Source organism: Scylla paramamosain, chromosome 29 (assembly GCF_035594125.1).
Source record: "Scylla paramamosain isolate STU-SP2022 chromosome 29, ASM3559412v1, whole genome shotgun sequence".
Classification (NCBI taxonomy): domain Eukaryota; kingdom Metazoa; phylum Arthropoda; class Malacostraca; order Decapoda; family Portunidae; genus Scylla; species Scylla paramamosain.
Window position 1 is genome coordinate 18,628,462 of NC_087179.1, and position 70,482 is coordinate 18,698,943.

The 70,482-nt window shown below is 41.1% G+C and overlaps 5 protein-coding genes, 1 long non-coding RNA gene and 1 pseudogene across 9 annotated transcripts in view; 4 read left to right on the forward strand and 3 right to left on the reverse strand.

Moving 5' to 3' along the window:
- LOC135115539 (uncharacterized) overlaps positions 1-1,414 on the reverse strand; it is a 4,211-nt gene extending 2,797 nt beyond the window's left edge. Inside the window, exons 1-3 of the mRNA XM_064032405.1 lie at positions 1,256-1,414; positions 761-933; positions 228-340 (exon numbers count right to left, since the gene is read on the reverse strand). Coding sequence (XP_063888475.1) covers positions 228-340; positions 761-933; positions 1,256-1,258 — 289 coding nt within the window. The 5' untranslated portion in view covers positions 1,259-1,414. The remainder of the gene's footprint in view (positions 1-227; positions 341-760; positions 934-1,255) is intronic.
- A 3,491-nt stretch (positions 1,415-4,905) lies between these two features.
- Positions 4,906-9,678, forward strand: LOC135115661 (uncharacterized). Its single transcript, XM_064032584.1, has 8 exons — positions 4,906-4,941; positions 5,678-5,898; positions 6,336-6,435; positions 6,903-7,067; positions 7,619-7,707; positions 8,063-8,127; positions 8,229-8,362; positions 8,940-9,678. The coding sequence occupies exons 1-8, from the start codon at positions 4,906-4,908 to the stop codon at positions 9,183-9,185; spliced, it is 1,056 nt and encodes a 351-aa protein (XP_063888654.1). The 3' UTR covers positions 9,186-9,678.
- A 6,105-nt stretch (positions 9,679-15,783) lies between these two features.
- On the forward strand, positions 15,784-31,541 carry LOC135115542 (ubiquitin carboxyl-terminal hydrolase 22-like). 3 transcript variants are annotated; one of them, XR_010276015.1, is made up of 12 exons: positions 15,795-16,159; positions 18,541-18,670; positions 20,068-20,283; positions 21,313-21,485; positions 22,409-22,600; positions 22,800-22,903; positions 24,185-24,327; positions 24,961-25,064; positions 26,041-26,192; positions 26,358-26,507; positions 27,006-28,917; positions 29,098-31,541. XR_010276015.1 is itself a non-coding variant. In XM_064032409.1 (11 exons), the coding sequence occupies exons 1-11, from the start codon at positions 16,040-16,042 to the stop codon at positions 27,046-27,048; spliced, it is 1,482 nt and encodes a 493-aa protein (XP_063888479.1). In that variant the 5' UTR covers positions 15,784-16,039; the 3' UTR covers positions 27,049-31,541. The 3 variants fall into 3 exon arrangements, 2 of the variants coding, with proteins under 2 accessions (XP_063888479.1, XP_063888478.1); XM_064032409.1 differs by having other exon boundaries at positions 15,784-16,159; positions 22,409-22,555; positions 27,006-31,541; XM_064032408.1 differs by having other exon boundaries at positions 27,006-31,541.
- A 2,566-nt stretch (positions 31,542-34,107) lies between these two features.
- On the reverse strand, positions 34,108-39,476 carry LOC135115543 (uncharacterized). The gene is made up of 3 exons (XR_010276016.1): positions 39,288-39,476; positions 35,024-35,661; positions 34,108-34,615 (listed from the first exon to the last, which is right to left on the reverse strand). It is a non-coding gene; the product is annotated as an uncharacterized LOC135115543 (long non-coding RNA).
- A 1,476-nt stretch (positions 39,477-40,952) lies between these two features.
- On the forward strand, positions 40,953-51,726 carry LOC135115662 (ubiquitin carboxyl-terminal hydrolase 22-like). Its single transcript, XM_064032585.1, has 9 exons — positions 40,953-41,013; positions 41,518-41,690; positions 42,614-42,805; positions 43,005-43,108; positions 44,400-44,542; positions 45,175-45,278; positions 46,230-46,381; positions 46,547-46,696; positions 47,195-51,726. The coding sequence occupies exons 1-9, from the start codon at positions 40,953-40,955 to the stop codon at positions 47,235-47,237; spliced, it is 1,122 nt and encodes a 373-aa protein (XP_063888655.1). The 3' UTR covers positions 47,238-51,726.
- A 7,251-nt stretch (positions 51,727-58,977) lies between these two features.
- Positions 58,978-70,482, forward strand: part of LOC135115540 (protein-associating with the carboxyl-terminal domain of ezrin-like) — a 13,840-nt gene continuing 2,335 nt past the window's right edge. The window contains exons 1-12 of one of the 2 annotated variants that reach the window (XM_064032406.1): positions 58,978-59,062; positions 61,069-61,154; positions 61,966-62,082; positions 62,846-63,034; positions 63,647-63,738; positions 64,275-64,444; positions 64,864-65,050; positions 65,507-65,646; positions 66,375-66,610; positions 67,163-67,312; positions 67,591-67,702; positions 67,975-70,482. The exon at positions 67,975-70,482 is cut by the window's right edge and continues 2,335 nt beyond it. In XM_064032406.1, coding sequence (XP_063888476.1) covers positions 58,993-59,062; positions 61,069-61,154; positions 61,966-62,082; positions 62,846-63,034; positions 63,647-63,738; positions 64,275-64,444; positions 64,864-65,050; positions 65,507-65,646; positions 66,375-66,610; positions 67,163-67,312; positions 67,591-67,702; positions 67,975-68,927 — 2,502 coding nt within the window. In that variant the 5' untranslated portion in view covers positions 58,978-58,992 and the 3' untranslated portion in view covers positions 68,928-70,482. Of the gene's footprint in view, positions 59,063-59,498; positions 59,635-61,068; positions 61,155-61,965; positions 62,083-62,845; positions 63,035-63,646; positions 63,739-64,274; positions 64,445-64,863; positions 65,051-65,506; positions 65,647-66,374; positions 66,611-67,162; positions 67,313-67,590; positions 67,703-67,974 lie in introns of those variants that run through there. The other variant, XM_064032407.1, reaches the window with a different exon arrangement.
- Positions 69,931-70,482, reverse strand: part of LOC135115663 (ribonucleoside-diphosphate reductase large subunit-like) — a 2,332-nt pseudogene continuing 1,780 nt past the window's right edge.

Genomic DNA, 70,482 nt, shown 5'->3' on the forward strand with positions numbered 1-70,482 from the left:
ACAAAAAGAAGAAGAAGAAGAAGAAGGAGGAGGAGGAGTAAGAGGAAGATAAACAAGAACAAGACGAACAGCAGCAGCAACAACAACAAGAAAAACACAACGAGAGAGAAAAAAAAAAGACAAAACTGACAAACCAAACCGTAAGAAAAAAGAAGAAAGAAAGAAAACGAGAAAGAGAGAGAGAGAGAGAGAGAGACGAGGAACCAACCACACCAATTCTTACGCACCTTCCTTATGAGACACAGCACCGGGGATGACGGGGAAGAAGCCTCGGTACTCGTGGGCACTCTGAGGGTTGAAGGATTTCTTGGAGATGGCCATCCTCCTCTCCATCGGCAGACTGGAGGGTGGGACCAGGAGTTATTGGGAGGCTAAGTTCAAGGAGGACTTGGTGAGAGATACACAGAGGAAGACGAGGCGAAGAAAGACGAGCGGTTAAATGAAGACTAAGGGAGAGATACGCAGAGAAAGATAGACAACGAAGAAAGATGAGGAGTTAAATAAAATAATAAGTGTGAGACAAAGAGGAAGAAGATAAGACAAAGAAGAAAGACAAACAGATAGAGGAAGACTAGGTGAGGAAGACCTTTCTTTCATACACCCTCTACTATACAATCTTTCCATCTTGTCTTTACCCTTCACTCATTCTTGCTGTACTTCCATCTCCAGTGATGTTGCGTCGCCTTCACCTCAACCAGTCCATCAGATCCATCCCCAATGACACCAGTAAGACGTCTACACTGAACCCACGTAACTATACCTGAAGAACCATTTGGTGAGTCTAAGCAGCTCCACCTCGTCGAAGCCCTCCACGCCCGTAAGGTAGATAAAGCCCACGGTGGTAAGGGCGTCCCGCAGCTGCTTCACAAGGGCACTCCGCGTGGGGCCCTTCGCCAGCCCAAGGTCGATCACTGGTAGTACTTTCTCGCTGTCCTGAGGGAGGTGTGCGTGGGCATGAGTGTGTGTGTGTGTGTGTGTGTGTGTGTGTGTGTGTGTGTGTGTGTGTAACAGACTATGGATGTATAATATTGAAATGGACAAGCTATGTGTTTATATATTGAATGTAATTTCGTATTTTCCTGTATTTTTGTCACTAAACTACTAACTAACAAATTGTGTGGCCCTTACCATGGTGTGCGGTACTGTAACACACACCAATTTAGCATCGAGAGCTATCAACTAACTAACTAACACAACTATCTCAACCTAAGCTTAACAACGAGAACTGCCAGCTGACTGACTGAGTGGGCCTTACCATGATGTGCTTTAACACAACCCAAGCTTCGTGTCCTCCCTTCACGGCTGCCGGTCCACCACTGGCACCGGTTCCTCTATCTCTGGTTAATAATGCGCGTACCTTGCCGTCACTGATGCATGTTATTATCTAATGGGATGCGGGTCCGCCCTTGCGCTGCACACTTGTGAAGCCAACAGTTATTCCTAAGATTTCTCAACTCACAAGAGAATGATAGGATGTGGAGATAGGGAGGTTTTATTTTATTACTTATACCATATAATGTAGAACTGTTACTTTTTTGTTTTCTTCATTAACATTTTTATTCGTGTTCTCTTGAATGTAATGTTTGTGGATCCGATAATTTGTCTTCTTCATTAACAGTTTTATTCGTGCTCTCTTGAATGTAATGTTTGTGGATCCGATAATTAGTTCTCTTCATTAACAGTTTTATTTTGTGTTCTCTTGAATGTAATGTTTGTGGGTCCGATAATTTGTTTTCTTCATTAACAGTTTTATTTGTGTTCTCTTGAATGTAATGTTTGTGGCTCTGATGAGTTCTTACTAAGTTTGCCCCTTTAATCTGTAACTGTGATACAACATGCGCCCATTTAATCTTTGTTATTGACGAAAAAGAAAACAAAAAAAAATATATGAGCTGATTACAAAGTTTACTGAGTGATTTCCTTCTTGCTACAAAACATTTATGCAACACCTTTCCTTTTCTTGCTTAGCTTAGCACTATCTGATTAGATTGAATGAATAGATTATTTGTTTATCAATTCTAGTATGTTGTGTATCTAACTAGTGGGGTCGTGCTGGGGACACACACACACACACACACACACACACACACACACACACATACACACACACCCTTCATCTTCATCACGTACCCCAGATATATGTACGTACATATATGTATGTGTTTGTACGTGTTATGCGTGCATGAAATATTAATCTCTCTCTCTCTCTCTCTCTCTCTCTCTCTCTCTCTCTCTCTCTCTCTCTCTCTCTCTCTCTCTCTCTGATGTAAAGATATAAAATTTGCCGAAATGCTAATATTTACTGAGCAGTATTTACAAATTTCTACTCTCAAGGTCTCTTCTTTACTGGCGGTCTTGTTGCCGCCTTTCTATATTAACGTGACTCAAGCGATACACGTCTCCACCAACCCACTGCCACTGTTATTATTATTATCACCTTCGCGGATGGTAACAGCATAAATTCCTTGCTTTTCATTTCCCTCCGAGCTCTGGTTTCTATATTTCAGATCTCCGAGACGAACCATTTGCTTCATATTGTTCCATTCGCTGGCCTCAGTTGCCTCCCAGCCCCCTTGACCTGAGGTGTAGGCGAAGAGAGGACAGTGTGCAAGTGTTTGAAGTGTGTAGCCTCACCTCACCTCCTCCAGCGTCTGCCAGAAGGTAAGGTGGTGTGAGGTGGTGCGGTGTGTGGCGTGGTTTGTGGTGTTCAGATGGTACTTGGTGTGTTCTGATGCTCGGTGTGTGTGTTGAGGCGCTGGTGGTGTCATCCTCTTCCTATCTATCTATCTATCTGTCTGTCTGCCTGTCATAGAGTATGGGCAAATAAAATCATTACCCATGAATGGAAAGTTCTGGAGACGTGAATGACAAACACATAACAAGAGTGAGCTTCGTGGGGGAAGATATGCAGTGTTTCTTATCTTATTACGTGCAGTACTTGAAAGCGGACCAGCTGACACCTGCCCCCCCCCCCACCGACGCTGAACGTACCAGTCACTCCTTAGCCTTGGGGGGATGGAGGGGGGGGGCGAGAGCTGAGACGTTGCGGTAGTGTTGTCATGTGGTGCGAGACTCCTATTGAGGGACGTAACACTGGCAAGAGAAGACACCAGCTGGTCTTACGTAAATACCGATAATGCTTAGGCGTATTATAACAACGCTAAAGACGATGAAGACCACAGGATCTGCAGTGTTGTTATTATCGTACCTCTTTCCAACAGATGAGATTTTTCCAAGTACGTTTTTGTATGCGTGAGGTTAAAAGACACTTATCCTCCAATTTCAGATGATCCTTTTGGCTTCTCCTTAGGGACTGGCACGCTTAATGACTTTTTTGTCACACTTTTTGTTGCCCTTGGCCAGAAAACAAATATACAGAAATAAATATAGAAAGATACACCAGCAGGGACACTGTATATGGAGGCCTGGGTGCGCATCCAATGGAAATACGTATGAAGTGTAGAATGATAAATTGAATTGATCAAGAATAACATTACGGGGGAAAAATACTAACTTGAGGGAGAAGATATAAGGAAGGATGCAGTAGGAAGGACAGAGGGAGGGGAGGATGAGGAAAGATGCAGTAGGAAGGACAAAAGGAAGGAAGGATGACGTGGGGTGCAGTAGGAAGGATGAGAAGGGATGTGGTAGGAAGGACAGAGGGAAGGGAGAATGAACGAGGGATACAGTAGGAAGGACAGAGATAGGGGAGGATAAGGAGGGATGCAGGAGGAAGGACCGAGGGGAGGAAGAATGACGAGAGATGAAAACGGAAGAACAAATGGAGGAAAAGATGGAAGAATGGAGGAGGAGGAGGAAACGCATGAACTTGGAAAAGGAGGAAACGAAATAAACACAGGTGAGGATTCAGAACCTTCCGTTGCTCCTCTGCAGGGACGCGACGCCCTCCACAGCATGAGAATTAGGGAGGCAGCGGTGGTGGTGGTGGTGGTGGTGGTGGTGATGGTGGTGGTGGTGGCAGATAAGGAACAGGTGAAGGAGGAAGAAGATACGGAGCACCACCGTCAGGAAGAGGAGATAGAGGAGGTGGTCGAGGCGGAAGGACGCCAGCACTATGAAGTCATGAAGTTACCACACAGTCCCAGGTGAGTGGCACACACACACACACACACACACACACACACACACACATCAATAATGATAATAAATTTCTCCTACATATACATATCAAAAGTGTGAAAAAAGTACTGCATGCTTAAAAAAGTAAGAGAAATTCACGTTTCATTTCAAGTATACACAAATGATACTTTTACGACATACATGAAACTCCATAGGAAACGTATAGGAAAGATTAATTACGTAATTCTTTATTCTTTACACGCACGCCTTAATTGGCTACTGGCGCCGGTGGTGATTGGTGGTGGTAGTTACGGAGTGTGCTACAAGGCAGCTCTGAGGAACCTTCACGCAGGATGTGCTCGCCTGAATGATGAGGTGGGTGGTGGGCGTGCGAGCGGCGCCTTCTTGTCGCAGTCACAGCAGGGCGTGGTAAAGGCCTGTCTGTACCAGCAAACACCACATGAAAACAAACTTTGCAAACTGTATGGAATCAGTTTGCAAATTATTAGGGAATAGTTTGCAAGCAGTGTCTCCTGGTGAAGTCAGGCCGCGCACTCCCTGCACAAGTGGGTCAACGTGTGCTTGGGTCTGCAGATGGATTTTTTTTCTAGAAAGTTTAGAAGTACGATCCTTTTGAGTACATGCACACAGGTAGCTTGTGTAGTAAACAATTCCGGGGATGCCGTGAATGACCATCGTCACTGCAGCACACAAGCAAACGTGCCAAAGAAACCCTAGCATTGCTGTACCCATTCCTTCCAAGATGCGAGGCAGTAGTAGATGAGCTAACCTTGAATGTGAACGCCACAAGCCTCCACCAGGGACATGTCGTGGCAATGCAGGGTGTCGTATCAGTGCATGGTGCGTACTCTCCCCTGACCCGCCGCTTATCTTTTCGGAAAGTTCTCCAGTTCTCCGTAGTTTCAGCGGGAAGGAGGCAAGTCAGGGGCACGAAAGAAGGAGGAGAGATAAAAGCCAAATGAATCACCGTTTTTCCATCCCTGCTCTCCTTTTTTGCTTGTTTGTTTTAGTGTTTGTGCCCTGACCTTAAGTACCCAATGACTCTAAATGACGGCCGGGCACAGATAACAATATCAGAGCACAAAGGCATAAGGGAAGCTGCAAGACGCTATCAGGCCGACACATTGGAGTCCTTGCATAAGCCATTCATCACTATTTCCACCTGCCACCTTCATCCATAAATTTGTCAAGTCTTCTTTTTAAGTTCACCGTTAACTCAACACTAACAACCTAATTACTGAATCCACTCCATTCCTCTACCGCTCTTTTTAACAACCAGTTTCTTCTGTCTTTTTTTTTTTTTTTAAATCAAACTTTATCAAACTTGAACCCATTATTTCTTGTTCTATCCTGATTACTGACCCTGAGAATTTTGTATAGGTCACCCTAGTTATGTCCCTTATTACCCTCGTTATGTTCATTTGACATCTTGAAAAATATTTATCAAATCCTTTGTTTATCAGGTATTATTCTTCGCCCTATCACGATTACTAAGCCTTAGGATTTTTGTTTAGGTCATCATTGTTCTATCTCTGCCACTTCAAGACCTCCTCGTACAAATGCTGATTGCTTGCAGGTACACAGTCGCCTTGCTTTGTCCTTCACTAACTGCTATCTGGCCCGGTTTGGGTGGCCTACGTACCCTTGTGGCCCCACGGAGCCCTTGTCTGCCTGTATGGCCCAGCTGGACTCTCCCGCCGTCGCCGTGTTCTCGTCAATGCTCGCCTCCACCCTGGACATGTGTCGCTTCTTGGAGGCTCAGTCTCAGGGCAAGGCGACCGCCCACTCCCTGCTCAAGTGGGTCAACGTGTGCTTGGGTCTGCAGATAGATATTTTTTCTAGATTATGTTCTTTGTTTGAGAGCACCGTTGTCCTAATAATAATGATAATAATAATAATTTACGGTTAATTTCTAGTAGTCTTCAACGGTTGAAAATTTACACATATTAACCCTAAGTACGTATCTACATTACGATAATTTCTTGTATTGCTGCTACTGCTGCTGCTGCTGCCACCACCAACACTATCACCACCACCACCACCACCACCACCTCTACAAACAGGGAGATAAGGTAAGTGAAAAGAGAAAAAAATAGAAGACATACCATTGAGAAAAGAAAAAAAAATAAGAGAAAAATATCAGAAATGAAGGATATATCACTAAATTTCGACACTAAAGATAAAACTAGATGTACGATTACTTAGCGAGTCTGTACGAAGTCTTAATGTTCCAGGGAGTCGGCGGAGGAGCAGCGCAACCTGGTGGGGAGAGTGTTGAGCAAGGTGGAACAGCTGCATCGCCTCGTTACAGGAGAGTTCTCAAACATCAACGCAGTAAGTCACCTTTTTCCGTCTTCATCTGGTGTAACAATGAGGTGACGCAGAGACGGACAGACAGACAGACAGACAGACAGGATACATGCTAAATTGTCCCTGGTGTAACAATGAGGTATACAAAGAGAGAGGCAGAATGACAAACAGGCGGATACAAACATAATAATTGAGTCATTACGGAATATTCATTACATATTGCGTGGTGTGTACTGTGGCGAGGTGTAGGTAAGATGTGTGTGTGGCAAGGATAAGAACATAAGAACTCAAAGAAAGCTGCAAGAAGCCATCAGGTCTACACGTGGCAGTCCGTATGAGTGGTAGGCTTGCATTTGAAGTGGAAAGATAGGTGAGAATTAAAAATACTTGCATTTAATCTATCTGTGTTTGTAGTACGTTGTAAAGCATGCACTGTCAGATAAGAGGGCAAGAAGGCCAACCTACGCAACTTAACTGTGTGAATTCAACAGGTGGCGTTCTACGTGGTGGGAGTAGTGGTGATCATAATGGTGACTTGCGGGCCGCGGTGTGGGAACGCTCGCCTGCCCGTCCTCCTGCTCCTCTGCACCACTTTCGTCCTGGAGAGGTTCGTGGCCTTGCTCGTGCTGACCTTCCTCGACACAGCCTCTCCTCAGGTCAGCCCAAATCGCCGCTAGATGGCTCAGTGTTTGATATGTGTGTGTGTGTGTGAGTGTGAGAGAAGTAATAAGCTTGATGATATGAGTAGGTTGTTAGTGTGGTAAGGTTATGCATATTGATGTGGGGGTTTGGTAAGAGTCAGTGCACATGTGTGTGAAATAATGATCTTGGTTGGGAATATAATTATATAAGTTGATAATTAGCGAAGTAAGATTACAGATTGTTTGGCTGGATGCTGTTGGCTGATCATGACTTGGCGTGGCTTGCAAAAGGAGCTTATTTATTTGTTAATATATTTATCTATTATAAAAAAAAAAAAACATCAGTTAGAAATAAAAGATCAATGATGCAGAAAGGCTAGTGAAATACTGATGTAGGCGTGTGATGTGACGCGGCTTGCAAGAAAATCACGGTACTTATTTATCTATAGCTAAAATCGTCATCAATTAGCAATATAAAACAAACTGATAGAGTAAGGCTTGGGATATTGATGTGAGCACGTGATGTGGCTTTATGTTGACGTGGCATGGCGCGGCGTGGCATGCAGGACACCATCGAGGCTGCAGAGCACGTGTTGAGGCATCTGATGGTCATCGCCGGGCTGTTTATGGTGGTCGCCTCGGTACACTCCATCAGGTGGGTGCTGGTGGTGGTGGTAGCGGTAGTCTGCCTCTGTCCGTATGTCTGTATGTCTTCCTTGTGCCTTATTAGTGTGTCTCGTCATCAACACAGCATAAAAAATAGGGATAAAATGACGGAAATTTTGAGAACAGGAGAAGGAATTGAGTCTTGGTGTTAGGACAAGTGGTGGTGGTGGTGGTGGTACTAGTGTGGCTGTTTGTACGTCTGTCTGTCTGGCCAAACCATCGTGTCTTAACAGATTGTCTTCTTCTTCTTCTTCTTTTTCTTCTTCTGACCTGTTCTACTCTATATTGCTTCTTAGGTCGTCGTCGTCTTGTTCTTCACTTGCCTCTCTCGGGTTCTGTTGCAGGGAACCCGTGGCGCCGGCAGCGGTAACAATGGAGGAGCTGCTGGCGGGGGCGAGAGAACTCCTAGGTGAGCAAGAGAACATCTTTATCCTCATCATCAACCTCTGACATCACCTTACTGTGTGTGTGTGTGTGTGTGTGTGCTAAGAGGGTCATGTGTTCCTGCAGGCGGGAGTGAGGAGGCAGTGGTGGACTCCCTGCATGAGAGCTTCGAGGACAGTGACAGCTCCGACGACACCTATGATCCCAACGAAGATCCCAACCCGCAGGACCGTCTGGCGCTGCTCAACTGGCACCCCGAGGTAAACTTAACATAACATAACCTAACCTTTACTACTACTACTACTACTACTACTACTACTACACACTCGTATTCTGAAACTCTTTGCTCTCTCATCAAGACTCCCATACGGCACGGAGATCATTAGCCATGTTCTCAAGATTGTTTCTCCTGTTAATCGTATATAAATTTCGTCAGTTTGCTACTAGAACCGTAAAAAAACACCTTTGAAAACCCGTATAGATTCACCACGCTTATTTTCAAAGGCCACAGAGACTATAAGCCATGTTCTCAAGACTGCTCCTCCTTCTAATAATGTAGAAAGTTTGTTGATATCTCACTAGAATCGCAAAAAAAAACCCTTAGAAACCCACGGAACTTCAACTATATAATGCTTTTTGAAAGTAGTCAAGATGCGAGTAGAAACGTTTCAGAATATAGGTCTATGAAGCTTTCTTTTACTTTAGTTTCCCTTGAATACTGCAAATTCACGTGTTTTTACTCTCAATATGCAAAGAAAACGAGAACTTAACTGTAAAATTGAACATAAACACAACTAATTTAGAATAAGACCCTCTAATCTTCCTATTCATTCTCAGGAGAGGATACAATACACTCTCCGTGCACGCTTGCCCGTCACACCCAATCCTATTCTAGCCATCGAATCCCCAAGGGTGTTCAGTCTCTTGTTCAAACGCCAGGGGAATGCCACACCCCGCAGACAGGTCGCTGTGTGGGACTCGCTCAACCTGTGGCAGGAACAGACGTACCACCAAGAGGAGGAGGAGGAGGAGGAAGAGGAAGAGGACGAGGAGGAAGAGGAGGAGGAGAGAATTCGAGGGTGATAGAATGGGGGGTGGTAATAATGCCATGTGGGATGTGATGGTAGAGAGAGAGAGAGAGAGAGAGAGAGAGAGAGAGAGAGAGAGAGAGAGAGAGAGAGAGAGAGAGAGAGGAAAAAAAAAGAAAAACGAAAAAAGTGTTATTTATTTATTATTATTTATTATAAGTTTTGTATTGTCGTGATGTGATGTCTGTGCTATTTCCATTTTTTGTATTCTTTTCTTTTCCTTTTGTAATTTTGGTTGATGCTTTGCTCTCATTCATTTATTTATATATTTCGTAGTGTACAAATCACAACTCATATTTATACATTTTTTTTTCGTTCCTTACCATTATAATGTTTCTAAAGTGTTGATTGTCTGAACAATGGTATGAATGACGGCTATACCTTTTATCTATTTATTTAAATTTTGTTTTTGTTTTAGTTCACTTCAAATGTACTCGTGCAAAACAGATTACATAGCTTCTGTTACTCGGAATGAAAAGTTATATGCACCACAAGTCTATCATTTGTTTAAGCCACCCCGTATAAGACTGCCGGTCTGGTTAATAGATAGATAGATAATATGAACATAAATTAGGCTTTCTTTTACTTTAGAAACCCTTGAACAAATGAAACATTCATTTTCTTCTCTCAAAATACAAAGAAAATGAAAACTGCGCTGTATAATTTAACGTAAACATAACTATTTTTACTCGGAAATATATAGTCTGTTAAATTGTATACAAGAATGGCACTCTATCTGAACACTTTATCAGCGTGTTTCTGAGATAATTATGGATGTATATGGACAGTTTTCACACGATCACAGTACATCATAGCACCAAGAAGCGTCTGTATTAGAAAGATCAGGTTGAACACTTATCTACTTCTGCTGTACTTTAGAGACGAATTTTTCATGGTAATAATACTTGATTCTTTATTGTTAGGTTTATTTTGTTGTCGGGAAGTTGTCTTCGTCCAAGGACTTTTCCCTGACGTTTCTCTTCACTACTGTTCTCCTCTCCTCCCATTCTCTTTTCTATAAAAAAAAAAAGTAAAAAAAAATTGGTATAATATTTGTTTAGTTCTTTCATCGTTTTCCTTCTCAACCAATAGTCTCACTTGATGTTTCTCTTCGTTATTGTTTTCCTCTTCTCTTCTCCTCTCTTCTCTACTTATCTCTTCCAAAGCCAAATATTTGTTTAGTTCTTTCAATATCTTCCTTTCAAACACCGGTCTCATTTGATGATTCTCGTCACTATACTCTTCTCTTCTTGTCTTCGAATACCGAGTCTTTCATGGAGAGGAACCCAATGTAGATTATTTATTTTCTTTTCTTCTCTTCTAAAATCGATGTATTCGTTGGTCCCTTCAGTATTTTCCTTCTCAAACAATAGCCTCGATTTTCTTCTGGATACGCAAGGTTTTAAAAGGACGCCAAGTCTTTCCTGAGAGGAGGCATAAAATTATGTAGATCGTAGTTCTTCTCTTCTAAAATCGATATATTCGTTTAGCTCCTTCAATATTCTCCTCCTCAAACAATAGTCTCGATTTTCTTCTTTTGGTTACGTCAGGTTTTGAGAGAACAGCAAGATTTCCATGAGAGGAGGAGTATGCTATAGTCTGGCAGGGCAGGGAACGCTACAGGCAGCTTCCTCAAGTCGACACACCCTAGTTACCAGTAGGTGCCATGTGGGTCACTCTGTGCTCTCTCTCTCTCTCTCTCTCTCTCTCTCTCTCTCTCTCTCTCTCTCTTGGTAGTATTTTCTTTTATTATTTATCTGTTGGGACGCTTTCATGATCTAGTTTTTATTATTATTATTATTATTATTATTATTATTATTATCATTATTATTACTATTACTATTATTATTATTATTATTACTAAGTGCGTGCGTGTGTGTGTGTGTGTGTGTGTGTGTGTGTATTAAATCACCTTCAGTTGGCCGGATGCCTTTTGTTTGTACTTTTCTCCGTATCTTATTTTTCGTGTGATATTATCTCTCTCTCTCTCTCTCTCTCTCTCTCTCTCTCTCTCTCTCTCTCTCTCTCTCTCTCTCTCTCTTTTCATATTGTCTGTCATCGCGGCTGTACGTGCGGCTGTGTGGCGTTCAAAGTGCAGACCAGTGTATTGATAATGATAGCATAAAACCACTATCTCTACGTAAAACCTGTGTCAGGTTATTGGAGTGAAGTTATAGTTCATTACGTCCGTTATGGTGTTGTCAAAGGGCAACAGCTCGGTCAGTAAGACAGAATACCACCACGTAACACAAGGGATCACTATATTCTGAAGTTCTTCTGCCCGCACCTCGATTACTTTCAAAAGGCTCTACGTGGTTGATGTGACACGAGTTTTCAAGAGGGCTTTTATGGTTCTAGTGGCAGATAAATAAGATTTATGCATTACTAACAGGAGAAACATTCTTGCCAACCCGGTTTATCATCTGTGTGACCTTTGAAAATAGACGTAGTGAGAAAACCCTTAGTTTCAGAAGGGTTTAGTTGAAGTAATACGGAATTTTAAGGATGTTTTTGTGGTTAGAGTGATATACTAATAAGATTTCTATGTTATTAACGAAAAAAAAAAAAAACTCTTGAGAACCCGGCCAATCATCCCTGTGACCTTTGAACATAGTCATGGTGAGGGAGCGAAATGTTTCAGAATACGAGCTAATCTGATTTATAGACGATACATGTCAGATCTCTTCAGCGAAGGATTTTTTCTTAATTGTTTGTACACATACCTTGTTTTTTTGTACACATAACTCTTTGTTTCCTGTGATAAGACATGACAACACCGTCCTTTATTTCAACAGTTAGATACATGAGCATCCTTTGCATGTATCCATCATTTAACAGTGTATACATTCCTCATTGCTTTAAAGAACACCTGACAATCTTCCAACACCGAATGACTTTGGTTAATATTTCCACCGAGGCGACGGAGAAACTGGCCTCATATCTAGTGTGCTGTGTTTTCTTACTTCATCCTTTCACTGAGTTGGCTTTAATTGAGTAGCGGTTCACTGACAGGAGAGGTGAAGAGGATGTGAGCGTAATAGAAACCTTATTGTGGCTTGGAATGCATTTTATGTGTTTTGTGGCTGTTTTAAATCTCTCTCTCTCTCTCTCTCTCTCTCTCTCTCTCTCTCTCTCTCTCTCTCTCTCTCTCTCTCTCTCTCTCTCTCTCTCTCTCTCTCTCTTTGTGTGTGTGTGTTTATTTATTTGGAATTATCTATTTGTATATTCTATTAGGTCAAGCTCATGATGTCATCCTTCTTTTATTATCAAATTATCTTCCTTTCCTTTAGATTTATATATACATATTATCTACACACACACATACACTAAGTCTTGTGGTAATACATTCCTTTGAAGTGGAATGTGTGTGTGTGTGTGTGTGTGTGTGTGTGTGTGTGTGTGTGTGTGTGTGTGTGTGTTTGTGTGTGAGTGTGTGTGTTTGTGCGCGCGCTCCAAGAAGCCATGAGACACGTAGCTATCACCACCGCATCACCGTCTAGGTAGGAAATTTTGGTGAGTTCACAGCAAGCGATCAATGTGTTAGGTCAATGACTGGCGGATAAGTAAGGGAGGAGCCCCGTCTGGCAACACTGCCCCCTGCCCTTGACGCCCCTCTAACGCGATCACTTTATTCATGTTTTCAAGGTTATAACTGCTAGTCTTTCCGTCCTCCTTAGCGGGAACTTTACCATGGACCTGCATTTCTCCCACGTGCATTCCAAAATCTGTCTGAACCGTCTTAAAGTAAATAACTTGATATAGTATAGTAAGAAAGGAGCAGCGAAGGCCAGCACGTGTTCATGTTGCAGCAAATATTATTGATTCTAATACCAGAATGATTGTATTGATGGACTGGCTGGGTTAGTTATGTGCGCTCAGACTCTTATACTGCCCCACCCATCTTAGAATAATAAAAAAGAAAATGATATAATGCAGGAAGGAAGCAGCGAAGGCCAGCACGTGTTCATGCTGCAGTAAATATTATTGATTCTAACACGAGAACTATTATATTCACGCGCCGGTTGGGTTAGCTATGTGTTCCAAGCTTCATATACTGCCACAGCCATGTTAGGACGGAAAACTTTATATACTAGAGAGGAAAACGAGCAGGATAAGACCCCACGTGTACATGTTGCAGGATATATTATTGATTCTTATACGAGAACTATATTGACGCACTGGTTGGGTTAGTCATACGCCCCCTAGACTTGCGTGATACTGAAATGAGCAGCCACGTGCATTCCTGGTCCCAGTTTTATCGCTGTCTTTTAAGCAGAGGTACCTGAGGTGTGGTACGAGATAAGCTACAGTGTTTTAACCTCGCGTGTATTTCCTTATCTGTGCTGTCATGATTCATATATTCGAATAATGTCTCATGCTTATACGTACCTTGATAATATGATATACGTCTCTCTCTCTCTCTCTCTCTCTCTCTCTCTCTCTCTCTCTCTCTCTCTCTCTCTCTCTCTCTCTCTCTCTCTCTCTCTCTCTCTCTGTATATTTTCTAATAATTATATATTTTGGTAGAGTCACACACCCGACAAGAAAGTTGATACGAAAACCATACTGTATTACCAAGCAACAATAGAAAACAGAGAGAGAGAGAGAGAGAGAGAGAGAGAGAGAGAGAGAGAGAGAGAGAGAGAGAGAGAGAGAGAGAGAGAAGTAAGGTTTGATGTCTTGAAATAGTTTGTTTCTATAGTCACACACACACACACACACACACACACACACACACACACACACACACACCACTATATTCAGCTTTATTATTACTATTTTACTATTATTTCCACAAAACAAATAATCAGGCAGTGCTAAACTGGAGTACGTGGCATGACAGCACCAGAGAAGACGGAAATCAATTAAGTCTTTTAAGTATTCAACATTATTGCTATTATTTACATTGCGTTCTCCAAGAAACAGTCAGACAATGGTAATCTGGAGTGAGCACGAGGCATGGAGAAAATTAATGGAGTCTTTTTAAGTATCCCGGCCCAGACTCCTGTGCTCCCAGTCCCTTGCATTGATTATTGTGGCCAGACAAGGTGCGGCAGGCAGGACGCTCGCCCGCCTCACGTGGTCTGGCCGCCGCGTGTTCCACAGCTCCTGCCGCCGACGTCAAGCATCTACGGCTTCCTATCTCTCCCCACCTCATCCCTCGTTTGCTTTTTTTTTTTTTTCTTTTTTTCTAGATTAGCTCTTTCCTGCTTAGTCTCTTAGTTTTTTTTTTCCATGCTGATAAAGTAATATTTCCAGCTTACCATTTTTCTTTTTCCCTCTTTTCTTTTTCCTCACAGGAATTTCCAGCTTATGATTTTTTTTCTTTCTTTTTCCAGCTTAGTCTTTTAGCGGTTTTTTTTTCTCTTGTTTTTTTTTTTTTCGTTCTCCCACAAATCTCCACGCAAATAAACAAATATTTCTCAATGTATTGCCTTAAAGGGGATGAAATTGAACATTACAGACAGGTACAGTTTCTCTCCCTCCTCCCTATACAACGTTTCCTTATTCTTTCTCTACGTAGTTTTCATAAGTCCATAACTTTTGCCAGCTCCGAGTCATATTGCTGGATATTTCATCAGTACACCAGTGAGTAAGAGTCTGGACAAGCGTCTGACCTGACAACGGAAACATACTATCACAGAGGCCTACATGAGACTATTGAGACGCACTATAGTTGATGCTTTGTTGATATTCGTCATATTGCTGAGTGTGGAGTGAATCTTTTTAACTCAAACGAAACAAAAAAAAAAAAAATGAAACGTGTCTATGCATCTAAGGTTAAACATTCTCAAGTAGGTAAATACATATGGGAATCCCAGGCGTAAAAACCGGAGGATAAAGAATAAAAATTGTCAAGGCATTTTATTTTCAGGTACGTACAAGGTAAGGCGTATTTTGATGAGGCAAGTCCAGCAGGAACTCACCAGTCACTAATCTACGTCGTATGTTACCCTTGAATATGTACATAGTTTTAACAAGATACTTATAATACGTCACAGACATTATGGTAAATAGGAGCCCTGCTGCTATGAAATATTTTTTTGTAGGACACAGGAAATATACAACAAGATTCACATTTATAAGCAGCAAAGACATATCCTATTAAATATGTACACATACAGACATAAAAATAATGGAAAATATAATATCATGTGAAATTTTAAGAATGACGAGGAAGGCATGGGGGTTCTGATGAAATACCCAATATGAACTACTCTCCCATGACCCTTGATATTCATTGCAGCCTGAATTAACAACTACACACCAAAATACGGCCTGGCGATGGAAGAAAGCCGGGGAATGTTTGAAGAGTGAGGAGGAAGGCGAAGCTTCCGTATGAAATAACCAAGAATATTTGCACTCCACATGAATCTTGCTAGTCATTACAGGCTCATTGAGTAACCACACACTATGATACAGTCCCAAGTGCTAAGGAGACCAGAAAAAAAATGAAATTGTAGGAAGTAACCAATATAACCTAACCTTTATATTATCATCTACTTATTGGTCTTATTAATCAATGGTTGGGTCGGCCGCTTTCCTGTACGTTGTCGCCTTCATCTTCCCCTAGTTCTCGTCTCTTCCACTTGGTTGCACACGACCCTTGCTAATCATTAAGAGCTCATTTGGTAACTACGCACTCTAATACAATCCCAAGTGATAAGAAGGCAGGAAAATATTTGAAAATGGCGGTGGGGAGAGCCTTTGTTGTGCGCGCGAGCCACCAGATGGGGTGCGGCAGGAGGCGGCAGCGTGGGCACAGGAGGCGACGAGGCGAGGCTGGACGCTCACTCCTCCACCACACACCTCCACCGCACCAAATGGGAGCCTTCCATCTGTGAAATTATGAGCATGGAAGGATGTGTTCACCTTTCTGAGTTTAAATCTACAAAGGGGACGCAGCCCTTCCGCATCATCTACAGTTTTTTCGTGTTCTGCACCAGCAAGGCGGCGCGGCAGCAGAAGGTGAGGCCCGTCAGCTGATCGGCGCCGACTCCTTGTTTTTTGCAATTTTCCGCTGAAGTAACTCAAATACCGCCAATGCTATTTCCCGAGGAGCCTGGGGGTGGGTGTGGCTCTGTCATAGCCCGGGTTAGGTTAATATGTGGCGTATAATTGGTGTTTTATATGCTTGTTTGTGTTTGACAAGATGCTTTGTTTTGGATGGTGGTGATCAGCTGAGCCAAGTGTTGCCATAAACCGCATTTGTCCACATTTTCAAAGGGAATTATGCCACTTCTTTCGTTCACGCGGTGTCAGATTGATGCAACTCCTGGCAGGCTGTTGATGGCATGAATGGTGCGAGCTGTCGTGGGCAAGGCAATGCGGGTTTAGCGGGAACAGGTGACCGTGGTACTAATAGTAAATACAAGTGTTGCCTGGTTTTCTCTAATTTTCCCTCGGTTTTCAAGAGATACGACACATTTTTGCAATCAAGTGTCAAGGGAATTTGGACTGGAATTTTATTTCTTAGATGTCAACAACATGCTGAGTTTATTAAAATTAGTTAGTTGTTTGACAAATCTAAATGGTGCATGTGTTTTTTCCACATACCTGATTTTCGTCCCTATCTTATCAGACTAGACTCGTCAGGTGATTCATTGTAACAGGAAGTGCCAAGAAGCTGTAATCGATTGATTTACGTTTAAGTAGTAAAAGGCTTCACACTTTTCTCTTTGTAGTTCACGTGTTTGATCATTAAAAGTTTTCACTTAAGATGGAGGTTTCCATTACCTTGAGTCCGACCTCTTAGGTGTGCCTAGCCTGCCTACCATATTTATTGCATAACCATACATGTCCATATATGTGACGCTTTTTTGTGTTGTGGGTTACGTACCACCTTGGCGTAGTGTGATGGTATGCCTCAGAGTGTCACGGCCTTTGAACTTGTTACATATTGCCGTACCTATGATGCGTATGTCTGTCTGTATGTGTGTGTGTATGACTTATTTTTCCATACCTAACCTAATATTTCCAGGCATGGGGGAGGTGAGGTTTGTTCCACTTTACCAAATTACTCATTGAATTACTCTGCAAGATTATGATAACACCTTGACCTTTGTGGGAGGTGTTGCCATACAACCATCTGATCCCATGACATTCTCACTGTTACTGCTGCTGGTTGTCCCACTGTGCAGGGTGCACGGGGGACCACCTGAAATGGAATGTGTGGCTGTAGTTGTGTGGCACTGAAATGGCTTCTGCTAGGTCAAGGAAATTTTGGGCTTAGTTTGTGATGTTTCTGTCTCATCATTTTTGCTTCACTTGATTTTTAACAGAATAGGTACTGGAAGTTTTAGGGGGTTAATAAAGTTCATATGGGACTTTAGAATTAATTAAAATCTGGATGCGCCATTTTTTTGTCATGTGTGATGTTTTAAGTCATTTATGGTGTTGTCAATAAGCTGGTCAAATTAGTTGCTTTGTTTTGTTTAAGCAATAATATCTGGTATGGGGAAATGAAAGGGTTGGAGTGAGTGAAGCAGCATAGAGATGTATAACAAGTCCAGGCAGGGGGAGTGGTAAGGAGGTCAGGAGCAGGCAGGAGACACCAGCCAAAACAATAATTGCTTGGATCAGGGGATGCTGTGAACTTTGCAGTGATCCAGCTGTGACCTCACTGAACATTTCTCTCTGTGTCTCACAACACAAGCGGGCAGTCACCACCTGCCCTCTAAAGACAACTCTCCTCCTTCACACAACTCTGTATGCACCTAACACACACACACACACACACACACACACACACACACACACACACACACACACAGGTTGTCTAAGGCAGCTGACAGTAGCCCTTTCTCTGTTCCCTTCTCCTTTCACAGTGACTGTCTTCAATCTCTTTCTCATTTCTGAAGTGTTGCATCTCTTGCTATCTTTTACTACTATTTTCGCATCAACTGCTCTTCTGATCTTGCTAACTGTATGCCTCCCCTCCTTCCATGGCCTTGCTGCACAAGAATTTCTACTGTCTTTTACCCCTATTCTGTCTACCTCAGTTATGCAAGAGTTAACCAATATTCTCAATAATTCATTCCCTTTTCAGGTAAACTCTGGCACTTCCTGCCTGCTTCTGTATTTCCTCCTTCCTTTGACTTGAACTCTCAAGAGGGAGATTTCAAGACATTTATCCTTCACATTTATCCTTCAATTTCTGAAAGTGGTTTCTGATTCTGTTTTGGGACCAGCCCCACAGTAGCTTTTTTTTTTTTAGTGCCCCTTCTGCATATAAAAAAAAAAAAATGCCAGGTATGGTATTTCACAGGTACTTAACATTTTCTCATTTGTTGCTTCCTCATGTTTGATTACTCTTGAAAATAATGAGCAAATATTTCCATAATTTTCAGGCAAAATGGTGTGTGTGTTCAGTTTGTGCAGCACATGCGCCCAGAATCCATGCTTGCCTTCACTGCATCCACTTTGCCTGCTACCAGGGCCACATCCAGGACCACACTACCTCCATGCAGCACAATCTTGGTGCGTGCTTCCTGCACTCCTGATTCCTTCAACTGATTAATGGCAATGTTTTATTTCTCTTTTACAAGGGGTATTCAGTGAGTTCTCAGCCTTACCCAGAAGGAGCAAAAGTAAAGCAAAGGTTCACTGAACTTACTTTTTTTTCTTCAACATAATCATCTTTGACCACGATGCTCTTCTTCACTCTCCACTTCTCTCGTCTTCAATTGTGAAAATCAGTCTTTGAAGAATTGTGGGTTGAATCCCTCCAAAAACAATCAAACATCAACAAAAGAGACAAAAGAGGGATGCTGCCATTGCTGTGATTCAGCTTTGATATCCGGATGGAAGTGAGGAACCCACATTTTATCCTGGGCTACGATTCAGATCATGAATCCCCCTGGATCCAATCTCACAAGTGTCAACATCTCTGTTGAAGTCATTATCCAGTTCTGCTCAGGCGTCAGCATTCTTGGGACTTATTGGCAGACACCTTGGAAAAGTTGAGGTGGTCATGCAAGACACTAACAACGGATCCATTACTGATCCACAGTTGAGAAGCAATGTATTGTGCTGAGATTTGGTGATTATCCATGACCATGCTGCAGTTGATGGACCAGCACTTTTGGGGTCATCTCACGCAAGTTTTTGCCCTTCTTGAGGAAAGCAGCCCAACGTTTGACAGTGGAATAGGATAGGGCATTGTCCCCGAGTGCTGTCCCCAACTCCTTATGAATCAACTGTGGTGCTTTCCCTTGAATTATGGAAAACTTTATCAGTCTGCTGTTCATCTTCACTCATTTTGTTGCAAGGTGCCATTGAACCGAATAAAGATGCTAGGAGGATGCCAGTCCATGCAATACTTGCTGGAACATGTACGAAAGTGTTCCAGCCACAGCAGACTCCTGTCTCCCCTCCTTCTGTGTTAGGCTGAGAACTCACTGAACACCCCTTGTAGGTTCTGAATTACACTGTTTATTATATGACTTGTAGTGATGCTTTTGTTTTATTTGGGCAATTATTGTTAGTACTTGTTATTGATCATACAAATGGCCCTTGCCCAAAGTGTTAGGAACCCTAGCTTGGGAAAATAGTCATAAGCTTTGCTCTACATTCTGGTAAATGCATCATAATTCAAGTTATTGTCAGTTTAATCATTGCATGTTCAGACCTGGTAAGGACAAATCTCGATAGTGATATTATTTATTTTTTTTTACAAGTATTTGAATTTTCAGTCCACTTGTATAACTGAGGATTATGTGTTTGGTGAGCTCACATGAAACAAGAGTCAACTGCACATGAATTAGAGCAGATGTGTACTGTAGGAATGCATGTTATCTTTAGAGTGGGAGTGCATATTGTCATCAACGCCAGTGACGCATACTGACAACCTCCACCCCACCCTGCAATCCTTCTAGTCGTGGATGTGGAGCAGGGCCAGATTCTGTGTATGGCGTGTGGCGATTACGTCTATGACTCGGAGATCAGACGCATCGCTGTCAACTGCAAGGAGAAGGCGCGGCGTTCCCTCGGGTTGAGCACCGAGTACCGGGCGTGGGCGCCGGACTCAGTGGAGATGACGCTCCTTCAGGCGCATCCCAAGAGGCGGCGGCCCACTCCTAACTCCACCATAGGTCTGTACTGCATGGCTTGCCTTTGGTGCAGCAACAGTCTTGGTTCTGTACTGGAATTTTCAACCCATAGAATCTGGATGATGTCTTGGAATTTATAGATATAGTTCACGGTTATTTAGAATTGCACGAAACCAGAGTATTATCAACTCATAATTTTACTAGACACAATAAGTAATTCATTGATTTGAAGAGAGGGCACATAAAACTTCCTAAAATCATGTAGTCTCATTTCAAATAAGAAAAAAAGGCCACTTGATTCAGAGGGCTAATGTTTCTATCTCTGTTTACATGTTTATATCTTGCAGCTAATGTATGTTAATTGATATATCCTTTAAGAAGATTTTTTTTTTTTTTTTTATAGGAAGTCTTGATGCACATTATGTTTGGGGAGTTGTCCACTTTTTCTTGCTTGGTGACAGTCACAGTTATAACCATAGTCAAGGATTGTGTGTGTATGTGGAATTTCAGTTATTTCTTTAATATCCCATTTGTTACAGTTTGAAGTGTGAAGGTAAGATCTGTAAAGATAATTCACTATATTTTGAAAGTATAAAAAATGTTCTTGTAGGATTTAATTTGTGATGTGTTGGGAATATTTACATTAGTTGGGGATGAAAGAAAATGGGAAAGTATAAATTAAAAGAAATAATATGACAAATGTTCTTGTAGGATTTAATTTGTGATGTGATGGGAATATTTACATTAGTTGGGGGTGAAAGAAAATGGGAAAGTATAAAATAAAAGAAATAATTGCAAAGTGTAAGATGTGGCAAGAAGTGTGGATCTGAGGTGAAGAAGAGAGTACATGTAAAATTTGGCATTCATTGGACAGTGTGTTGAGTCACTAGTCAGTTTGTTGATGCATTATTCAGATACCTAATTACTTAGTGTCTGAAGACAAGATTTTTTGTGCATTTATTTATTTATTTATTTTTTTCAAGCTACAAAAATACAAATAAGGCATCACAGCAAACACCATGTAGCAACTGGCACGTGACACAGATGTTTTACTCACTGTACTCTCGGCAGGCCTTCGTGGGCTCATCAACCTGGGTAACACGTGCTTCATGAGTTGTATCATCCAGGCACTCACCCACACACCTCTCCTGAGAGACTACTTCCTCTCAGACAAACACGTGTGTCAGTTCAACAATGACTCCACGCGCTGCCTCGTCTGTGAGATCTCGAGGCTGTTTCAGGAGGTGAGGAACAAACTGGGAAAAGAAAGAAAAGATTGAATAACATAATAATTGTTAGTGCATTTTCAGTCTGTGATATTGAATAACATAATAATTGTTAGTGCATTTTCAGTTTGTGATATTGAATAACATAATAATTGTTAGTGCATTTTCAGTTTGTGTTATGCCCATATATCCATGTTATTGCAGAAACTTTTATGACTTTGTTAATATTGTATTGATATTGGATTAATTCAGCTTCATTAAGCTTGTCAGCTCACTGAAAGTGACATTTATTTAATTCTTCTGTGTTTCATATTTTTTTGTATTTTTCTCATCTTTCAAAAAAGTTATGTAGGTTTAGTTTAACAAATGTCAGAGTATTCACCTTGTTCTGCTACAGCCCTGCACCAGAGACTCATCAGAGTAAGTCTGTCTGTGTCTGCTCAATGCAGTTTGATTATTGTAATGCCAGTTTTACAGTAAGGTGTGAAAAGCACATTAGAATGCCTGAAAGAACATAATAATAATACATCATACTTGAGGATATGTTTTGCATCATTAGCTTGATTCATGTGATTGTGTTGGTGCATCATTGAAGGGGACATTAAGTGCATTATTGAGGGGAGCTGTCTGGTATAGCAATGCTAGGTAAGCTTTATTCCTTGAAGAATAGGAATTGTTACTTTATACAGCCAACCACCCTACAAACTGATGTGTGTGGTGCACTTTCCTATACTTGTAATGCAGTATTTAGCAAAGGACCAGGCAAAATACACAAGTCTAAAAAGTAGAGAAAATGCAAAGAAGAAAATTGATGACCACTAAGCATTACCATTAGTTTGGGGACTGGCATCTCAGTGGGCCTTTTTTTATATAAATTTTTGTTGCCCTTGGCCAGTACCTGTCTTACATAAAAGAAACTAATATGTGAACCCCCTCTACAGTTCTACAGTGGCAACAAGGCGCCGCTGATTCTCCACAAGCTCCTGCACCTCATCTGGACCCATGCCAGACATTTGGCGGGCTACGAGCAGCAGGATGCCCATGAGTTCTTCATAGCAGCCCTCGATGTTCTGCACCGCCACTGCCAGGTACCAACGCTCTCAACTCCAAGAGAATTTTACTTGAGTGTTCATGTATGTATGCATGTCTACTTACACTTGCATTTGCAATATTATGATAATCGTGTATAAGTGTTTTGCCACAATTCATCCCTCTTTCCAATACCTGCAACATAGGTCATGATGGATTTGTTATTTAGATGGTAAGTTGTCATAGCAAATGTCAGGTTAATGAATTTTACTACAGATACCCTTTTTTCTTCCCCACTTCCAGGGCAACCCTCCCTCCAATGGAGACTCTACGCACACATGTTCCTGTATCATAGACCAAATTTTCACTGGCGGGCTGCAGTCAGATGTTGTGTGTCAGGCGTGCAAGTAAGTGCACTGTGGCTCTTCATGGCACAGAGGAGCCAGTGTGGATGGATGCTTCTTATTCAAAGCTTTATTTATTTATTTATTTATTTGCAAGAGTGATTCTGGCCCAGGGCAACAAAAAGATGTCAAAAGGAAAGGCATGCTGAAGGTGTCTGTCTCAAAAGAAAATTGTCTAAAAAGAATACAAAAATTATTAGAAGTGTCTTGAAACCTTCAGCTTTTTTATTAGATGGTTTCTGGCCAAGGGCAACAAAAAGATGGTGAAATGAAAGATGCGCTGAAGATGGCAATCCTAAAAGAAAATAGTCTCCAAAAACTGTCTAATATTACAAGGAGTGTCTTAAAAACTGTCAGGTTGTAATGAAACCCCAATATCAGGCATCCATTCCCTACCCTAGCCGAATCTAACCTAACCATTCCCAAGAACAAGTCATAACCAGAAGTGGAGAAGGTTACTGCTGTAGTTTTTTCAGGTTTAGCAGATGATAAGTTCAGTGGTCTTTAAGCTGAAAGTTTTCATGAAGTTAACAAAAGTTGTTAAAGTGACAGATTGACAGTGCAGATATTAAATAATTTAAGAAAGCCAGAAATCTGGCAGCTCTTATGGGCATTTGGCACTTGGCTGCTGTTTAAACCCAAGTAGGATGTGTTGTATGTCATTTTCACTACGAGAGCTGCTTTGTACACTCCACATATTTATTATAATTTTCATTGATTAACAAGAAAAGAACTTAAGTAATCCAGTGCTCAGAAGTTAACTTGAAAGATGCAACTAAACTTGGCAAGTCATTGAGAGGAATCAAATCATAAGTCAGCATGGCATGATAACTGACTTAACCTCCTTCCTAACTATGGCCATCACAGTGTCTGCCAGCACCCTGCTGCACTGAAGCAACTGACCATGCTGGCAGTCACTCCTGTTAGATAATATGAAGTGCTAAGAGCCTCTGGAATGTTATATATCCTCACATTGATGGAAGGCCCTTACCTATGTTTCAGTGCACTGTTTTATTTATTACTTGTTTTAATTGTTTAGTTGCTTGGCTTCCAGGAGTGTAGTACAGTGGCTCATGAGGCTGTCCCTGTCCACTGGGAGCCAGTGGGGCTAAGTGTGTGTGTGTGTGTGTGTGTGTGTGTGTGTGTGTGTGTGTGTGTGTGTGTGTGTGTGTGTTTGGTGCCTTGTCTGGGCCACCCCATGTGGGATTGCCAGCCTGGTATAGAGATAGATAGATAGATGTTACTAATGTAGCATATGTAATAATTTTGACTTTACATTTGCAGTGGTGTGTCCACTACCATAGACCCTTTCTGGGACATTTCCCTGGACCTGGGCCCATGTCCATATGGCACCAGCAAGGCGGACAAAACTGTTCCCACCTCACTGGCAGATTGTCTAGAGAGGTTCACACGACCAGAACACTTAGGTGTGTTGAGCATCATTGAATCAACACAACTGATTCTGTTGTATTGTGTTGCATATACATTGTGTTAAATTAATTCTGAATATTGAAGATGTGATTTATTCTCTGTATTAAAATGTATCATTGTCTCATGTTTAAAATTCATAAGGTTGATTTATTCTCTATATTAGAATGTTCCTAGTACTGGGTTACACCATCTCATGTTTAAGATTCAAGGCATTCTTGTGTTTACTGCTTTAGAATGTACCTATTAATGGATTGTGTTGCCTCATGTTTAGAATTCCAGAGGGTGATGTATTTACTGCCTAAGAGTGTACCTTCTATTGGGTTAAATTGTCTCTTGTTTAGAGCTCAAGGGGGTGATGTATTCTGTGCATTAAAATGTTCCTAATATTAATTTACACTGTCTTTTGTTTAAATTTCAAGGGGATGATGCATTTACTGCTTTGGAATCTGATGTATAGATAGACAGAGTGTACTTAATATTGGATTGCATTACCTCATGTTTTAGACTATATCATTTTTTTTTTTTTTTTCTTTCATATATAGTGATAGAATGGTAGATAACGCTGTGCAGTTAGGTATCAAGCCAACTTTCTCAGTCCTCATTCCCTTCTTTTTTCCTCTCCCTCACAGGCAGCAGTGCAAAAATAAAATGTAATGGGTGTCAGAGTTACCAGGAGTCTACAAAGCAACTCACTATGAAAAAGCTTCCTATAGTTTGTAGTTTTCATCTAAAGGTAATTATGTGTGTTTGTTTTGTCTCTGTTATGAAAATTAAAGCAGTTTGCCGTGAGTTTTTGAAAGTTATAATGACTCGACTCCTGGAGAGTTCATTGATAGTTAAATTTTTGGTCAGAGTAGAAATTCTAGGTAACAAATAAAGATATATCCATAAAGAACGGCTGCAGGTATTGCCAGGAGTCGGAATCATGGGTCAGTTTTCATTGGTGTGTCATGTATTGCCTTGTTAAAATGCCATCAGCAGTGAAGTAATATTGTTTGGCACCCAGTTTGCAGTATTTCAGGAGAGGCTTATCAACAAAGTGTCTTGAGTCAAAATATAAGCTAGGTCAGGCTGTAGTGGTGACTTGTGTTTGCTTTGTTGTGTTTTGAATTGCAGCTCATCAGTGAAGTGTTGGATTTCTAAATGCAAGAAATGTAAGAATAATGAGAGTCTTCACTTTCAGCATTAGGAAAGAGTGTGCTGCTGCAGTAAAATTGTCACTTGCATGAAATTAGAAACTGCAAAAAAGCAAGAAAAGTGACCTAAATTGCCATTAAATTACTGAATATGCAGTTTAATTTCATACTATGTTGAGAATAGTCATGAAATGAAAGCTAGAGAGTTATTATGACTAGTTTACAGGGATCACTTTGGTGTGTGTGTGTGTGTGTGTGTGTGTGTGTATATATATATATATATATATATATATATATATATATATATATATATATATATATATATATATATATATATATATATATATATATAAATGAAACTCCCATGTACAGATGAAACTGCATAAAATAAATACTATGTTAGATGTTTTACTGTATAAAATGTGGACACACACACACACACACACACACACACACACACACACACACACACACACACACACACACACACACACACACACACGATAAACTAGCTAAAATTTAAAAGACAAAAACTGTCACATTGATTACGGCCTTGCACTGTTCCCATGGCAGCGCTTCGAGCACAGCAACCGGTTACATAAAAAGATCTCCACTTTCATCTCCTTCCCTGAGCACCTGGACATGACTCCCTTCATGTCTAACAGACGCAACAATAACAACAACCACAATGGCATCACTACGCACCCCACCGACATCAACAACAGGTGGGCACAAGGAGAGAGGTTATGGAAAGTTATTGGTTATACTCGTGTATGGGGAAGGGGAGGGATGAAGGAAAATGTACTTAGCTTTGTACAGAGTCACTATGTACTGTGGTACTTTGAATCTTGTCATAGTCACACCTGTCCTTATCTGCCATCAATGTGCAGGTACTCCCTGTTTGCGGTGGTGAACCACGTGGGGAGCCTGGATGCCGGCCACTACACAGCGTATGTGAGGCAGCACCGAGACCAGTGGTACAAGTGTGATGACCACATGATCACCCGCGCCACCATTCAGGACGTCCTGCAGAGCGAGGGGTAAGTGTGGCCTTCAGGAGTGGTGGGGGGAGTTAAGGGCCTATTGCTATCCTCAGTGTGTACATGGTGCAGCTGAGGAGGAAGTTGAGCCAGGAAATATTCTTTAAAAAGGGCTATTTGGATTCGAAACTATAGTATGGTTTTCTTGACATTCTGTGCTGCCTTAAGTGAATGCGTGGCGTATATTTGGATGAGAAGAACTGTGTTGAAGTCAAGAAATATTCATGTTAAAGGGAACTTTGTAGTTTGCTATGAGATTTGAAATTATAGTTTAGCTTTCTTGACATTCCTTGGTATTTAAGTGAATGTGTGGTGTGTATTCAACAGATGGCAAGGAAAATGTTTAAGCCAGGAAATATTTGTGCTTATAAAGGTGATTTAATAATGTGCTATGTGGATTTGAAGTTTTCGTATAAATATTGATGAATATTACTTTGTTATATTTGACTATTGTTGTTACATGGATTTCTAATTGATTTGTTTTTGTTCTGCTTTCAGGTACCTCCTTTTCTACCATAAGCAAATTTTAGAGTATGATTGAATCTTTCACTGTTGAGCAGTGGAACTTTTTTTCATTACTAGCCTCCACAATAATCTCAGCTGACTCTGAACAAGTCTGACGAGGGGGGGGTTAGCCGAGGGATAGAGGCTGAGCAGCTTCCTCTTGGCACAGGGGCAGCTCTCGTCACCTCTACAAGTCTGTAATACAAACACCTACCTGTATGTAATTTTAAAGCTATTTAAGTTATGGATTTGGGAATGTGGTTGACACAGCATTATTTTTTGAGTTTTGAAAGATATTCCCTATTTGTGTACACGTAAACAACCACTGTAAGAAAGAAGCTGGTTCTCCTCATTCCAGGCAAGAACCGCTGGCCATGAAGGTCACGCAGCGGGACGATATTTACTCTACTAGTATATGTGTGTGTGGTTTGTAGTGTACTTGCAGACCCCAAGACTCACATTTTATCAAACATTCAGGTTGTTGGTGTTCTTTCCTCTAGCTGCAGGATTTTCATATTAAAGGGATCATTATTGTCTTGGCTTGTCTTCCATGACTAAACAAATGGTGACATGGCTCTAGTCCTCAATTGTATACATTCTTCAGAGGCTTGGGGAGCATTGCTGAAAGAGTTCATCAGGTATTTTCTAAGGTTTTTATCACATCCACTGTAATAGTTTCATCTTCAGCATACAAAGCATCAGGAAGACCTTAAGTGGGGGGGGTGAGCACAGATCTCATGTTGCAAGTGTCATTATCGAGCCTCTAGCAGAGTTTCAGCTGAGAACTTCAATGTGGTTACTTTCTTAGGGACGAACCTGCCGGATGCATGGTGTCGGTGTTCGTCTCTGCTAAATAAATAACCTCAGTCAAGGCATAAACTGTCGGGAAAGCTTCTAGGAGGGTGACAGAATAATGGGGGAAGGGGTAGACTACTGTAACGGTGTTCAGGATTTAGTATTCCTGTCTAGCTTGGTCAAGTGATGTGTTAAGGTAAAGGTTTTCACTTTCAGGTTTCTCATTCTTGAGGGAAAAACTCGTCTTTTGAAGGTTTGCTTTTGCATGGGCAATGTAGCAATACCAGTGATTGTTTTTTTTTATATATATATATATGGAGAAATTCTCTTAATAGATAGGCCCTTTCCATTATTTTGCAAGTGGAAATACTAAGTAAGTTAACAAAAAATTTAGACTGGCCTCTAGTAATACTACTTTAAACATTTAACAGTATTATGGGCATTTTGTAAGGAACTTTATGTTGTTCACGACGTCCATGTTGGGCATGTGTTCTTGATGCTCTCCTGGAAGACTACTTAAAACTTCAGGTATTCAAAGCCAAAGTGTGTAAATTGAGGCCATATTGCATTGCTGTATTTCTTCCAATCTTGCGTACAACTTTGCATCATTCACGAAAAGGAAATAAGGTATTACTGGTGTTTGTGTTGACTGGTCTGTGAGGCTGCATTGCTGAAGAAGGCAGTACAGTGCTGCTCCCTCCTTGTACCTGGCATCTTTCCATTTACTACAGTTGCACAAAAGGTTTAGCAAATATGGCCTTGGAATATGGCCTTCAGAATATCTCACAAGTAAGGACAAGGTGCTCTAGCATGGCCTTCTTGTTTAACGTCTAGCACAGGATGCTGCTAGCATTGTCCCACCTCCACGAGGCCGCAGCCAACATACTGTCCGCATGTATGGGAAACTATTTTGTGTGTTAGTGTCGTCAAGTATGGTATTTATATAATTTTTGTTGACAGTGACTGCAGAAAAAGGCATATGTATGTGGCATATGTTACTGATTGTGCAGTGAGCAGATGCCTGGAAAGTCTGCCAATCCATTTACGTTCTGGGTCCTGTATAATAAGCTAGGAAACCTGCCGGCATCATTGCGTGCAATCCTCTAGGACTGTAAGTAGGCTTTTGTACTCTTTTGTAATAGCCTGTGGGTAGGTAGTTATTTTTATTCAAATTAATACCTTTTGCACAGGACATACTTCAGAATGTTAGGTGCTCTTTCACACAACATAAGTAATTTAACAGCCAATCAAATACCATGTCATAAGAATCATGTCTGTCACTCCTGGGCAGGGTGATGCTTTTCATCTGCTGGATCATCTTCCTGAGAATTAGGCTTTGGTTGGGAAGCTCCTTCATCTCTAGGTCTTTGTGAGCATCTGTGGGTTCAACTCTCCTGGGAAACTGGATTGCTTGCTGAACCTGGTCAAGTGAGTGAGTGCTTGGGGAAATATGCAAGGGACTTCAAGTAATAACCAGTAGTAATATGTGTAATCTAAAAGTTGTAGGGAGTATGTTATTAAATTATCACTGCTCTGTGTGGAGAAGTAACTGCTGCACTGGATTGCCCTTATGTGTGTCTCCATGCATCACACATTCACTGTTAGTTCAACCTATTATTCTTTAAACTTAACTCATTCCTTGCAATAAAATTAAGACTCTTGTAGGTCAGTGTGAATGGTGTTATTTTTTTATTTATTTATTTTATTTATTTTTTTGCAAAAGGACACCCATTTTGGTTTATCTTGAAGATATTTTTTTCCAGACTTAATTTGACACACCGTATGTCATACTAACGAAACACCAATGAAAAATGTTTGTTAGAAAAAGCTCTTCTTGTTTATTTTCATAGAGGTTATTCATAAGGAAACAAAACACAAAATTGTGGTGTGCCTGTTTGTAAAAAAATATCTCTTACCTACAAAACTTAACATGATCTAGTCTACACCTCTTCCTGAATCCATCATAAAAATATATATCAGAATACCGTAGAAAAAAAATCATTCATGTGTTGTTGAATTTAGTTTTGGAAATACATTATGTTTTATTACTTGCATTACATTCTTCACACCGTGTGCTCATTGCATGGAGCTCACCTTTCACATAATGGGGATCTAGTGCATAGAAACTCTTCACTCTCCTTATTCTGATCCTTTTATTAAGCCATGGAGCTGCTGTATTGAAACTGCAGCATATTGTTCTCATTATGTCAAGAATGTAAAGAGGTCGCACAAGTCTACAGGAATTGTATTATTTTTTTCTGTGTGCGTGAAGTTTGATAAGCATTCCCATGTTGTAAAATCTGTTACAGTATTGAGGATACTTAGATGCAGTTGGAGCACACTTGGAAAAGCCATAAACAGGTTTTATAAAAGATTTCCTATACATTTTTGTTCAGCACCATTGTATGTGGCTGGATGATTTTCTGTTCGGTAGTTCATAGGAGAGTTGGGGCGTAATTAATCTGTAAAAGTCTTCTATTGTTTGGTGAAAAGGTGAAAGGCTATTTAATTTCATGGTTGGGTATTATAAGTATTCTTTCGTGAAGTTCCATGAGTAAATATTTAGGGATGATGATTTTTGGCTTGCTGTAAATGCTGTTCCTAAAAATTACTACACATGTAGATGGATATACATCTGATTTTGTGTATAAAAGGTAATTTTTCTACACATTTCACAAATACTGCAGTTTGTACCATTACAGCATAAGCTACATACACAGCTTCACTTGAGGACCTCAATGTCGAACCTTTCATTGGAAGTTTGGTTGTTTCTTTACAGTGATCTGATGTTCTGCCATTTTTTTTTTTTTTTTTTTTTTTATGGTTATGTATTCATAGATCGATTCTCTTTCCTGCATAGAAGCAAACACGTTAGGTTTAAAGTCTGGAGTAGAACAAATAATACCTACGGAGATGCAACTCCCTCGTCACAAAACAACGCTCATCACATTCTTTCATTACGTTCTCCTGTATCAAAAGCTGATCTGATCGTTTATCTGTCTGTGTCCAAAATGTTACATATCATTTTGAGAAGTATGATTTACTCGTGTGATTGTTCTTATAAGGCTGGCAAGGGAATGTCATTGGGGCACAACACTGTTTGCAACACTAATCCAAGGATAAGATGTGAGCTATCCTGTAGATTTGACGTAATCTGTGGTGGCATGCATGGGGGTGTCAGACTGTGTGTAAGGCTATTTAAAATAAAGTGAGGTAATGTAGTGGTGTAGGGTGTGTGTGTGTGTGCGCGCACGTGCGTGCATGCATGCGTGTGCACTTCAGTATGAGTGTGAATGTTTTTTTTATTTGTGTAGAAGTTTGGTTTTTACTTTTTTTTTTTTTTTTTTTTTTTTTTTTTTTTTTTGAGTATATCATTATCTGTGGTTTGGAAGGAGCTCTTGAATGCAAAAGTTTTGATGTCCACTGAAAGATTTATTTTGGTTGTGAAATCATTGTGTTAAATTTGAATGAATTGTAAATACTACTGTGTTTAGTGATTAATCATTGTGTTTTGTAACGATTGGCTGAGTGATGTGTGGAGGAGTGTGTGCAAGCCTGTGTATGTCTGAGTGTGTGAAGAGTGTGTGTGTGTGTGAATTGGTATGTGCTGTGGCTGTGGAGTGTATGTAGCCTTAACCTATACCACATGACCAGCCACTATCTGTGATACTTGGCAGGGTACAGGTCCCTGCCTTCATGTCATGGCTCAGTCTCAATAAAGTTAAGTCACAGTCCTGCAGAATTATTATTAACTTGCATTCCTTTGTCTACAGACAGTGATGGGGTAGTGATATGCAAAACCAGTGTGAGAGAACCAGTAGGGAGAGAGAGATATACCGTGCTTGTGGTATGCAAAACCAATGTGAGAGAGGCAATAGGGAGTGTGGTAAATTGTGCTGGTAATATACAGAGGGAGAGAGGGAGTACAGGGTGATGGACTGTGCCAGTGATGTGCAAAACCAGTGTGAGCGAGGCAGTAGGAAATGTGTAAAGGCAGAGGAATAGTTTAAATGGACGCTCAGGAGGGGGCAGCCCAAGGCTGGAGGCAGCCCAAGGCTGAGGTACATACGCTTTACATACAGTAACATGGCTCCCCTAAATTGTGTAACAATTTACCTTAAATTAACATTAGTATGTACCTTAAAACTAGGATTAGCACATAATATATTTTGTTACACTGGCTCCTTGGCGGGGATGTTCCGGTCTATCATTATGCATTACCTTCTAACAGCAATACTAGACTATGTATTGGCCTCTCTATGATGGTCCTGTTTGCCTTTATGTGTCTTCCCTGGTTGTCGAGATTACAGTCTGAAACCAGGCCATCATGATCAGGAGATACTTCTGTTACTCTTCCCAGTTTCCACTGGTTCCTTGCTAAATTCTGATCTTTGATGATAACTATGTCATTTACACTGAGATTCCTCTTTGGTGTTGTCCACTTATATCTAAGTTGTAGGAATTGCACATACTCCTTTTTCCACCTGGACCAGAACTGGTTGGCCAGGTATTGTGCTCTGCGCCATCTCTTTATGCAGTACAGGTCCTTCTTAATGAAAATGCTTGGAGGAGGCAGTACTACCTTTGTTTTCATAGTTAACAAATTACTGGGTGTCAACAGTGTAGGACTTTCTGGGGAGTTAAGATGGTCCACGGTTAGGGGATGACCATTAACTATATTTTCCGCTTCAACTAAGAAGGTTCTCAGATCTTGGTCATCTAACTGGGTACCATGCTGATCAAGTAACACACACAGAGTACATTTCTCACTGTGCGTATCTGTCTCTCCCAAACACCTCCCATGTGACTGGAATTGGGTACTTTCATGTTAAAAACAATCCAGTCACACTGATCCTTCATGAGTTCTTGTCTGACTTTATTGTTATTTAATTCTTTCAAGCATTTCTCATACTCTGATTTGGCTCCTACAAAGTTAGTTCCTTGGTCACATCTCAACTGTCTTACGGGCCCTCTTCTTCCTACAAAGCGACGGTATGCACTTAGGAAGGAACTTGTATCCATGCTGTTGGCTGTCTCTATGTGCACAGCTCTACATGCCATGCAAGTAAAGAGCACTCCATATCTTTTAAGCTCTTTACGCCCCTCTTTGACATAGAAAGGGCCAAAGAAATCTACTGCTGAGTATGTAAAAGGAGGTGATGGTTCTAGTCTGTCAATAGGCAGGTCTGCCATCTTCTGTCCCTGTGTTGTACTTCTAACTTTACGACAGATAATGCACTTTGAAATGTGCCTTGATACTAGGGATGATCCTCCTACTATCCAGTATCCACATGACCTGATTTCATTTAAAGTTATGCCCCTGCCTTGATGATTTGTCCTTTTGTGATGGTGGCATATTATCTGCTGGGTTATGTGTGATGTTTTGGGGAGGATGACTGGATGTTTGGATTCATCTGTCAGATTAGAAAGCCTCAATCTTCCTCCAACTCTCATGATACCATTTTTGTCAATGAAGGGATCTAACTTATAGAGGGAACTGGTCTTGTCTATCACTTTTGTTCCCTTGCCATTGTCTCCTTTAAAGAATTATGGTTAGAAGATGATTTCAGTACATTTATCTCCTTTTGGAATGCCTTTGCTTGCAGTTGTTTTATAATTACATTTTCAGCTTCTGACACTTGTGCTACATTTACTGGCTTATATGTGTTTCCCTTTACTTTAGTAGTGCCATCACCTTTTCCTCTGAAGCTGTTCAGAAGCTTGAGGCATACAGCAACTGCCCTCTTTGCTTTAAACCAATCAGAAAAATGACAAATGAGAAGTGTTTTTTATTGCAGCTAAACAGCACTTCAAAAAATCTGAGAATGCTGTTAATGATGGACCATTATGTGGAGAGATTGGTAGCCAATTCATTAACTTTTTTGTGTAAGCATCAGCTATGATGCTTTTGTTTCCAAATCTATCCCTAAGAATTTTCTTTGCTTGCACATAGTCAGCATCAGAGTTAAAGTGCATTAACATTTTAATGGCATCCTTTGCCTCACCAGTTGTATACCTGTCTAAGTGTCTAAGTGAAAATAAAATAGGAACAATGAACTTCAAAAGTGGACACCACCAACACATACATCCTGGGGATCCTGGTGTTGAACTCAAAGCATCAACATGAGCTTTCATTAAACAGTCAGCTTTGGAATTTCCATTTGCATCTTCTGGGGTAATAGTAAAGAAAGCACTCTCAAGCTGTAAAAATTGATATGTTCCCCTACCAAATATAAAAACTCTAGTCAGATGCACCAATTGCACCAAGGAAGGATAACGTCCAAAACGAATTAAACACAGATCATGTTCCACAGGACTTTCTTCAAGCTGATATATTTGAAGATGGACAATAGCATCTCATATCCCTCTCTCTTTACAAAACACACACACACACACACACACACACACACACACAAAGAATGGGAAGAAGAAAGAAGAGCAAGAAAAAAATATGAGGAGAAAAAATAAAAAAAAAATCACACACACACACACACACACACACACACACAAACAAATAAACAAACAAACATTCCCCTTTCTAGAACACCATCCCCTTCCTCCTAACACACTCCCAAACACCTCCCACACTTTGTCACGTCGACCACCAACGGCGTGTACTCCCCCTCGTCTCCAAGTGTCAGATCCCACTCGACCTTGGCAGAGAGATGGTCCTTGAAGCGACGAGCCTTGAGGACCAAGGGAGGCGGCAGGCGGGCGGTGCTGTCCTCAGTGTTGGCAAAGATACTGGTCAGTGCAGAGGCAAGGAAGTTGTTGGACTTGAGTGTCAATGAAGAGGTCTTGTGGGATGTCTGGGAGAGAAAAGGACATGTTAGGAGTGATGCTTGTCTAAGGGAAAATCCGTATTGTATCTTAAAAAAAAATAAAAATAAAAAAATCTAAAATATCGTTATCTATATCAGACATCTAAAGATCATTTGGCAGAGGAGAAGGAAAGGAGTAGTAGTAGTAGTAGTAGTAGTAGTAGTAGTAGTAGTTTTAGTAGTAGTAATTGGACTAAACTAGGTCTGGTTATGTTTGTTTTGGATCGTCATTGTTGTCGGAGAGAGAGAGAGAGAGAGAGAGAGAGAGAGAGAGAGAGAGAGAGAGAGAGAGAGAGAGAGAGAGAGAGAGAGAGAGAGAGAGAGAGAGAGAGAGAGTTACATTAGGGATTAGAGTGGTGAGTGGGAAAGGAGGCAGGAAGACTTGTTCACAGGTACCTGCACAGTGTCTGGAGTGTGGCAAGTCCTTGTGGGTATAATAGACTTGATAAGGTTATCCTGTATATGTTACGGTAAGATCTGGTGAGGTTGTAGTGTTTAAGTTACATTATTTGGGTAATTGGGGAGCTGTGTGGTCAAAATACACTAAAACACACTCAAAACACCCGAAGACACTCACAAAGCTCATCCAAACACACCCAAACTGGACTCAAAATATCCTCAAATACAGCAAAACTCACCCAAACACATCCAAACTGCACTTAAAACACCCCAAAACACACTCAAAACATCCTTAAATACAACAAAACTCACCCACACATTCAAAACACACTCAGAACACCCCTAAATATAAGAAAGCTCATCCAGTCACACCTAAAACACCTCACAACACCCAAATATACCACAAAACTCACCCAAACACACCCAAAACATATTTTATTCATCAAAAAACATTCAAAACACCCAGCATCACCTCAAAATACCCACAAAACTCACCCAAACACATGCAAATCACACTAAAAACATCTAAAACTCAAAACACCCTGATATTATTATTCTTCTTGTGATGTCTTCTGCTTTTTATTGCTTGCTAGGTCCTCCTTCCCTTCAGTGTCATGCTCTGGTCCGTCCAATACCTGTAGAAGGAGAGTGGTGAGCACAGCACAGGGAACAAAACTTCATATGTAACATGTTACGTTTCCTCCACGCCTGTACTAGGAACTCTTTCATCACCCTTACTATCCTCTCTGTCCTATCCTCCTCCAGCCCTCATCAAGATTTTCCCTCCTTTTCCACCTATCCATTTCTCTACTCCATGAAGATCTAATAGAGTTTTCCCTCACTACCTGTTTCAACCACCTATCCTCATCAAATCCTTCCATCTTCTTCAGAAAGCTCACCTTCCTTTTAATTATTCCCTCTCTGAAGGTGCTCCAGCCCATCTCTCCTCTGACAGCTTCCACTGCTGTGCTGGGTGGAACACCTAACCCCAACCTACCTACTATATTCAGGGTCTTCTCTAATCTTGTCAAGTCTCCCTCCTGGTAGTAGGTGATTTCAGACCGACACAATCAGTAAGGAACTGCCGTTCCCTTCCATAAACTTCTGCCAACCTCATACTTGTTGACTATTCTACTCCCTGCATTCATTATCATTCCTGTCATCTTCCTGACTTTTCCTTCATTTATTTTTATCAATTTTTCACCTCCTATTCTGCTCCTGCTCCAATCTTGCTCCTAATTCTGCTCCTGTTCCAATCTTGAGGCACCTCTTCTATCTCTGATATTTTCCTGAACAGCCCAGTTAGTGCCTGTCTTAATGTTTCCCCACCATACTTTGTGAACTCACCTATGATGCCATCTGTCCCACTTGCTTTCCCTGTTTTGATGGCTCTCACCACTAAAGCTGTCTTGCTCCTCAATGTTAACATCTTCCATCACCGTAGATTTACTACTGTAAATGGACACCCTGTTTCCTCTTCTTCCTCCTCCTCCTCCTGCCACGTAATCCTGCACCAATACCCCTCCACTATGGGCACCACTTCCTCCTCGCTGCTTGCCTTCCTGCCATTCATCTTCAGCTTCACCCCCTGGAGTGTTACCGGCCTACCCAAATTCCTCCTTAATCGTCTCCATGCCTCCTTTTCTCTTTCTGTCTGTGGCATGTTGTTGAGATTCCTTGCCTGCTCTCCCTCCCATTTCTCAATCTTACTTCTAATGATTGCCTGAGATGCTTTCTTCGCATCTATATACCTATTCCAAGCCTGTGTCCATTCTGCTTCATACCTTCCTCCAGGTCTCTGTCAGTCTAGCTAGGTTCCTTTGTTTCCTATTTTCTCTTTTTCCTGTCGCCTAATGCCTCAGCTACCTCCTCATCCCACCATCCTCTCAGTTAGGTGCCTTAGCTATCTCCTCATCCCACCATCCTCTCAGTTTGGTTTTCTCAATCTTAATCTTCTTTACACCTACAGATTTCTTTGCCTGGCACCTTATGTTTTGTTTGATGTCACGTTCTCATTCACTTACTGTCTTTCCTACCTCCTCTCTCTTTCCCGGCATAATTTCTTACATTTCTCTACAGTATTTCACCCAGTCTGCATTTTTTAGGTCTCTCTTCTTTTTCCACACTTCCTTCCTAACTCCTGTACATTTCCTTGTCTTCCCAATGGTGATGCCTATTAACAAATGATCTAAAACATCTATTCCTTCATTTTTCCATACCTTACATCCCACAAAACTCACCCGACACGACCAAAACACGCTAAAAACATCCAAAACACACTCAAAACACCACATGATACTCAAGAATACCTATAAAACTCACCCACACGCACTCAACACATCCAAAAACACACTCAAAACACTCTGAACACCCCAAAAAAACCCACAAAACTCACCCAAGGACACTCAAAACATCCATAGCACACCCAAAACACCCGAAAACTCATTCAAACACACCAAAAACACCCCACAACACCTCAGAATACACCCAAAACACACCAAAACGCACCCAATACATGCCACGCACATTCAAATACACCCAAATGACCCCACACACACCCAAACTTACCCAAAACACTTAAATCACCCCAAATAAACCCGTAACAAACTCACAACACCTCAATATATCCCCAAACACGCCCAAAACACTCCACAATATACTCAGAACACCCTACAAGACTAAAAACACGTAAAACACATCTAAAAGCATCCTAATCCACACTTAAAACACCCTAAATTCACCCAAAACACACATATAACTGGAAGCATACATACAAAACACACCTAAACAACTACAAAACACTCACAACACCCCACAACATATCTAAATACACCCAAAACACACTTAAAACACCTAAAATACACGAAATGTTACAGAGAAAGGCAGGGCAGGGAGAAAAACTAAGTTAAAGTCTTCTTGGTACTTACCTGTTATGCCTTGTCCTCTATTTCTCCTTATTTCTTTCTCCTCCTCCTCCATTTCTTTCATTTTTCTCCTTCTACTCCTACTACCTACACACCTGGGTTTGGAAACAGCTGGAAAACACTGGAAATTACGGTAAATATTGACGAGGAGACACTGGAACCGAGAGGGTCCTGGGTCGTTGATGACGTCACAGGCGAACTGCCGCCAGCCAGCCAGCTTACGTACGTAACGTATTTCATTTTAAAATTGACCCCTAGAAAAAATGAAGCTAGGCTCGAATGCCTTATATATTTTGACTTGATAATTACTTAAATTAATATTCACAATATCAAAACATCTCCAGCCTGAGTAGTTGTAAAGAAATATTAATATGAAATATGGAAAAAGTGTTGGAACTTTGACACCATTAAAAACACTGAAAAGTCTACCCATTTCACTTTATACCGGTAATAAAATACTTGAAAAAATCTGAAATATTTTTTAAAGCATTGCAAAGTTAGTTACAAGCTGAAATAGAGAAATAAATATAACCAAAATTGACCAAATAACCACTTTTAACGGGACTATAAGCCTATTCAAAGTCCACACACTAAACTCAACAGCAGGTCAAAACACTCTAAATATCATAAACGATTTTTTAAAGCAATAAAATCTTCATTAAAACCTCAAATAAAAAAGCCAAGAATCGCCCTGGGAAAAAATAACCGTAGAAACAGCCCCTTATCTACTAAAAAAAAAAAAAAAAAATCCAGCACCTTTACTTAACTGAAGCAAGAAAAACACTTCAAAAGCAACGAAATATTTTTAGAAACCATAAAAACTTACTATAGAAGCCAAATAAAGTCATTCAGAAAAATTGAAAAAAATATTGGAACCAGCAGGCTGGAACAGGCAGGAGTCCATCATGGCGGCCCTCGGCGGCGACCTCAGTGGAGGAGCCGGCCGCCATGTTACCTTCATGACACCAAAACCCGGTAATGGCGAATATATTTGAGTAGCGGACAAGAATGTTAGACTTGTACCTCTATCTTGTGACATGTTTGACGTAAAATAAATAAGATATGAAGCAAATAATGGCTGAAAAGAATGACACCCCGCCTTTACCTCAGCTGATGGTTTGTTTACATATTGACGAACCTTTAATTTTTTACTAAATTTCCAACTGTTTCCAGGCTCGGATGTAAACAAAACCTAAAAATAAATTAGTAACCCCAAAAAATACCTAAATAACGAATAACAAAACAAAATAAACAAATACAAGACACTACAGTTAGGAGGAGGGTGTTGTAGTGAAGGCAGTAAGGCTGATAGGTGAGGCTGGCACTGCTGGACTCACCTTACGTACTCTTACTCGTGCCTCTCTGGTGATGCTTGGCGGTGCTCGGTGCAGGGAAAAGTTACCAGGAATACGGAAACACTAGTTAATAGAACGTGTGGGACAAGACTGAACAGTGCTGACCAAAACATTGCCCGCTGTCCGCCCAATCTCTACAGCGCCATCTGTCACTGTTCCTCATCGCACACACACACGTTGGCATGTTATCAAATAATAATTCAAATAATGTATATATATATATATATATATATATATATATATATATATATATATATATATATATATATATATATATATATATATATATATATATATATATATATATATATATCCTCACTCCCCTTTACCTACTCAACGCCAGCTACGTAATTATGAACGAAAACTTCAGTCACTGCTGCACCTTGTCACCGCAGGAAACACGAACCAGCACAGCTGTTGAGCCTATGCTTAACTAAAATGCTCCTACACTCTCTCTCTCTCTCTCTCTCTCTCTCCTCACGACTGTTTCTCAGAGCCATAATGAGGATTATCAAGGTTTTCAAGGGTGTTTCTCCTGTTAATAATGCAGAAATGTTGTAGATCTGTCACTAGAACTGTAAATGACCCCTAAAACCCGTGTCACTTCAATTACAGCCTTTTAAAAACGTGTTTCTCCTGTTAATAATGTAGAAATTATGTTAATCTGTCATTAGAACAGTAAAAACACCCTTGAAGACCATTGCAGCTACTGAGAGAGAGAGAGAGAGAGAGAGAGAGAGACCAATGCATTTCTATACCTGTGCGCTGAACTGATGGATCATACTGAGGACTAAGCCTGTATTAAATCATTGTATGCTGAATTTTATTGATTTTATTGGTTGACGATAGTTTAAATTTTTTAATGCAGCCTCATATGAATATATACATGTTAGTACGTATGAGTAAACTCGAGCTACGTAGTGATGGAGGTAGTATGTGTCTTTCTTTCCACTAAGCCTTCCATCTCTTGCGACCAATTATTGGTGGATTAACTTGCCGGCTGAAGGGCGGCGGTTGACTTATAAGGAGATCAAATAAAACAATTCACATCTCGTAGCTTTGTTCCAGTTGTATATGCTCATTGACACAGACAGTCTCTCGGTTATAAATATATATTACAGTGTTCAAGCGTTTGCCCTCAAGAACTGAGACGGTGAGGCCGAGCGCCACTCCTAAGAGTAGCCTAGCCGGATTCTGCTGAAGCCCTGTGATCATGAGGGTGTCCGTATGTATGTGTGAAAGTTGGCTGACCATGGAGTGATTGTTTTACGTTACCGTCTAATTGTAATTCTGTGTGTGTGTGTGTGTGTGTGTGTGTGTGTGTGTGTGTGTGTGTGTAATTAGCAATCAGTATGACTTGTAGTTATGTCTTTCAAGTTGGAATGTGCTTATTAGGTATCGCCTGGCAGAGGTGATGACATGGGAGGTAGGGTTTGAGGCACTGTGGCCCTACACGGCAACAATAACGAAAGGGACAGTCTCGTGGACACTACACAATGCGGGGCAGGAACGGCGTGGGGCGGAGCAAAAGCGGATCGAGGCGATGTAAACAAGACTCACGGAAGGGGACGTGGCCAGTGGCTTGCTATATTTACCCTATTATCTACCTTATCCGTAGCCCCACGTGACCTGGGAAAGCCGTGGGCCATGGGGAACGTCGAGACTACCCTGGGCCAGCTGGAGGTCGACAGGGACAAGAGCGAAGTGAGTATATTCGAGTTTTGATAAAAGAGGCTGAGAGGAAAGGTGGGGAAGATGGGGAAACAGGTCAGGGTGAAGTTACGACATGAGGGTTTTCCTGGGCGTTTCCTTGTGGTTCTCTATGATTTGTGTGTGTGTGTGTGTGTGTGATGGTAACCCTGGGTGTGTGATGTGAGGTGTCGTGGAGGACGGGGAGGGGAGAAAATGGGAAAGTATAAAATAAAAGAAATAATTGCAAAGTGTAAGATGTGGCAAGAAGTGTGGATCTGAGGTGAAGAAGAGAGTACATGTAAAATTTGGCATTCATTGGACAGTGTGTTGAGTCACTAGTCAGTTTGTTGATGCATTATTCAGATACCTAATTACTTAGTGTCTGAAGACAAGATTTTTTGTGCATTTATTTATTTATTTATTTTTTTCAAGCTACAAAAATACAAATAAGGCATCACAGCAAACACCATGTAGCAACTGGCACGTGACACAGATGTTTTACTCACTGTACTCTCGGCAGGCCTTCGTGGGCTCATCAACCTGGGTAACACGTGCTTCATGAGTTGTATCATCCAGGCACTCACCCACACACCTCTCCTGAGAGACTACTTCCTCTCAGACAAACACGTGTGTCAGTTCAACAATGACTCCACGCGCTGCCTCGTCTGTGAGATCTCGAGGCTGTTTCAGGAGGTGAGGAACAAACTGGGAAAAGAAAGAAAAGATTGAATAACATAATAATTGTTAGTGCATTTTCAGTCTGTGATATTGAATAACATAATAATTGTTAGTGCATTTTCAGTTTGTGATATTGAATAACATAATAATTGTTAGTGCATTTTCAGTTTGTGTTATGCCCATATATCCATGTTATTGCAGAAACTTTTATGACTTTGTTAATATTGTATTGATATTGGATTAATTCAGCTTCATTAAGCTTGTCAGCTCACTGAAAGTGACATTTATTTAATTCTTCTGTGTTTCATATTTTTTTGTATTTTTCTCATCTTTCAAAAAAGTTATGTAGGTTTAGTTTAACAAATGTCAGAGTATTCACCTTGTTCTGCTACAGCCCTGCACCAGAGACTCATCAGAGTAAGTCTGTCTGTGTCTGCTCAATGCAGTTTGATTATTGTAATGCCAGTTTTACAGTAAGGTGTGAAAAGCACATTAGAATGCCTGAAAGAACATAATAATAATACATCATACTTGAGGATATGTTTTGCATCATTAGCTTGATTCATGTGATTGTGTTGGTGCATCATTGAAGGGGACATTAAGTGCATTATTGAGGGGAGCTGTCTGGTATAGCAATGCTAGGTAAGCTTTATTCCTTGAAGAATAGGAATTGTTACTTTATACAGCCAACCACCCTACAAACTGATGTGTGTGGTGCACTTTCCTATACTTGTGATGCAGTATTTAACAAAGGACCAGGCAAAATACACAAGTCTAAAAAGTAGAGAAAATGCAAAGAAGAAAATTGATGACCACTAAGCATTACCATTAGTTTGGGGACTGGCATCTCAGTGGGCCTTTTTTTATATAAATTTTTGTTGCCCTTGGCCAGTACCTGTCTTACATAAAAGAAACTAATGTGTGAACCCCCTCTACAGTTCTACAGCGGCAACAAGGCGCCGCTGATTCTCCACAAGCTCCTGCACCTCATCTGGACCCATGCCAGACATTTGGCGGGCTACGAGCAGCAGGATGCCCATGAGTTCTTCATAGCAGCCCTCGATGTTCTGCACCGCCACTGCCAGGTACCAACGCTCTCAACTCCAAGAGAATTTTACTTGAGTGTTCATGTATGTATGCATGTCTACTTACACTTGCATTTGCAATATTATGATAATCGTGTATAAGTGTTTTGCCACAATTCATCCCTCTTTCCAATACCTGCAACATAGGTCATGATGGATTTGTTATTTAGATGGTAAGTTGTCATAGCAAATGTCAGGTTAATGAATTTTACTACAGATACCCTTTTTTCTTCCCCACTTCCAGGGCAACCCTCCCTCCAATGGAGACTCTACGCACACATGTTCCTGTATCATAGACCAAATTTTCACTGGCGGGCTGCAGTCAGATGTTGCGTGTCAGGCGTGCAAGTAAGTGCATTGTGGCTCTTCATGGCACAGAGGAGCCAGTGTGGATGGATGCTTCTTATTCAAAGCTTTATTTATTTATTTATTTATTTATTTGCAAGAGTGATTCTGGCCCAGGGCAACAAAAAGATGTCAAAAGGAAAGGCATGCTGAAGGTGTCTGTCTCAAAAGAAAATTGTCTAAAAAGAATACAAAAATTATTAGAAGTGTCTTGAAACCTTCAGCTTTTTTATTAGATGGTTTCTGGCCAAGGGCAACAAAAAGATGGTGAAATGAAAGATGCGCTGAAGATGGCAATCCTAAAAGAAAATAGTCTCCAAAAACTGTCTAATATTACAAGGAGTGTCTTAAAAACTGTCAGGTTGTAATGAAACCCCAATATGAGGCATCCATTCCCTACCCTAGCCGAATCTAACCTAACCATTCCCAAGAACAAGTCATAACCAGAAGTGGAGAAGGTTACTGCTGTAGTTTTTTCAGGTTTAGCAGATGATAAGTTCAGTGGTCTTTAAGCTGAAAGTTTTCATGAAGTTAACAAAAGTTGTTAAAGTGACAGATTGACAGTGCAGATATTAAATAATTTAAGAAAGCCAGAAATCTGGCAGCTCTTATGGGCATTTGGCACTTGGCTGCTGTTTAAACCCAAGTAGGATGTGTTGTATGTCATTTTCACTACGAGAGCTGCTTTGTACACTCCACATATTTATTATAATTTTCATTGATTAACAAGAAAAGAACTTAAGTAATCCAGTGCTCAGAAGTTAACTTGAAAGATGCAACTAAACTTGGCAAGTCATTGAGAGGAATCAAATCATAAGTCAGCATGGCATGATAACTGACTTAACCTCCTTCCTAACTATGGCCATCACAGTGTCTGCCAGCACCCTGCTGCACTGAAGCAACTGACCATGCTGGCAGTCACTCCTGTTAGAGAATATGAAGTGCTAAGAGCCTCTGGAATGTTATATATCCTCACATTGATGGAAGGCCCTTACCTATGTTTCAGTGCACTGTTTTATTTATTACTTGTTTTAATTGTTTAGTTGCTTGGCTTCCAGGAGTGTAGTACAGTGGCTTATGAGGCTGTCCCTGTCCACTGGGAGCCAGTGGGGCTAAGTGTGTGTGTGTGTGTGTGTGTGTGTGTGTGTGTGTGTGTGTGTGTGTGTGTGTGTGTGTGTATTTGGTGCCTTGTCTGGGCCACCCCATGTGGGATTGCCAGCCTGGTATAGAGATAGATAGATAGATAGATGTTACTAATGTAGCATATGTAATAATTTTGACTTTACATTTGCAGTGGTGTGTCCACTACCATAGACCCTTTCTGGGACATTTCCCTGGACCTGGGCCCATGTCCATATGGCACCAGCAAGGCGGACAAAACTGTTCCCACCTCACTGGCAGATTGTCTAGAGAGGTTCACACGACCAGAACACTTAGGTGTGTTGAGCATCATTGAATCAACACAACTGATTCTGTTGTATTGTGTTGCATATACATTGTGTTAAATTAATTCTGAATATTGAAGATGTGATTTATTCTCTGTATTAAAATGTATCATTGTCTCATGTTTAAAATTCATAAGGTTGATTTATTCTCTATATTAGAATGTTCCTAGTACTGGGTTACACCATCTCATGTTTAAGATTCAAGGCATTCTTGTGTTTACTGCTTTAGAATGTACCTATTAATGGATTGTGTTGCCTCATGTTTAGAATTCCAGAGGGTGATGTATTTACTGCCTAAGAGTGTACCTTCTATTGGGTTAAATTGTCTCTTGTTTAGAGCTCAAGGGGGTGATGTATTCTGTGCATTAAAATGTTCCTAATATTAATTTACACTGTCTTTTGTTTAAATTTCAAGGGGATGATGCATTTACTGCTTTGGAATCTGATGTATAGATAGACAGAGTGTACTTAATATTGGATTGCATTACCTCATGTTTTAGACTATATCATTTTTTTTTTTTTTTCTTTCATATATAGTGATAGAATGGTAGATAACGCTGTGCAGTTAGGTATCAAGCCAACTTTCTCAGTCCTCATCCCCTTCTTTTTTCCTCTCCCTCACAGGCAGCAGTGCAAAAATAAAATGTAATGGGTGTCAGAGTTACCAGGAGTCTACAAAGCAACTCACTATGAAAAAGCTTCCTATAGTTTGTAGTTTTCATCTAAAGGTAATTATGTGTGTTTGTTTTGTCTCTGTTATGAAAATTAAAGCAGTTTGCCGTGAGTTTTTGAAAGTTATAATGACTCGACTCCTGGAGAGTTCATTGATAGTTAAATTTTTGGTCAGAGTAGAAATTCTAGGTAACAAATAAAGATATATCCATAAAGAACGGCTGCAGGTATTGCCAGGAGTCGGAATCATGGGTCAGTTTTCATTGGTGTGTCATGTATTGCCTTGTTAAAATGCCATCAGCAGTGAAGTAATATTGTTTGGCACCCAGTTTGCAGTATTTCAGGAGAGGCTTATCAACAAAGTGTCTTGAGTCAAAATATAAGCTAGGTCAGGCTGTAGTGGTGACTTGTGTTTGCTTTGTTGTGTTTTGAATTGCAGCTCATCAGTGAAGTGTTGGATTTCTAAATGCAAGAAATGTAAGAATAATGAGAGTCTTCACTTTCAGCATTAGGAAAGAGTGTGCTGCTGCAGTAAAATTGTCACTTGCATGAAATTAGAAACTGCAAAAAAAGCAAGAAAAGTGACCTAAATTCCCATTAAATTACTGAATATGCAGTTTAATTTCATACTATGTTGAGAATAGTCATGAAATGAAAGCTAGAGAGTTATTATGACTAGTTTACAGGGATCACTTTGGTGTGTGTGTGTGTGTGTGTGTGTGTGTGTATATATATATATATATATATATATATATATATATATATATATATATATATATATATATATATATATATATATAAATGAAACTCCCATGTACAGATGAAACTGCATAAAATAAATACTATGTTAGATGTTTTACTGTATAAAATGTGGACACACACACACACACACACACACACACACACACACACACACACACACACACACACACACACGATAAACTAGCTAAAATTTAAAAGACAAAAACTGTCACATTGATTACGGCCTTGCACTGTTCCCATGGCAGCGCTTCGAGCACAGCAACCGGTTACATAAAAAGATCTCCACTTTCATCTCCTTCCCTGAGCACCTGGACATGACTCCCTTCATGTCTAACAGACGCAACAATAACAACAACCACAATGGCATCACTACGCACCCCACCGACATCAACAACAGGTGGGCACAAGGAGAGAGGTTATGGAAAGTTATTGGTTATACTCGTGTATGGGGAAGGGGAGGGATGAAGGAAAATGTACTTAGCTTTGTACAGAGTCACTATGTACTGTGGTACTTTGAATCTTGTCATAGTCACACCTGTCCTTAACTGCCATCAATGTGCAGGTACTCCCTGTTTGCGGTGGTGAACCACGTGGGGAGCCTGGATGCCGGCCACTACACAGCGTATGTGAGGCAGCACCGAGACCAGTGGTACAAGTGTGATGACCACATGATCACCCGCGCCACCATTCAGGACGTCCTGCAGAGCGAGGGGTAAGTGTGGCCTTCAGGAGTGGTGGGGGGAGTTAAGGGCCTATTGCTATCCTCAGTGTGTACATGGTGCAGCTGAGGAGGAAGTTGAGCCAGGAAATATTCTTTAAAAAGGGCTATTTGGATTCGAAACTATAGTATGGTTTTCTTGACATTCTGTGCTGCCTTAAGTGAATGCGTGGCGTATATTTGGATGAGAAGAACTGTGTTGAAGTCAAGAAATATTCATGTTAAAGGGAACTTTGTAGTTTGCTATGAGATTTGAAATTATAGTTTAGCTTTCTTGACATTCCTTGGTATTTAAGTGAATGTGTGGTGTGTATTCAACAGATGGCAAGGAAAATGTTTAAGCCAGGAAATATTTGTGCTTATAAAGGTGATTTAATAATGTGCTATGTGGATTTGAAGTTTTCGTATAAATATTGATGAATATTACTTTGTTATATTTGACTATTGTTGTTACATGGATTTCTAATTGATTTGTTTTTGTTCTGCTTTCAGGTACCTCCTTTTCTACCATAAGCAAATTTTAGAGTATGATTGAATCTTTCACTGTTGAGCAGTGGAACTTTTTTTCATTACTAGCCTCCACAATAATCTCAGCTGACTCTGAACAAGTCTGACGAGGGGGGGGTTAGCCGAGGGATAGAGGCTGAGCAGCTTCCTCTTGGCACAGGGGCAGCTCTCGTCACCTCTACAAGTCTGTAATACAAACACCTACCTGTATGTAATTTTAAAGCTATTTAAGTTATGGATTTGGGAATGTGGTTGACACAGCATTATTTTTTTGAGTTTTGAAAGATATTCCCTATTTGTGTACACGTAAACAACCACTGTAAGAAAGAAGCTGGTTCTCCTCATTCCAGGCAAGAACCGCTGGCCATGAAGGTCACGCAGCGGGACGATATTTACTCTACTAGTATATGTGTGTGTGGTTTGTAGTGTACTTGCAGACCCCAAGACTCACATTTTATCAAACATTCAGGTTGTTGGTGTTCTTTCCTCTAGCTGCAGGATTTTCATATTAAAGGGATCATTATTGTCTTGGCTTGTCTTCCATGACTAAACAAATGGTGACATGGCTCTAGTCCTCAATTGTATACATTCTTCAGAGGCTTGGGGAGCATTGCTGAAAGAGTTCATCAGGTATTTTCTAAGGTTTTTATCACATCCACTGTAATAGTTTCATCTTCAGCATACAAAGCATCAGGAAGACCTTAAGTGGGGGGGGTGAGCACAGATCTCATGTTGCAAGTGTCATTATCGAGCCTCTAGCAGAGTTTCAGCTGAGAACTTCAATGTGGTTACTTTCTTAGGGACGAACCTGCCGGATGCATGGTGTCGGTGTTCGTCTCTGCTAAATAAATAACCTCAGTCAAGGCATAAACTGTCGGGAAAGCTTCTAGGAGGGTGACAGAATAATGGGGGAAGGGGTAGACTACTGTAACGGTGTTCAGGATTTAGTATTCCTGTCTAGCTTGGTCAAGTGATGTGTTAAGGTAAAGGTTTTCACTTTCAGGTTTCTCATTCTTGAGGGAAAAACTCGTCTTTTGAAGGTTTGCTTTTGCATGGGCAATGTAGCAATACCAGTGATTGTTTTTTTTTATATATATATATATGGAGAAATTCTCTTAATAGATAGGCCCTTTCCATTATTTTGCAAGTGGAAATACTAAGTAAGTTAACAAAAAATTTAGACTGGCCTCTAGTAATACTACTTTAAACATTTAACAGTATTATGGGCATTTTGTAAGGAACTTTATGTTGTTCACGACGTCCATGTTGGGCATGTGTTCTTGATGCTCTCCTGGAAGACTACTTAAAACTTCAGGTATTCAAAGCCAAAGTGTGTAAATTGAGGCCATATTGCATTGCTGTATTTCTTCCAATCTTGCGTACAACTTTGCATCATTCACGAAAAGGAAATAAGGTATTACTGGTGTTTGTGTTGACTGGTCTGTGAGGCTGCATTGCTGAAGAAGGCAGTACAGTGCTGCTCCCTCCTTGTACCTGGCATCTTTCCATTTACTACAGTTGCACAAAAGGTTTAGCAAATATGGCCTTGGAATATGGCCTTCAGAATATCTCACAAGTAAGGACAAGGTGCTCTAGCATGGCCTTCTTGTTTAACGTCTAGCACAGGATGCTGCTAGCATTGTCCCACCTCCACGAGGCCGCAGCCAACATACTGTCCGCATGTATGGGAAACTATTTTGTGTGTTAGTGTCGTCAAGTATGGTATTTATATAATTTTTGTTGACAGTGACTGCAGAAAAAGGCATATGTATGTGGCATATGTTACTGATTGTGCAGTGAGCAGATGCCTGGAAAGTCTGCCAATCCATTTACGTTCTGGGTCCTGTATAATAAGCTAGGAAACCTGCCGGCATCATTGCGTGCAATCCTCTAGGACTGTAAGTAGGCTTTTGTACTCTTTTGTAATAGCCTGTGGGTAGGTAGTTATTTTTATTCAAATTAATACCTTTTGCACAGGACATACTTCAGAATGTTAGGTGCTCTTTCACACAACATAAGTAATTTAACAGCCAATCAAATACCATGTCATAAGAATCATGTCTGTCACTCCTGGGCAGGGTGATGCTTTTCATCTGCTGGATCATCTTCCTGAGAATTAGGCTTTGGTTGGGAAGCTCCTTCATCTCTAGGTCTTTGTGAGCATCTGTGGGTTCAACTCTCCTGGGAAACTGGATTGCTTGCTGAACCTGGTCAAGTGAGTGAGTGCTTGGGGAAATATGCAAGGGACTTCAAGTAATAACCAGTAGTAATATGTGTAATCTAAAAGTTGTAGGGAGTATGTTATTAAATTATCACTGCTCTGTGTGGAGAAGTAACTGCTGCACTGGATTGCCCTTATGTGTGTCTCCATGCATCACACATTCACTGTTAGTTCAACCTATTATTCTTTAAACTTAACTCATTCCTTGCAATAAAATTAAGACTCTTGTAGGTCAGTGTGAATGGTGTTATTTTTTTATTTATTTATTTTATTTATTTTTTTGCAAAAGGACACCCATTTTGGTTTATCTTGAAGATATTTTTTTCCAGACTTAATTTGACACACCGTATGTCATACTAACGAAACACCAATGAAAAATGTTTGTTAGAAAAAGCTCTTCTTGTTTATTTTCATAGAGGTTATTCATAAGGAAACAAAACACAAAATTGTGGTGTGCCTGTTTGTAAAAAAATATCTCTTACCTACAAAACTTAACATGATCTAGTCTACACCTCTTCCTGAATCCATCATAAAAATATATATCAGAATACCGTTGAAAAAAAATCATTCATGTGTTGTTGAATTTAGTTTTGGAAATACATTATGTTTTATTACTTGCATTACATTCTTCACACCGTGTGCTCATTGCATGGAGCTCACCTTTCACATAATGGGGATCTAGTGCATAGAAACTCTTCACTCTCCTTATTCTGATCCTTTTATTAAGCCATGGAGCTGCTGTATTGAAACTGCAGCATATTGTTCTCATTATGTCAAGAATGTAAAGAGGTCGCACAAGTCTACAGGAATTGTATTATTTTTTTCTGTGTGCGTGAAGTTTGATAAGCATTCCCATGTTGTAAAATCTGTTACAGTATTGAGGATACTTAGATGCAGTTGGAGCACACTTGGAAAAGCCATAAACAGGTTTTATAAAAGATTTCCTATACATTTTTGTTCAGCACCATTGTATGTGGCTGGATGATTTTCTGTTCGGTAGTTCATAGGAGAGTTGGGGCGTAATTAATCTGTAAAAGTCTTCTATTGTTTGGTGAAAAGGTGAAAGGCTATTTAATTTCATGGTTGGGTATTATAAGTATTCTTTCGTGAAGTTCCATGAGTAAATATTTAGGGATGATGATTTTTGGCTTGCTGTAAATGCTGTTCCTAAAAATTACTACACATGTAGATGGATATACATCTGATTTTGTGTATAAAGGTAATTTTTCTACACATTTCACAAATACTGCAGTTTGTACCATTACAGCATAAGCTACATACACAGCTTCACTTGAGGACCTCAATGTCGAACCTTTCATTGGAAGTTTGGTTGTTTCTTTACAGTGATCTGATGTTCTGCCATTTTTTTTTTTTTTTTTTTTTTATGGTTATGTATTCGTAGATCGATTCTCTTTCCTGCATAGAAGCAAACACGTTAGGTTTAAAGTCTGGAGTAGAACAAACAATACCTACGGAGATGCAACTCCCTCGTCACAAAACAACGCTCATCACATTCTTTCATTACGTTCTCCTGTATCAAAAGCTGATCTGATCGTTTATCTGTCTGTGTCCAAAATGTTACATATCATTTTGAGAAGTATGATTTACTCGTGTGATTGTTCTTATAAGGCTGGCAAGGGAATGTCATTGGGGCACAACACTGTTTGCAACACTAATCCAAGGATAAGATGTGAGCTATCCTGTAGATTTGACGTAATCTGTGGTGGCATGCATGGGGGTGTCAGACTGTGTGTAAGGCTATTTAAAATAAAGTGAGGTAATGTAGTGGTGTAGGGTGTGTGTGTGTGTGTGCGCACGTGCGTGCATGCATGCGTGTGCACTTCAGTATGAGTGTGAATGTTTTTTTTATTTGTGTAGAAGTTTGTTTTTTTTTTTTTTTTTTTTTTTTTTTTTTTTTTTTTTTTTGAGTATATCATTATCTGTGGTTTGGAAGGAGCTCTTGAATGCAAAAGTTTTGATGTCCACTGAAAGATTTATTTTGGTTGTGAAATCATTGTGTTAAATTTGAATGAATTGTAAATACTACTGTGTTTAGTGATTAATCATTGTGTTTTGTAACGATTGGCTGAGTGATGTGTGGAGGAGTGTGTGCAAGCCTGTGTATGTCTGAGTGTGTGAAGAGTGTGTGTGTGTGTGTGAATTGGTATGTGCTGTGGCTGTGGAGTGTATGTAGCCTTAACCTATACCACATGACCAGCCACTATCTGTGATACTTGGCAGGGTACAGGTCCCTGCCTTCATGTCATGGCTCAGTCTCAATAAAGTTAAGTCACAGTCCTGCAGAATTATTATTAACTTGCATTCCTTTGTCTACAGACAGTGATGGGGTAGTGATATGCAAAACCAGTGTGAGAGAACCAGTAGGGAGAGAGAGATATACCGTGCTTGTGGTATGCAAAACCAATGTGAGAGAGGCAATAGGGAGTGTGGTAAATTGTGCTGGTAATATACAGAGGGAGAGAGGGAGTACAGGGTGATGGACTGTGCCAGTGTTGTGCAAAACCAGTGTGAGCGAGGCAGTAGGAAATGTGTAAAGGCAGAGGAATAGTTTAAATGGACGCTCTGGAGGGGGCAGCCCAAGGCTGGAGGCAGCCCAAGGCTGAGGTACATACGCTTTACATACAGTAACATGGCTCCCCTAAATTGTGTAACAATTTACCTTAAATTAACATTAGTATGTACCTTAAAACTAGGATTAGCACATAATATATTTTGTCACACTGGCTCCTTGGCGGGGATGTTCCGGTCTATCATTATGCATTACCTTCTAACAGCAATACTAGACTATGTATTGGCCTCTCTATGATGGTCCTGTTTGCCTTTATGTGTCTTCCCTGGTTGTCGAGATTACAGTCTGAAACCAGGCCATCATGATCAGGAGATACTTCTGTTACTCTTCCCAGTTTCCACTGGTTCCTTGCTAAATTCTGATCTTTGATGATAACTATGTCATTTACACTGAGATTCCTCTTTGGTGTTGTCCACTTATATCTAAGTTGTAGGAATTGCACATACTCCTTTTTCCACCTGGACCAGAACTGGTTGGCCAGGTATTGTGCTCTGCGCCATCTCTTTATGCAGTACAGGTCCTTCTTAATGAAAATGCTTGGAGGAGGCAGTACTACCTTTGTTTTCATAGTTAACAAATTACTGGGTGTCAACAGTGTAGGACTTTCTGGGGAGTTAAGATGGTCCACGGTTAGGGGATGACCATTAACTATATTTTCCGCTTCAACTAAGAAGGTTCTCAGATCTTGGTCATCTAACTGGGTACCATGCTGATCAAGTAACACACACAGAGTACATTTCTCACTGTGCGTATCTGCCTCTCCCAAACACCTCCCATGTGACTGGAATTGGGTACTTTCATGTTAAAAACAATCCAGTCACACTGATCCTTCATGAGTTCTTGTCTGACTTTATTGTTATTTAATTCTTTCAAGCATTTCTCATACTCTGATTTGGCTCCTACAAAGTTAGTTCCTTGGTCACATCTCAACTGTCTTACGGGTCCTCTTCTTCCTACAAAGCGACGGTATGCACTTAGGAAGGAACTTGTATCCATGCTGTTGGCTGTCTCTATGTGCACAGCTCTACATGCCATGCAAGTAAAGAGCACTCCATATCTTTTAAGCTCTTTACGCCCCTCTTTGACATAGAAAGGGCCAAAGAAATCTACTGCTGAGTATGTAAAAGGAGGTGATGGTTCTAGTCTGTCAATAGGCAGGTCTGCCATCTTCTGTCCCTGTGTTGTACTTCTAATTTTACGACAGATAATGCACTTTGAAATGTGCCTTGATACTAGGGATGATCCTCCTACTATCCAGTATCCACATGACCTGATTTCATTTAAAGTTATGCCCCTGCCTTGATGATTTGTCCTTTTGTGATGGTGGCATATTATCTGCTGGGTTATGTGTGATGTTTTGGGGAGGATGACTGGATGTTTGGATTCATCTGTCAGATTAGAAAGCCTCAATCTTCCTCCAACTCTCATGATACCATTTTTGTCAATGAAGGGATCTAACTTATAGAGGGAACTGGTCTTGTCTATCACTTTTGTTCCCTTGCCATTGTCTCCTTTAAAGAATTATGGTTAGAAGATGATTTCAGTACATTTATCTCCTTTTGGAATGCCTTTGCTTGCAGTTGTTTTATAATTACATTTTCAGCTTCTGACACTTGTGCTACATTTACTGGCTTATATGTGTTTCCCTTTACTTTAGTAGTGCCATCACCTTTTCCTCTGAAGCTGTTCAGAAGCTTGAGGCATACAGCAACTGCCCTCTTTGCTTTAAACCAATCAGAAAAATGACAAATGAGAAGTGTTTTTTATTGCAGCTAAACAGCACTTCAAAAAATCTGAGAATGCTGTTAATGCTGGACCATTATGTGGAGAGATTGGTAGCCAATTCATTAACTTTTTTGTGTAAGCATCAGCTATGATGCTTTTGTTTCCAAATCTATCCCTAAGAATTTTCTTTGCTTGCACATAGTCAGCATCAGAGTTAAAGTGCATTAACATTTTAATGGCATCCTTTGCCTCACCAGTTGTATACCTGTCTAAGTGTCTAAGTGAAAATAAAATAGGAACAATGAACTTCAAAAGTGGACACCACCAACACATACATCCTGGGGATCCTGGTGTTGAACTCAAAGCATCAACATGAGCTTTCATTAAACAGTCAGCTTTGGAATTTCCATTTGCATCTTCTGGGGTAATAGTAAAGAAAGCACTCTCAAGCTGTAAAAATTGATATGTTCCCCTACCAAATATAAAAACTCTAGTCAGATGCACCAATTGCACCAAGGAAGAATAACGTCCAAAACGAATTAAACACAGATCATGTTCCACAGGACTTTCTTCAAGCTGATATATTTGAAGATGGACAATAGCATCTCATATCCCTCTCTCTTTACAAAACACACACACACACACACACACACACACACAAAGAATGGGAAGAAGAAAGAAGAGCAAGAAAAAAATATGAGGAGAAAAAATAAAAAAAAAATCACACACACACACACACACACACACACACAAACAAATAAACAAACAAACATTCCCCTTTCTAGAACACCATCCCCTTCCTCCTAACACACTCCCAAACACCTCCCACACTTTGTCACGTCGACCACCAACGGCGTGTACTCCCCCTCGTCTCCAAGTGTCAGATCCCACTCGACCTTGGCAGAGAGATGGTCCTTGAAGCGACGAGCCTTGAGGACCAAGGGAGGCGGCAGGCGGGCGGTGCTGTCCTCAGTGTTGGCAAAGATACTGGTCAGTGCAGAGGCAAGGAAGTTGTTGGACTTGAGTGTCAATGAAGAGGTCTTGAGGGATGTCTGGGAGAGAAAAGGACGTGTTAGGAGTGATGCTTGTCTAAGGGAAAATCCGTATTATATCTTAAAAAAAAAAAAAAAAAATCTCTTAAAATATTGTTATCTATATCAGACATCTAAAGATCATTTGGCAGAGGAGAAGGAAAGGAGTAGTAGTAGTAGTAGTAGTAGTAGTAGTAGTAGTAGTAGTAGTAGTTGGACTAAACTAGGTCTGGTTATGTTTGTTTTGGATCGTCATTGTTGTCGGAGAGAGAGAGAGAGAGAGAGAGAGAGAGAGAGAGAGAGAGAGAGAGAGAGAGAGAGAGAGAGAGAGTTACATTAGGGATTAGAGTGGTGAGTGGGAGAGGAGGCAGGAAGACTTGTTCACAGGTACCTGCACAGTGTCTGGAGTGTGGCAAGTCCTTGTGGGTATAATAGACTTGATAAGGTTATCCTGTATATGTTACAGTAAGATCTGGTGAGGTTGTAGTGTTTAAGTTACATTATTTGGGTAATTGGGGGGCCGTGTGGTCAAAATACACTAAAACACACTCAAAACACCCGAAGACACTCACAAAGGTCATCTAAACACACCCAAACTGGACTCAAAATATCCTTAAATACAGCTAAACTCACCCAAACACATCCAAACTGAACTTAAAACACCCCAAAACACACTCAAAACATCCTTGAATACAACAAAACTCACCCACACATTCAAAACACACTCAGAACACCCCTAAATATAAGAAAGCTCATCCAGTCACACCTAAAACACACTTAAAACATCTAAAAACACTCAAAACACCTCACAACACCCAAATATACCCACAAAACTCACCCAAACACACCCAAAACATATTTTATTCATCAAAAAACATTCAAAACACCCAGCATCACCTCAAAATACCCACAAAACTCACCGAAACACATGCAAATCACACTAAAAACATCTAAAACTCAAAACACCCTGATATTATTATTCTTCTTGTGATGTCTTCTGCTTTTTATTGCTTGCTAGGTCCTCCTTCCCTTCAGTGTCATGCTCTGGTCCGTCCAATACCTGTAGAAGGAGAGTGGTGAGCACAGCACAGGGAACAAAACTTCATATGTAACATGTTAGGTTTCCTCCATGCCTGTACTAGGAACTCTTTCATCACCCTTACTATCCTCTCTGTCCTATCCTCCTCCAGTCCTCATCAAGAGTTTCCCTCCTTTTCCACCTATCCATTTCTCTACTCCATGAAGATCTAATAGAGTTTTCCCTCACTACCTGTTTCAACCACCTATCCTCATCAAATCCTTCCTTCTTCTTCAGAAAGCTCACCTTCCTTTTAATTATTCTCTCTCTGAAGGTGCTCCAGCCCATCTCTCCTCTGACAGCTTCCACTGCTGTGCTGGGTGGAACACCTAACCCCCACCTACCTACTATATTCAGGGTCTTCTCTAATCTTGTCAGGTCTCCCTCCTGGTAGTAGGTGATTTCAGATCGACACAGTCAGTAAGGAACTGCCGTTCCCTTCCATAAACTTCTGCCAACCTCATACTTGTTGACTATCCTACTCCCTGCATTCATTATCATTTCTGTCGTTTTCCTGACTTTTCCTTCATTTATTTTTATCTGTTTTTCACCTCCTATTCTGCTCCTGCTCCAATCTTGCTCCTAATTCTGCTCCTGTTCCAATCTTGAGGCACCTCTTCTATCTCTGATATTTTCCTGAACAGCCCAGTTAGTGCCTGTCTTAATGTTTCCCCACCATACTTTATGAACTCACCTATGATGCCATCTGTCCCACTTGCTTTCCCTGTTTTGATGGCTCTCACCACTAAAGCTGTCTTGCTCCTCAATGTTAACATCTTCCATCACCCTAGATTTACTACTGTAAATGGACACCCTGTTTCCTCTTCTTCCTCCTCCTCCTCCTCCTGCCACATAATCCTGCACCAATACCCCTCCACTATGGGCACCACTTCCTCCTCGCTGCTTGCCTTCCTGCCATCCATCTTCAGCTTCACCCCCTGGAGTGTTACCGGCCTACCCAAATTCCTCCTTAATCGTCTCCATGCCTCCTTTTCTATTTCTGTCTGTGGCATGTTGTTCAGATTCCTTGCCTGCTCTCCCTCCCATTTCTCAATCTTACTTCTAATGATTGCCTGAGATGCTTTCTTTGCATCTATATACCTATTCCAAGCCTGTGTCCATTCTGCTTCATACCTTCCTCCAGGTCTCTGTCAGTCTAGCGAGGTTCCTTTGTTTCCTATTTTCTCTTTTTCCTGTCGCCTAATGCCTTAGCTACCTCCTCATCCCACCATCCTCTCAGTTTGGTTTTCTCAATCTTAATCTTCTTTACACCTACAGATTTCTTTGCCTGGCACCTTATGTTTTGTTTGATGTCACGTTCTCATTCACTTACTGTCTTTCCTACCTCCTCTCTCTTTCCCGGCATAATTTCTTCCATTTCTCTACAGTACTTCACCCAGTCTGCATTTTTTTAGGTTTCTCTTCTTTTTCCACACTTCCTTCCTAACTCCTGTACATTTCCTTGTCTTCCCAATGGTGATGCCTATTAACAAATGATCTAAAACATCTATTCCTTCATTTTTCCATACCTTACATCCCACAAAACTCACCCGACACGACCAAAACACGCTAAAAACATCTAAAACACACTCAAAACACCACATGATACTCAAGAATACCTATAAAACTCACCCACACACACTCAACACATCCAAAACACACTCAAAACACTCTGAACACCCCAAAAAAAAACCACAAAACTCAACCAAGGACACTCAAAACATCCATAGCACACCCAAAACACCCCAAAACTCATTCAAACACACCAAAAACACCCCACAACACCTCAGAATACACCCAAAACACACCAAAACGCACCCAATACATGCCACGCACATTCAAATACACCCAAATGACCCCACACACACCCAAACTTACCCAAAACACTTAAATCACCCCAAATAAACCCGTAACAAACTCACAACACCTCAATATATCCCCAAACACGCCCAAAACACTCCACAATATACTCAGAACACCCTACAAGACTAAAAACACGTAAAACACATCTAAAAGCATCCTAATCCACACTTAAAACACCCTAAATTCACCCAAAACACACATATAACTGGAAGCATACATACAAAACACACCTAAACAACTACAAAACACTCACAACACCCCACAACATATCTAAATACACCCAAAACACACTTAAAACACCTAAAATACACGAAATGTTACAGAGAAAGGCAGGGCAGGGAGAAAAACTAAGTTAAAGTCTTCTTGGTACTTACCTGTTATGCCTTGTCCTCTATTTCTCCTTATTTCTTTCTCCTCCTCCTCCATTTCTTTCATTTTTCTCCTTCTACTCCTACTACCTACACACCTGGGTTTGGAAACAGCTGGAAAACACTGGAAATTACGGTAAATATTGACGAGGAGACACTGGAACCGAGAGGGTCCTGGGTCGTTGATGACGTCACAGGCGAACTGCCGCCAGCCAGCCAGCTTACGTACGTAACGTATTTCATTTTAAAATTGACCCCTAGAAAAAATGAAGCTAGGCTCGAATGCCTTATATATTTTGACTTGATAATTACTTAAATTAATATTCACAATATCAAAACATCTCCAGCCTGAGTAGTTGTAAAGAAATATTAATATGAAATATGGAAAAAGTGTTGGAACTTTGACACCATTAAAAACACTGAAAAGTCTACCCATTTCACTTTATACCGGTAATAAAATACTTGAAAAAATCTGAAATATTTTTTAAAGCATTGCAAAGTTAGTTACAAGCTGAAATAGAGAAATAAATATAACCAAAATTGACCAAATAACCACTTTTAACGGGACTATAAGCCTATTCAAAGTCCACACACTAAACTCAACAGCAGGTCAAAACACTCTAAATATCATAAACGATTTTTTAAAGCAATAAAATCTTCATTAAAACCTCAAATAAAAAAGCCAAGAATCGCCCTGGGAAAAAATAACCGTAGAAACAGCCCCTTATCTACGCAAAAAAACAACAGAAAATCCAGCACCTTTACTTAACTGAAGCAAGAAAAACACTTCAAAAGCAACGAAATATTTTTAGAAACCATAAAAACTTACTATAGAAGCCAAATAAAGTCATTCAGAAAAATTGAAAAAATATTGGAACCAGCAGGCTGGAACAGGCAGGAGTCCATCATGGCGGCCCTCGGCGGCGACCTCAGTGGAGGAGCCGGCCGCCATGTTACCTTCATGACACCAAAACCCGGTAATGGCGAATATATCTGAGTAGCGGGCAAGAATGTTAGACTTGTACCTCTATCTTGTGACATGTTTGACGTAAAATAAATAAGATATGAAGCAAATAATGGCTGAAAAGAATGACACCCCGCCTTTACCTCAGCTGATGGTTTGTTTACATATTGACGAACCTTTAATTTTTGACTAAATTTCCAACTGTTTCCAGGCTCGGATGTAAACAAAACCTAAAAATAAATTAGTAACCCCAAAAAATACCTAAATAACGAATAACAAAACAAAATAAACAAACACAAGACACTACAGTTAGGAGGAGGGTGTTGTAGTGAAGGCAGTAAGGCTGACAGGTGAGGCTGGCACTGCTGGACTCACCTTACGTACTCTTACTCGTGCCTCTCTGGTGATGCTTGGCGGTGCTCGGTGCAGGGAAAAGTTACCAGGAATACGGAAACACTAGTTAATAGAACGTGTGGGACAAGACTGAACAGTGCTGACCAAAACATTGCCCGCTGTCCGCCCAACCTCTACAGCGCCATCTGTCACTGTTCCTCATCGCACACACACACAAACACACACACGTTGGTATGTTATCAAATAATAATTCAAATAATGTATATATATATATATATATATATATATATATATATATATATATATATATATATATATATATATATATATATATATATATATATATATATGTATCCTCACTCCCCTTTACCTACTCAACGCCAGCTACGTAATTATGAACGAAAACTTCAGTCACTGCTGCACCTTGTCACCGCAGGAAACACGAACCAGCACAGCTGTTGAGCCTATGCTCAAGTAAAATGCTCCTACTCTCTCTCTCTCTCTCTCTCTCTCTCTCTCTCTCTCCTCACGACTGTTTCTCAGAGCCATAATGAGGATTATCAGGGTTTTCACCGGTGTTTCTCCTGTTAATAATGCAGAAATGTTGTAGATCTGTCACTAGAACTGTAAATGACCCCTAAAACCCGTGTCACTTCAATTACAGCCTTTTAAAAACGTGTTTCTCCTGTTAATAATGTAGAAATTATGTTAATCTGTCATTAGAACAGTAAAAACACCCTTGAAGACCATTGCAGCTACTGAGAGAGAGAGAGAGAGAGAGAGAGAGAGAGAGAGAGAGAGACCAATGCATTTCTATACCTGTGCGCTGAACTGATGGATCATGCTGAGGACTAAGCCTGTATTAAATCATTGTATGCTGAATTTTATTGATTTTATTGGTTGACGATAGTTTAAATTTTTTAATGCAGCCTCATATGAATATATACATGTTAGTACGTATGAGTAAACTCGAGCTACGTAGTGATGGAGGTAGTATGTGTCTTTCTTTCCACTAAGCCTTCCATCTCTTGCGACCATTAATTGGTGGATTAACTTGCCGGCTGAAGGGCGGCGGTTGACTTATAAGGAGATCAAATAAAACAATTCACATCTCGTAGCTTTGTTCCAGTTGTATATGCTCATTGACACAGACAGTCTCTCGGTTATAAATATATATTATAGTGTTCAAGCGTTTGCCCTCAAGAACTGAGACGGTGAGGCCGAGCGCCACTCTTAAGAGTAGCCTAGCCGGATTCTGCTGAAGCCCTGTGATCATGAGGGTGTCCGTATGTATGTGTGAAAGTTGGCTGACCATGGAGTGATTGTTTTACGTTACCGTCTAATTGTAATTCTGTGTGTGTGTGTGTGTGTGTGTGTGTGTGTGTAATTAGCAATCAGTATGACTTGTAGTTATGTCTTTCAAGTTGGAATGTGCTTATTAGGTATCGCCTGGCAGAGGTGATGACATGGGAGGTAGGGTTTGAGGCACTGTGGCCCTACACGGCAACAATAACGAAAGGGACAGTCTCGTGGACACTACACAATGCGGGGCAGGAACGGCGTGGGGCGGAGCAAAAGCGGATCGAGGCGATGTAAACAAGACTCACGGAAGGGGACGTGGCCAGTGGCTTGCTATATTTACCCTATTATCTACCTTATCCGTAGCCCCACGTGACCTGGGAAAGCCGTGGGCCATGGGGAACGTCGAGACTACCCTGGGCCAGCTGGAGGTCGACAGGGACAAGAGCGAAGTGAGTATATTTGAGTTTTGATAAAAGAGGCTGAGAGGAAAGGTGGGGAAGATGGGGAAACAGGTCAGGGTGAAGTTACGACATGAGGGTTTTCCTGGGCGTTTCCTTGTGGTTCTCTATGATTTGTGTGTGTGTGTGTGTGTGATGGTAACCCTGGGTGTGTGATGTGAGGTGTCGTGGAGGACGGGGAGGGGATGGCGAGGGTGGCGGTGTAGTGTGTGGAACTAGGAGTGTTTTGACAGATGACATCATGGTATGTTTGTGTGTGTGTGTGTGTGTGTGTGTGTGTAGGCTACGGGTGAGGCGAGTGTAAGTGTTGGCTGTCGTGTGTGTGTGTGTGATGGAGCAAGATATGGTGTTGTTTAACAGATGATTTCATGCAAAACTAGTGCCAGATTTAGAATCAAGGGACTGGTGAATCATACCAATAGCATTCTCTTATTCTATCGTCGCCCCTTCCCAGCCTCATCAAACTTGGGAATCTGGTGGGAAAGGGGGTTTCCGGGTTTTTGGCTCTCTCTCTCTCTCTCTCTCTCTCTCTCTCTCTCTCTCTCTCTCTCTCTCTCTCTCTCTCTCTCTCTCTCTCTCTCTCTCTCTCTCTCTCTCTCTCTTGCCTTTTTATAGTCCTTGGCCAGAGCCTCTCCTCCCTGCACATAATTTTTTTTAACATTGATCTATAAATGCAGTTTATTTTATTGATTTCATATTATTGTAGCATGAGATAATACCAACTTACATATTTAAGAACAAAAAACTTTAGGGAGATTTTAGGTTAGGGACAGCGAGGATCTAACTGGCGTGGCATCTCTAGGTGTATGAGGACTGGATGATGGCGCCGGGGGAGCTGGACGGGATGCCAGTGACAGTATTTTCAGCCGCCCATCCCTCCTCCTCCCGCAAGCGTCCCTACATTGAGAGAGCGCTGCAGGTACTGGCTGCTACCTTGACAGTGTTTGTGTTTGATAGGGTATTACTGAAATTATGTTGGCATTTTCATCTAAAGGTTAGGTCAGGTTATAGGCTACTGCTTGTTTTGTCAGTAAATATTGAAATAAAAGTAGAGTATGTATCATGTTATGTAGCACAGTATTGAAATGACATTAGTGTTTTCATTCAAAGGTTAGATTAGTTCAGATGCTTGGGTTTTGTAAGATAATATTGAAATTACATTAATGTTTTTTATCTAGGAGCTGGGTACACTTTCGTTAGGTTTAAATTAGTTCAGTTAATTAATTTCAGTGCTGTTCCCTTCATTGTGTAGATCATGATTTGAAAAAAAATCATTTATTTAAAAAAATCAAGTTTATTTCTTCAGAAATAAATTTGTAGACAGGATTTCAAAATTAGTATGCTAAGGTTATTTCAATAATTCCTGTTTTGTATTTTTGTGTATGTGTAAGGTAATATTATGAGAAGGATTTGAGAAGTTAAAAAAATTTTCCTGATGTCACTATGGTATTTATTGGCTCAATCAGTTTAGCTTAAAAGACTTGAGTAGTGAAACCCTGTACATGATATGAATTTATATACTTACATCACCAAAAGTACTTAGTGAATAGGTCAGCACATTATTCTTTTAACTAACAGTAAGGTAGATTTTTAGCTAATAGGAGTAAACTATGAAAAAAAAAAAACTTTAGTGCATAATATGAAATACAACACAAAGGTAAGACAATCACATGGATTTCCAGGCCAGCCGAGTGTACCGTCACCCAGGACTGCTGCGGTACCTGGACGGGGGTGTGGTGGGGGGAGAAGTGGTGGTGGTGACGGAGAGAGCAACACCACTCCGTCACCACAGTCTGGAAAGCTTCTCTCCACTCCATATCTCAGCTGGCTTGCAGTCCATCATTGAGACGCTGGTCTTCCTTCATGACCGGGTGAGCTGCCGTGTTGTGGAGGTTGTGAGGTGCTGGGCTGCTCTCATGACTGTATTCTGAGACAGTTCTGGTGGCGCCTCTTCTTTCAAAAAGCTCTAGTTGAAGTTACATGCATTTGTAAGGATGTTGCAGTTCTAGAAGTAGATTAACAAGATCTCTGTGTCATTAACTGAACTCTTGAGAACCTGGCTAATCATCTCTGTGGCCTTTGAAAATAGTGCAAGTGAGAGATCAAGGCATTAGTAGTAATTAATTAATTAGCAGTAATTAATTAGTGTAAGGAATGTAAGGAAATATTAGTCTCAGTTATTTAAGATGTAATGCAATCAGTAAAGAAAGCTAACTATTGTGTGTAACTTTGATATACATGCTTGCCTTTTTTGTGATGTCCAGAAGAGGTGAGAGTTGGAGAATGTGTCATAATAATAAGGGAAGCTACAGGAAGCCATCAGGCCTACACATAGCAATACCTACCTCACCTATCATCTATAAATGTGCTTGAGATGAATATGTATGGTAAATGCATCACTGTGACTTAAGAGGAGAGAATAACATGTGCTCCATACAACATAACACATGTCTTATCTTTCACATTTCCAATGCTCCATACAGGCTGGGGTGAGTCACAATAATGTGAGTGCATCCAGTATCTTCATCACGCCCGATGGAGCCTGGAAGTTGTGGGGTCTCGAGTACTCCTGCAGGTATGAGGAAGGGAACCTGTCTCTGCTGGCGTCTTGCTTTGGGGTTTGGGAAGGATAAAGGATGGTGTGTTATCTGAAACATGATACAAATATGTGTCCATGTGTGTGTGTGTGTGTGTGTGTGTGATTATTTATATCATGGTCAGTATTAAGGTAACATGCCTCCCACTTTCACTGTCTGTCATTTTTCATAGTATTAAGTCGTCTGATGTTAGAATCCACCAGGAGATTGTCGTGGATGAGTAACTTGAATTCCTGTGGATTAATCTTCCTTTGGGCAGCTTTGGGAAATTGACTAAGAACTAGCATATAAAAGTTTGTGTTTACTGATGAGTTTACTTGTTTATGGATGGATGAGTAACTTCATTGTGAATTTATGTTTGAGTAACTTTCCTTTGAATTCATCTTTCTTTACTTTTCTTTAGGAAGTCGACTCAGAACCAGCATATGAAACCCTGTGTTTACATATGAGTTTACCTGTTTATTGGTAGGTGAACAACTTAGACCCTTGTAAATTCATATGTATTTCCCGGCAGCTTTGGGAAGTTGACTCGGGACCATGTGGAGCACATCAACAGTTACTGCCAGGAGCGAGTGGTGCCTCCTGATGACAAGACGCGCATCTCCCCATCCTACCAGCACGCCCGGGACTCCTACGCCTTTGGGCACCTGGTGGAGGATGTGCTCACTCCAGAAGTCTTGGCAGGTGTGTGTGTGTGTGTGTGTTGAAATCTGATAAAGTGAGTTGGTTTTAAGTTTTGTATTACATCTATTTGAGTTTCCTTTCAAATATAGCAGATACTATTGTTTTTGTCATCATAAGGTAAATAATCTTCATATACTCAAATAGTTTATTGTGCTTCAGGTACTTTTGATATACAGGAGGTACCAATTATAATTTTTGAAGTACCATTTATAATTTTTTCATCTTTAGGTAAGTAATCTATGCTTAATTGAGTAATTTATGGTGTACCTTGCTTGACATCACTTGTAGTCACTGATAATAAGGTGATAGTGTAGGTAATGGAGACACTAATAATAAGGTAGATGGCTATAGTGTTGCTAATGGAGTTACTAATAATGTTATGAATGGAGACTACACATCCCTTGCTCCCTTGACAACAGAGGTGGGTGGGGCAGCAGACTTTCTGGCTTTGGTGAAGAGGAGCTGCCTCGCCCCAGCCTGGAGCCAGCGGCCGCGCCTCACAGAGCTGGCAGAGCACCCGATGTTCAGCCACGACTTCCTCAAACTGCACGACACCCTCACCAACATCCTGCTCCTCACTGACTGCAAAAGAGAGGAGTTCCTGATGTGGGTGTTCCTCTGTGTGTGTGTGTGTGTGTGTGTGTGTGTGTGTGTAGAGAAGTTTCTGATGTGGGTGTTCCTCTGTGTGTGTGTGTGTGTGTGTGTGTGTGTGTGTGTGTGTTGTTTATGTTGTTAAGTTATTGGAGTTATTATGAACGTTATAGATATTCCCATTTTTGTATTGGTATTTTATGGATGTTTTTCTTTGCCTGAACATGAATGATGTGTGTATGAGTATGCAGTGCTTTGTCTGAGCCACCCTGTGTATGATTACCAGCCTGATATATAGATAGATGCATAGATACGTATAGACAGTTATGAACATTACAATTATGTCCATTTTAGTATTATGACATGAATATATCAATTTCTGACATTCAGTTAAGAAATCTTCCATACAAGAACACAGTGCAGGCAGAGGAATTCCACATAATGAACCTTCCTTCTGCATCTCCCCTTCAGGAGTGTGGCGGAGAGTTTGGAGCAGTACCCTGAGGAGCTGGTGTCCAGTACCCTGGCTGGTGCCCTCCTGAGTCGCCCAGTGCTGCTCCACCCAGCTGCTGCCACGCACCTCATGCCCAGGGTCCTCACGCCCCGCACTGGTGAGTCTTGGTCCATCTCACTCAATGGCATGAAGAACATGAAAAAGGACTAGCCTCAAAAAAATTAACAGTGTATCAAGTCAAAATAATGCACTTGTAAATTTATGTGATAAAATGTTTCAAATGTCTCAGTGTGATTTGAGAGGAAAGTAAAGTATGGTGTACACAACATAACACTTGCTGATGCCTTGTCTTTTATTATATTTCATGGTTTCTTTGTTCTTAACTGTTTATTTTATGAGTTCTTTCACCTCATGCCAAGGATCTTTAGACCCTGCACTGGTAAACCTTGATTGGCTTCACACTGTCACTAATCTGAGAGGAGAGAGAGATTTAACTTGCCTATTTGTCTTATCTTTCATGTAATGATTACTCTTATGCTCTTCTATCAGTCCACATGATGACGAATACAAGATGAATATGTACTTCAAACGTTGATTTGCTTCACATCCGGTTACTAATCTGAGAGGAGAGAGAGCAAACTTCATTATTTGCCTTATCTCTCATGTGCTGATTACTCTCATGCCCTTGTATCATTCCACACAATGACAAAAACAAGATGAATACCGTATATATATTACAAACATTTAACTGCGATCGAAGAAGAAAGAGAACAAACTGCTATTTAACATAACACATCCTCATACCTTACATGCTTCCTCTATTCTCACTCTCTGCCAGCCTCCAAGATGACAAATACAACAAACAAACCATGTATTTTATCTCAGGACCCAGAAGAGAGAAGCCTGACAGTGGTGGGAATGACGATGGTGGTGGCGGTGGTGGCGGCGGTGGCGGCAGTGGTGGTGAGGGACTGTTTGGGGAGGAGGTGTTCCAGCGTGACATCGTTCCCCAGGTGGTGCGTCTGTTTGGGGTGCATGATGCCACTGTAAGGGGCATCCTGCTCACTCACCTGCCCTGCTATGTGACTCTCGTACCTCAGGATGTGTTGGCTGAGGAAGTGGTGAGTGTGGGAGAGGGACAGAGGGTGAGAGAGGAGAGTGTGTGTGTGTGTGTGTGTGTGTGTGTGTGTGTGTGTGTGTGTGTGTGTGTTTCATTTCACCAGCCCTGCTATGTGGCCCTTGGGATGTTTTGGCTAAGTAGGTGGTGAGTGTGGTGGGGGGGAGAAAGAGAGAGAGAGAGAGTTCTATTTTTCTTTTCAGTTGAATTGTAATTTCCGTTTTGAGTTGATTGGTGGGGTCAAAGAACAAAATAATTCTGTTTGTAACTTTAGAGAGTTCTACTGCATTTCACTTTCACTTTAATCATAACTTTCACTTTGAACTCATTGATCTGTACAAAAAAAAAAATAAATTACTTCTTTTATACTGTCAGAGACTCAAATTAAAAGCTTGCAAGACCTCAATTCACCTTCACTCAACCAATCCTTAACACACACTCACTTCTTATCAATTTGACACTATGACCACAATGTTGCAGCACCTCTTTTAAATCACCCAATCCACTCCTTATTAACTCCAGTAATCATGTTTCTACTCACCTCTCCTGTCCACAGCTACCAGAACTCCTGCTGGGGATCCGAGACTCAAGTGATGCCCTGGTTTCAGCCACCCTGCACGCCCTGGCCCACCTGGTGCCAATCCTTGGGGCCAGCGTGGTGGTGGGAGAGAACCGGCACAATCTGTTCACTACTGCTAAGCCAAAGGTGCGGCCAAAACTGCAATCTGTTAGTTTTTTTGACAGGTTCCTGAGTTTCTGTGTCTGTGTGTCTTTCCATTACCAGTTTGTATTAGTGTTATCTCTGTGGGTTTATGGATGTATGTGGCCAGCTGTGGTGTGCCTAAGCTCCTGGGGTGTAGTAGGGTGGTCCACAAGACTGTCCCTTTAATAAGGTGTGTGTGTGTATGTGTGTGGTGCTTTGTTTGAGCCACCTCGTATAGGATTTCAGGCATGGCTTTTTCTTGCTGATGTTTGTCCTTCCAGGCAGCTGCTGTCCTTCCTCTCACCAAGTCTGTGTTGTCTAAGGAGCCTCTGACGAACGGCATCAAGGTTAGCAAGGCCCACGTCACTCCCTCCGCCTCTCCCAGATCTTCAGGTGGGAACTCTTGTCTCTTCTGCTCTTTTCTGTATTGTATAGGTCTCATTTATGCACCAGCAGTGATTGGGTTCACTGAGGAGTCATTAAATGCGGTGTAGGGGCTGGATAGTGTATTAACCTCATTTAATAAGGAGGGATATTATTGATAGCAGTTGTAATGGACCTTGTTTGGGTTCCTTAGCTGTAGTAGATCATGTTACAGCAGTGTATTGGTAGCCTTACTCCTCATCCTGGGTTTGGGGTGACAAACAGTGACTTTCTTCATTCAGAACCAACACCACCACCACCACCACCTCGCTCCATATCCCTGGTGGATGCTGAAGTCACATCAGACACTGCCTCGCTGGACAACCTCTCCCTGGACAGCCTTGCCCTTGCCCACATCCCAGAGAGGAGCTCACCAGATGGTGGAGAAGACAGCACAGAACCGGCTGCCCCTTCCCTTGGACCTCCAGGTGTGGGTGAGGTGGAGGCCTGGTCATCAGACTGGGAGGACATGCAGGAAGGAAGTGGCGAGGTGTTCAGTGTGGAGCCCATCACACCTCCTAAGGGAATGCTGGGTGGTTGGAGTGTCGATCTAGGAGGTGGAGAGGATGCCTTCTCACATAAACCACAGCCTGATAGTGTGGACATTCCTGACAGCGGCCCGTCTCTGCTGCCACCACTCAGCCAGACGCACAAGTCAAACGGCCGGCAGAGCTCAGGGATGAAGCTCGTGCGTTCCAAGGTTGACACACCACCACCGCCACACAGAACACCAAGTCTTGGGGAGGAATTTGATGTGATGGCCATTAAGGTCAACAAGAAACGTGATGCTGAACTGGATCTCTTTGCTGACTTGGCGCCAAGTTTCACCACCAAGAAGTTTGACCTGGAGACGCTGCTTGTGGAGGCCAACCAGCGGGCTAAGGGCGTCACACACACCCGCACCCCTTCAGTCTCCGAGATGCTGGCAGGACTGGACACCAACATGGGGGAAGATGCGTGGGGGGATGAGGGGAGCTGGGACATACCCTCTCCTCCATCCAATAACTCCCCTTTGAAGTCAAAGCAGTGGGATTCTGAGCCTTGGCCGGACCTCACAACCCCAGACCAGCCTTCAGAGTCCAATGGTGTGACGGAAAGTGTGGTGGTGGGAGGTGTGGTGGGTGGTGTGTCCTTGAGTGCACCTCAGCGGCCGGTGAAGGACAGCTGGGATGATGGCTGGGGGGACGACTTCTGATGGTAGTGGGGAGGACCTTAGCAGTGCCAGACAGTTACCTTAACATTCCTGCACACCTGAGTTGGGTGACACTGATAATGCTGCTGTGATGTGGCTGCTGTGTGGTGTTCCTTGTGTGTTTGTATTTGATTTTTATGTGGAAAGCGACACAGCACTGCTTATATTGACTAGTCAGATCCCACTCATGCTGTGAATTGTTGTGAGTTACATAGTGTGTTTTTTGGAAGACTTTGTGTATGAGGAAGCTTGAAAAGACAGTTGCCGGTCACTACAGCTGGTTTCTGCACAAGTGCGTGAAAGGTTGATGGCATTTTGAGTGTGATAGCATCGTCATTGTCGATTATTTATGATTACCTTTTTAAATTTGTCGGGTGGTGGAGTCCTTGGAAGGTTCTGGTTCTTGTATACCCAGGCATTGGTGATGGCTTGTCTTGGCTGAGGGTGTGTGTGTACAGCAGAGTGGCTGCAGATGTGAAGCTTGTCTTGGCGGTTTCTTCCTTCTTCGAGATTTTGTGAAAGGTTTTGATCCACACTTGTTGTCTTTCAGTAGTAATCTCCTGAGAAAAATTGTGTGCATCTTATTTTTTCACTTGTTTTCCTTGTTCATTCACGTGTGTTTTCAGGAAAAGGTTCTGATCCTCACTTTTATTTTTTTATAGCAATTTCCTGAGAAAGAATTGCTTGGTTTTCATTTTTATCACTTTTCTTGTTCATTCACTTATGATTTTACTTCAATTTAATTCATTCAGTCACTCATTTTCCTTCTTCACTCTTCACATGACTCTATAGCATCTTGTACTTTGATTAAACTCCTTGATTTTTTGTGGCTTGGAATTTTAAGGGTCTTAATTTCTATAGAAACCTTTATTGGTATTATAGTTATTTACCTTATAATTTCTATAGGGACATTAGTGTTATATTTACCTGAGCATGAGTCCTCGTGATAGTTTGTGTGGTGAGAGGAGTGAGGGATACAGTGTTTGGTGATGCAACACTGTAAGCATCACCAAGTTTGTGTGGGTTGAATGAGGGATGCAATGTGTGGTGATGTAACAAAGATCTCCCACACAGTCTTGTACAACACCTTGAGGATTGTATCACTGTTCTGGATGAAGCCATTGTGTGCCACCAGTGTATTCCTTGTGTTGTCATCCCAAAGGCCTCGCTCTTTCAGGTCTTGTAAGAGGTGGTGGTTGACAATTAAGACCTCCCCAGAGAGGACACGCCTGCTGTAGATGTGGAGGTGTATGTCTCGATGGACTTGTTATTGCCAAGGATATGGGTGGTGGAGGCAGTGGGCATGAGCACCAGCAGGAGGGAGTTGTGCACACTATTCTTAGCAACCTTCTTCAGGATGCCCCAGTTGTGCAGGTCTGTTGGTGTCACATTCCATATGTTGTACTGGAAGATCTCTGTTCACAGGACAGCCTCCCATAGGTCTCATAAGGTCCCTCTTCCTAGGCCAGTTCACAGCTTGCTTCCATTGCTCTACAGTAGATTGTCTCAAAAATGTGCTTGTTCAGGAGCTGAGCCTTGGGGGAATCAAATGGATACC

Excerpts from the sequence above, each read along its gene's own strand:
- LOC135115661 (XM_064032584.1), top strand. The coding sequence starts at position 4,906 with ATGTCGTGGCAATGCAGGGTGTCGTATCAGTGCATG. Across the intron at positions 5,899-6,335 it reads ACCGCCCACTCCCTGCTCAA|GGAGTCGGCGGAGGAGCAGC; the intron begins GTGGGTCAACGT and ends TTAATGTTCCAG. Across the intron at positions 8,363-8,939 it reads TGCTCAACTGGCACCCCGAG|GAGAGGATACAATACACTCT; the intron begins GTAAACTTAACA and ends ATTCATTCTCAG.
- LOC135115542 (XM_064032408.1), top strand. The coding sequence starts at position 16,040 with ATGAGCATGGAAGGATGTGTTCACCTTTCTGAGTTTAAATCTACAAAG. Across the intron at positions 16,160-18,540 it reads AGGCGGCGCGGCAGCAGAAG|GCAAAATGGTGTGTGTGTTC; the intron begins GTGAGGCCCGTC and ends CATAATTTTCAG. Across the intron at positions 20,284-21,312 it reads CACTCCTAACTCCACCATAG|GCCTTCGTGGGCTCATCAAC; the intron begins GTCTGTACTGCA and ends TACTCTCGGCAG.
- LOC135115662 (XM_064032585.1), top strand. The coding sequence starts at position 40,953 with ATGGGGAACGTCGAGACTACCCTGGGCCAGCTGGAGGTCGACAGGGAC. Across the intron at positions 43,109-44,399 it reads GTTGCGTGTCAGGCGTGCAA|TGGTGTGTCCACTACCATAG; the intron begins GTAAGTGCATTG and ends TTACATTTGCAG. Across the intron at positions 45,279-46,229 it reads TTTGTAGTTTTCATCTAAAG|CGCTTCGAGCACAGCAACCG; the intron begins GTAATTATGTGT and ends TTCCCATGGCAG.